At 45.2% G+C, this 72089-nt stretch overlaps 1 pseudogene across 1 annotated transcript; it reads left to right on the plus strand.

The window, feature by feature from the left end:
- The first annotated feature begins 22721 nt into the window (after positions 1-22721).
- LOC146839158 (uncharacterized) lies at positions 22722-49816 on the plus strand (annotated as a pseudogene). Its single transcript, XR_014960796.1, has 4 exons — positions 22722-22949; positions 39877-39941; positions 42565-42618; positions 44691-49816. The product of XR_014960796.1 is annotated as an uncharacterized LOC146839158 (transcript).
- The last annotated feature ends 22273 nt before the right edge of the window (positions 49817-72089 follow it).

Consider the following 72089-nt stretch of genomic DNA (forward strand, 5'->3'; position numbering starts at 1 on the left):
TACCTTTATCTCAGTTTATCCGGGTGCGTAGAATCAGTTCTGATGATGACCAAGGGAAAATTGATACTGATATCATGTATCAACAATACTTAGACAGAGGTTACCCAGCACCCGTTCTGGACTTGGCGAAACATAAGGCGTACAGTATGGACAGAATGCAATTATTGAAAAAAACTGAAAAACCTGAGTCTAAACGTGAAGTTTGTGTTCTAAAATTTTCCACATCAGCTATGGCGATTAAACGTAGCATCATCAGGAGATGGGAGATTATAGAGCAAGAAAACGATTTCACGAATGTCTTTCATGCCAAACCTATTTTTGCCTTTTCTAGATCTAAGAACATCAGAGAGATTTTGGCCAAAAGAACCCCCAATTCACACATGCTCAAACACTCAGGGATGCGTAAATGCTACAATTGTGGTCACTGTGGGAATGTCATGGTGGGTGACACCTTTACACATCCACACACGGGCAAACCCATTAAGTTAAAACATTCTTCAGATTGCAACATAGCTATGGTAGTATATGCTATCAAATGTCCCTGTGGTCAAGTTTATGTGGGGAGAACAACCCGAAAAGTAAAAATACGGGTAACTGAACACAAAAGTGCTATTCGCACTTTTAATCAGAAATCTTGTCTGGCACTACACTGGAATACACACAAGCATACCATACCTCAACTCCGATTCACTGTACTTGAGCAGATATCCAATTTTTTACATGCTGACCCCAACAGGCACTTGGCTCAAAGAGAAACATTCTGGATACGTTTCTTACAAACCATGAGCCCTGGGGGTTTGAATGACAAAATAGAACTGATACATTTTCTGTGATTGAGTATGGTTGCATTACAAATACATTTTACAGCTATCTCCACTGTTAAGGATTGAAGATTGCATTTTGTTTTATATTTGTTATTATATTTGTTTTATATTTGTTTTATATTTGTGTTTGTTTCACATTTGTTTGATATTTGACTTATGCTTGTTATTGTTATTTCACTGATGCATTTTGTTTGCCTACTTCGGTAAACTTCTTACATGGCACTCTTGCCATCTACTTCTCAGATACCTTTGAAACGGCTTTCCTTTTCATGTTCCCTGTACTTTTTATCGTCTACTTTCACTTTTTACTTTTCACTGGAACTGTGGTCATGATCAGGCACCCGTTCCGACATGGCGCCCGTAATAGTCCTCTTTCGTTGTTCACCAGTTTCCTTTTGGTCACATGATCCCCACGGCTTTTAAATATGCACCCGTACGCTTCTAGCTACAACGAATCTTTGCTGCCCGACGACAGGATTCTTTCTAGATCACACAGCACGTTGTATTAAAAGGTACGTGTATTGGTGACGACTCACTGGTTCTTTGTAGATAACCTTAACCGCTTTTCAGTCTGTTCGCTGTAGGCATTAAGCTAACGACACTATGTTTGCACCATTTTCTCAATCCTAGACGTCTTTGGACACGGTTCTTCACAGCGCTTTTTGTCGTTTGAAGTTGGACGCATACGTATTATGAATGAGGTGAAGTAAATTGCACTTTAAGTCGGGTACACCATTTCCTTTCCGTTTGATTCATGAGTCCAACCTTTTGGTAACACTAGAACGTTCTTTTTAATTTTTGAAACACAGGTGGTGTGAGCGAGGACCTGGACCCTTTCTTGTGCTTCGTTTGACATTTTATGTTTGACATTTGAACGTTGGGAGGTGAGTCTTCCGCAGGCTATTATGGTTAGATTACGGTGGTTCTTTTGGTTCACTCGAGCACCTAATACGTCAGTATTCACTTTTCACTTGGACGGGCACTTTTTAGATAGTTAGTCGATTCGTAATAGGTATCACGATTCAACACCCATTGGTGTCATTTTGGTATTCTTTACTTTTTCTTTTATCTTTACTTTTTTGGTCGTCAATCTTCAATAAACTTTATTTCAAAAAACTTCCTCTTCTTTTCTTCTTTTTCTCCTTTCATCTATCGCATCCTTTTCCCGCCTGTTGTTAAAAAATGGTTCTCACGTCAGTTGCATGCTGAAAATGGCTGGTTAGAACTGGATATCATGGTTTATAAAATATCATACAATGTCACAGTCGAACATATATATAAGTTTGTTTTGACACTTACATTGTTTTCAATTTCGATTTGACTTATATACCTATATGTATATATTGTTACAGTATTCCCCTGAAGAAGGTGTGTGTCACACCGAAATGCATTGGGACACCAGACGTTCTTCTTTTTGAACACTTTAAGAAAATAAAGAGGAATCTCAGAAACTTATGAAGATTCACAAACCATTCTTTTGCTACTGTGTTGTTTCCAAGTTATCATCACTACTGTTATTGCTTTAAGTTTAATTGCCAAATTGTTTCAAATCATACCCATGGTTTAGTTTACGTTGTTCTTCACTTATGACGCTACTTCACAACTTGCATTGAAAATGGCACAATAGGTGCTTTTGGTTTACTTTTGTTTAGCGTAGCGATGTACCAATACATTTGTTCACTTGTATAAATCTACCAGTCGCACCTCATAGGGCAGGTGGATAGTGCGCCTTTTTTCAAACTTTTGTTTGAACATTTTTTGTTATTCTCTAGGGCCTGTGTAGGGGTTGCACTGGCTATAAAAAGGCAGCACCTTCGATTAACTCATGATTACTGTCAGTACTTTTTGATTAATCTGTATTTAAAACATAGGAGTGCAGTTTGTCTAAATTTGTTATCATATTCATTTCACATTCCCACATGCGTCCATTTCACATTCCCACATGCGTCCATTTCACATTCCCACATGGCATCCATTTCACATTCCCACATGGCATCCATTTCACATTCCCACATGCATCCATTTCACATTCCTTCATGCGTCCATTTTGCATTCCCACATGGCATCTTTTTCTCATTCCCACATGCCATCTATTTCACATTCCCATATGCGTCCATTTGACATTCATACATGGCATCAATTTCACATTCCCATATGGCATCTATTTCACATTCCCATATGCATCCATTTTGCATTCCCGCATGCGTTCATTTCGCATTCCCACATGGACCCAGTTCACATTTCCAAATGCGTCCATTTCACATTCCCACATGTGTCCATTTCACATTCCCTCATGACATCCATTTCACATTCCCACATGGCATCTATTTAACATTCCCACTTGGAATCCATTTCACATTCCCACATGGCATCCATTTCACATTCCGACATGTATCCATTTCACATCCCAGATTCATTCATTTTATATCCCATATTCATCCATTTCACATTCCCACATGCATCCATTTCACATTCCCACATGCGTCAATTTCACATTCCCACATGGCATCCATTTCACATTCCCACATGGCATCCACTTCACATACCCTTATGCCATCCATTTCACATGCCCCAATGGCATCCATTTCACATTCCCACATAAGTCCATTTCACATTCTCACATGCGTCCATTTCACATTCCCACAGTGTCCATTCCACATGCCCACATGCGTCCATTTCACATTCCCACATGCATCCATTTTGCATTCCCGCATGCGTTCATTTCGCATTCCCACATGCATCCCATTCACATTTCCAAATGCGTCTTTTTCACATTCCCACATGTGTCCATTTCACATTCCCACATGACATCCATTTCACATTCCCACATGGCATCTATTTAACATTCCCACTTGGAATCCATTTTACATTCCCACATAGCATCCATTTCACATTCCCATATGCATCCATTTCACATCCCGGATTCATTCATTTCATATCCCATATTCATCCATTTCACATTCCCACATGCATCCATTTCAATTCCCACATGCATCCATTTCACATTCCCACATGGCATCCATTTTACATTCCCACATGGCATCCATTTCACATTCCCACATGGCATCCACTTCACATTCCCTTATGCCATCCATTTCACATGCCATCATGGCATCCATTTCACATTCCCACATACGTCCATTTCATATTCTCACAGGTGTATATTTCACATTTCCACATTTGTCCATTTCACATTCCCACATGGCATCCATTTCACATTCCCACATGATGTCCATTCCACATGCCCACATGCGTCCATTTCACATTCCCACATGCGCCCATTTCACAATCGCACATGCGTCCATTTCACATTCCCATATGCATCCATTTCACATTCCCACATGCCTCTATTTCACATTCCCACATGCATCCATTTCCCATTCCCACATGCATCCATTTAACATTCTCACATGCATCAATTTCCCATTACCACATGGCATCCATTTCACATCCCCACATGGAATCCATTTCACATTCCCACATGCATCCATTTCACATTTGCACAAGGGTCCATTTCACCTTCCAACATGTGTCCATTTCACATTACCACATGCATCCATTTCACATTCCCACATGGCGTCCATTTCACGTTCCCACATGGCGTCCATTTCACATTCCCACATGGTGTCCATTCCACATGCCCACATGCGTCCATTTCACATTCCCACATGCATCCATTTTGCATTCCCGCATGTGTTCATTTCACATTCCCACATGCATCCATTTCACATTTCCACATGCGTCCATTTCACATTCCCACATGTGTCCATTTCACATTCCCACAGGTGTCCATTTTACATTCCCAGATGATATCCATTTTACATTCCCACATGGCATCTATTTAACATTCCCACTTGGAATCCATTTCACATTCCCACATGGTATCCATTTCACATTACCACATGCATCCATTTCACATCCCAGTTTCATTAATTTCATATCCCATATTCATCCATTTCACTTTCACACATGGCATTCATTTCACATTCCCACATGCGTCCATTTCATATTCCCACATGCATCCATTTCACATTCCCACATGGCATCCATTTCACATTCCCACATGGCATCCACTTCACATTCCCTTATGCCATCCATTTCACATGCCCCCATGACATCCATTTCACATTAACACATACGTCCATTTCACATTTTCACATGTGTACATTTCACATTCCCACATGTGTCCATTTCACATTCCCACATGGCATCCATTTCACATTCCCACATGGCATCTATTTAACATTCCCACTTGGAATCCATTTTACATTCCCACAGAGCATCCATTTCACATTCCCATATGCATCCATTTCACATCCCGGATTCATTCATTTCATATCCCATATTCATCCATTTCACATTCCCACATGCATCAATTTCAATTCCCACATGCATCCATTTCACATTCCCACATGGCATCCATTTTACATTCCCACATGGCATCCATTTCACATTCCCACATGGCATCCACTTCACATTCCCTTATGCCATCCATTTCACATGCCCCCATGGCATCCATTTCACATTCCCACATACGTCCATTTCATATTCTCACATGTGTATATTTCACATTTCCACATTTGTCCATTTCACATTCCCACATGGTGCCCATTTTACATTCCCACATGGCATCCATTTCACATTCCCACATGATGTCCATTCCACATGCGTCCATTTCACATTCCCACATGCGCCCATTTCACAATCGCACATGCGTCTATTTCACATTCCCATATGCATCCATTTCACATTCCCACATGCCTCTATTTCACATTCCCACATGCATCCATTTCCCATTCCCACATGCATCCATTTAACATTCTCACATGCATCCATTTCCCATTCCCACATGGCATCCATTTCACATCCCCACATGGAATCCATTTCACATTCCCACATGCATCCATTTCACATTTGCACAAGGGTCCATTTCACCTTCCAACATGTGTCCATTTCACATTACCACATGCATCCATTTCACATTCCCACATGGCGTCCATTTCACGTTCCCACATGGCGTCCATTTCACATTCCCACATGGTGTCCATTCCACATGCCCACATGCGTCCATTTCACATTCCCACATGCATCCATTTTGCATTCCCGCATGGGTTCATTTCACATTCCCACATGCATCCATTTCACATTTCCACATGCGTCCATTTCACATTCCCACATGTGTCCATTTCACATTCCCTCAGATGTCCATTTTACATTCCCACATGATATCCATTTTACATTGCCACATGGCATCTATTTAACATTGCCACTTGGAATCCATTTCACATTCCCACATGGTATCCATTTCACATTCCCACATGCATCCATTTCACATCCCATTTTCATTCATTTCATATCCCATATTCATCCATTTCACATTCACACATGGCATTCATTTCACATTCCCACATGCGTCCATTTCACATTCCCACATGCGTCCATTTCACATTCCCACATGGCATCCATTTCACATTCCCACATGGCATCCACTTCACATTCCCTTATGCCATCCATTTCACATGCCCCCATGGCATCCATTTCACATTAACACATACGTCCATTTCACATTTTCACATGTGTACATTTCACATTCCCACATTTGTCCAATTCAAATTTCCACATGGCATCTTTTTCTCATTCCCACATGCCATCTATTTCACATTCCTATATGTGTACATTTGACATTCATACATGTCATCAATTTCACATTCCCATATGGCATCCATTTCACATTCCCACATGTGTTCATTTCACATTCCCTCATGACATCCAGCTCATATTCCCACATGCCTCCAATTCACATTTCTTCATGTGTTGATTTCTATTCCCACATGTGTCCATTTCACATTCCCACATGGCATCCATTTCACATTCCCACATGCGCCCATTTTACATACTAACATGGTATGCATTTCACATTTCCACATGGCCTCCATTTCGCATTCCCACAAGGCATCCATTTCACATTCCTACATGGCATCCATTTCCCATTCCCACATGGCATCCATTTCCCATTCCCACATGGCATCCATTTCCCAATCCCACGTGTCCATTTCACAATCCCACAAGGCATCCATTTCACAATTTCACGTGGCATCCATTTCAAATTCCCACATGTGTCCATTTGACATTCACACATGCGTCCATTTGATGTTCACACATGGCATCAATTTCACATTCCCCCAGGGCATCCATTTCACATTCCCACATGCATCCATTTCACATTCCGAATTGGCATCCATTTTGCATTCCGACATTTGTCCATTTCCCATTCCATTTCCCATTCCTACATGGCATCCATATCACATTCCCACATGGTTGTCCATTTTCCATTCCTCCATGGCATTCATTTCACATTCCCACATGCCTATATTTCACATTTCCACATGCCTCCATTTCACATTCCCACATGCCTCCATTTCACATTCCCTCCTGAGTCCATTTCACATTCCCACCTGGCATCCATTAACGAATGCACCTGCCACCTTCCAAAGGTTGGTGAACAGGGTCTTGTCTGGATTGGAACAGTTCAGTGCAGCTTACCTGGATGATATAGCTGTTTACAGTTCTACCTGGGGGATCCCTTAAGCCACCTAAGGGAAGTGCGTCAGGCCATGCAGCAGGCAGGTCTGACTATTAAGGCAAGGAAGTGCTAAATAGGGCAGAGTTCTGTGGTGTACCTGGGGCACCTGGTAGGTGAGGGCCATGTACAGCGTCTCCAGGCTAAACATCCAAACAATTTTGGATTGGACAGCTCCTGTTAACCAGACTCAGGTCAGGGCATTCCTTGGACTGACACGGTATTATAGATGGTTTGTTCAAAATTATGGGACCATTGTGGGGCCCCTAACCAGCACTCACTTCTAAGAAGAGGCCCAAGAAGGTGGATTGGACTCCAGAGTGTCAGAAATCTTTTGACACTCTGAAAGCTGCTATGTGTTCAAAGAATTTGTGGTTGAGACAAATGCTTTAGAGCAAGGGATTGGGGCAGTGTTGTCACAGCTAAATGAAGAGGGCCTCGATCAACCAGTTTCCTTTATTAGCAGTTGACTTCTTCCCAGAGAGCAGAGGTGGAGTGCGATTGAGAGAGAGGCTTTTGCTGTGGTCTGGTCCCTGAAAAAGTTGAGACCATATTTGGTTGGGACTCACTTTCGTGTTCAAACTGACCACAGGCCTCTCAGATGCCTCATGAAGATGAGAGGAGAGAATCCCAAGCTGTTACAAAGGTCCATTTCCCTACAGGGAATGGACTTTACAGTGGAACACGGACCTGGTCAATAGGGCATGGCAGCTTAGAGGCCAGCAGACCTTTCTGCACTTGCATGTGTACATGACTGAGAGCCTGAGGTCATTTTAAAAGTGGCTCTGTGTGGCAGGACTGCTTTTAAAAAGGAAAGTGTGCCCAAACTCGACTTTTGTGTTTGAGGCACTTAAAAATGGTTAACCTACAATGTTTGGGAATATTAGGGACCACCAGGCTCTCCCCAGTGTCCAAAGCGTGGGGTGGTCAGGTATTTATAATGCAGACCCAGGGTTAAGTGAAATTTCACATCACTCCCCACATTGTGGTAAAGTGCTGCCCAAATTCGACATTGATGCTAGGAGCACTGTGGAGGGAGGATCTGCAATATTTCTACAGATTCAGAGCCCTAAAGTCTCCCCTAGTTGTCCCATGGGGTGGGGGTCCTGTAGATATAAGACAAGTACTTATAAAAGATGTTTTTATAAGCTCTAGTGCTGGAAAAATGGCCTAAGTCATTTTTCACATTGCAAATCCCCTGTTACATAGGATAACATGGTAGGACATTATTAACTAATAACTCCTGATAGGAGAGGGATAGAAATTCCATTCAAAGACTTCCCAGAATGGTAGTGATAAATCCAACAATATCATATTGTTGAATTTCTCCTAAAATGTACAGACAAGAAGATATAAGACTTTCTTGTTTGTAAGTCCAGATTCAGCCTTACAGTGGTCTGTCCTGATTGGTCAGAGTTAAGTGGATTAGCCAGGCCGCCTTGAAGAGGTGATAAAGAGCCCCTGGGGTTAAGCAGCTCTGCTGGGAGGGTAGGGTGCTGTTACACAGGAATGCCAGAGCAGGGGTGGGAGGTCAGGTATTTATAAGGTAGACCCCTATAAAATAAGTTTTATATGCCCTGGTTTATTTTATTATTTTTTTTTTTATATTTATTGGGTTTTTATCTTTTTTGCACAGCAACAATCAAAATTATTCATACATAGAACATACACCCATCTGAGATATACGAATTAATCATTGGAATCACTACTACAGAAGTATGATAAGAAGGAAATAACTTTAAAAAGTTTTTACAATTTCTCCTTCCAATTTGTTATAGGTTCCCAAATACGTTTCCCAAGAATTCTCCCCTTTTGGCCCTTAGTCGCAAAAATCCCTTTCTCAAGATTATACACAGAGAGCAGCCTAGATAGCCACTGTTGAAATGTTGGAGATGCCTTATCTAACATACTGTTGCAACACACATTCGTAAAACTGACATGGCCATAAATAAAAAATAATGTAACAGGCATTGCTCATCATCCCTGCTTACCCCAAGGATAATCCAAGCTGGTGTGAGAGATATACTGATTCCTAAAGTTTTATCCAAAAAGTATTCAATAGCTCTCTGTAAAGACTGTAGCTGAGGGCAGGATGCGAAAATGTGAATTATATCTGCCTCTGAGCTATCGCACCGGGGACATGTGGTACCGGCGGATCCCCCCAACTGAGCTATCCTTGCAGGTGTATTGTACAGAGAGTCAATCGTATTATGTTGCTGGGCCTGTAGCCCTGCAGAACATAGAAGGGTCCGTCCCAGATCTAGAGAGTCTTGGAAGCAATCGTGATCTACCCCGAGCTTATCTGCCCACTTTTTCCCATATTTTTCCAAATCGACGCCCTTCGTAGCAGAGAGCTCAGAGTAGAACCTCGAATAGTACAATCTGCACCAGCCTCACTAACATCTTATTTTTGCTAAACCCGGCAGTGCCTCCGTGCTTATTTACTAAAAAGCTCCGGACCTGTAGATATTTAAAAAAATCTTTCTGTCAATACCGTAAACCCCCTGTATGTCAGACAACTGAAGAACTGCATTAGACCCCATCAGGTCGTCCAATTTCCGAATTACCCGTCATCCCCATTCGGCCATGACAGAATCTGCAAATATTTCCCCCGGAAAGGATACATTCCTGACCATCCGAGTGTATGCATTAAATCTTCCAAGTCCATATTTTTTCCAAAATGATGCCCAGATTTTATAGGCTGCCATCAGTGTCTTAAATCTGATTCTTTTAAAATAACTGGGATCGGTGTATTTAACCCCTTCAGTGCCCGCCCCTTTCCCCGCCCTGTGCCGGCCGTTGCATTAGCGGGCGGGGTCTATGACGAGCTGGACTCGTCATGGGCACAGCGCAACCGCGGCCCATGACGAGTCCAGCTCGTCATGGGCACTGAAAGGGTTAAGGAAACAGTTCTCTGCCTCCTCGCCAATAAGTATAGCGTATATATCAGTAGACCCTAGTTTAACCAGTGGGTCTGACGGGTCCCCTCCCAGCAGCCCACACATATACTGAAGGGCTGCTGCCCAATAATACATCTTAAAATCAGGAACCGCCCAGCCTCCCCTCGACCTAGGAAGAGTCAAAAAACAGAGGGCCCTCCTGGTCTTCACGTGCGCCCAAATAAATCTATTGATTAAGTGCTCCAACGTCGAGAACCACTTAGCCTCGAATATCAGTGGTATTGCCCTAAATAAATAGAGGAACTTGGGCAAAATAATCATTTTTACTACATTGGAGTGCCCTCCTAAAGAGAGGTGGAGATTGTGCATTCTGTCCAGGTCTTTTTTGGCTCTAGAAATTATGGGTTCAATATTTCTATCAACGATCTTGTCCAAATCTGCCGAGATACTAATCCCTAAATATACAGCGGAATCAATGACTCGTACTTCATTACAGCCTGCCCCCTTATTCTTAATTATCTTGGTCTTAGGGCCATTTAATGTGTAGCCTGATACCTGACCAAATACCACAGCTTCTGATTGCACCTCGACTATAGCACTAGCCGGAGAAGGGGTCACTATATCCACGCTGTCCGCGTATGCCAGAGTTTTAAAGACTTGACCTTGGGCCTTCATCGGAGGAATCTTATCGTTTGCTTCCAATTTGCGGATCAGTTGGTCGATATATACCGCAAATAAAAACGGCGAACATAGACACCCTTGGCGAGTGCCACGCTTAATCTGCAAGGGCGCCGTATAACCTCCATTGATTCTAAGTCGAGCTGTGGGGACTCTACAAAGAGCCTGGCTAGCCTTAATAAATCCCTCCCAAATACCACACCACCTCAGGGCTATCCAAAGGTAGTCCCAGGAGACCCGATCAAATGCCTTTTCAGCATCCAAAAGCATGACCGCCATAGGGTCTCCTGAGACTTCCATGGCATCAAAGAGGGTGATGACTTTACGGACATGCTGTGTAGTACCCCTCCCTGGGATGAAACCGTGTTGGGTAGGATTAACCAGTTCCCCTATAATCTTGCAGAACCTAAGAGCCATTGCCTTAGAAAAAATCTTTGCGTCCGAATTCATAAGAGTTATAGGTCTATAAGACCCTGGTTCTAGGGGTGATTTACCTTTTTTCAGTATTACCACTATGTCCGCGCTTGCCCAAGAACTTGGTACGGAATTTCCTGATTGAGCCTGTAGTGCTGTGTCTACCAAATCAAGACGGATTACCTCCTGAAACACTTTATAAAATTCAATGGAATCTGATCAGGTCCCGTGGCTTTGCCCGATGGAAGATTATTCAGTGCTTCGACAATCTCATCAGAAGTAAAAGGTGCATCAAGTGCCTCCCTATCCCCTTCAGAAAGTAGAGGAGCAGATGTATCCCTGAGATACACTTGGATGTCAATAAGGTCCTTTGGTTGATCCTCGCTATATAACCTGGCATAAAACTGTCTAAAAACCTCACGGATCCCCTCAGGGTCAATGGCTGTGCCTCCATTACCATCAGAGCTCTCCTTAACTTCTCCAGAAGCCACTTTCTGCCTTGTATGGCCCACCAGAGTATGCCCAACGTGCTCACTCAATTTGTGACATTGCTCCCTTTTGGTTAAATGAGTAGCAGCTGCCTTAATAGCAATGCTCTCCACTGCCTCCACCTTTGCGCATATAACTTTTAGAAGCGCCTGATCCATGGGGGCCCTGGAGAGGACCGCTAAATTCAATGCCACCTCTGCGTCAGTAACTGCTTTAGCTAGTTTTTTTGCTCTCGACTCCTCCTGTTATTGTTTGTATAAACTAAAACTTAGCGTCTCACCGCGAATGCCCGCCTTAAAAGCATCCCAAGCTACCCCTGATGAAGTACTGCCTCTATTAATTTCCCAATAGGTTGCTATCCAATCATTCATATGTTTAAGATAGCTTTCATCCTTGAGTAATCCTCTTTCAAAAGTCCATATTCACTCCCACCTAACTGCTCTTGTAAATCTCAGTGTTAACACCAACGGGTTGTGGTCAGAAATAATCTGAGGTAATTTCACAATCTGACTTCTAGACAACAAGGAATTTGATATAAAAAAGTAATCCAATCTGACACAAACCTTATGAGGAGCAGAATAGTAGGTACTACCAACATCAGAGGGGTACAAGCGTGCCCACACGTCCGTTAAGGAGTTGTGCCGGGCCAGATTAACTATTGCTCTACATGTTCTTCTTTTACGACCAACATAGCGGTGTCCCACTTCTGTACCTAGCCCCCCTACACCATGTATATTAAAATCACCGCATAGGATAACCGGCTCAGACCAGGAAGCTAGCTCTAGATCTAAAAACTCAAATATATCCGGATCATCCTCAGTAGATCCATATACCGATCCTATAGTAACCACTTCGCAATTTATTATGCATTCCAGGAGGACCTATCTACCCCATTGATCTTCCTTCTTTCTTTTAACTACAACATCATTTTGTTTAGACAGTATAGCAACCCCTCTACTCTTTGCCCCCTGTTTCGTGTGTGCAAGTAAAAAAAAAACAGCTGCTCAAGTATATAACCCCTTGTCCCCTCTATATGCGTCACTTGTAGGCAAACGAGATCCGGTCGCATAGATCTCAAAATGGCGGCAACTCGTTGCCTTTTCAGATGGTCATTCAGCCCACACACATTAATAGAAGCAATCCGTACACTCATTAAAAATCATCAAATACCTGTCCCATCCAATTAACACATGAATCAGTATGCAAATTTCTCTTCCCCCTTTCTGATCTCCTTCTTACCCCATTACTGCTACACATCATGTGTCCACCAAACCATCTCAGATGCCGTGCTGTGCTATACCATATTAAACCCCACTGCTCCCCCAACCCCCCAAGCCTAAAGCCCCTCCCCCCCAGTCTCCTCCCACCCCCCCTTAAGAGGCAAATAGGTCACTCATGACCTATGTGTGACAGATTAGACTGCAGCAAGTCGCACCCCCCCCTTCCTAATACTTCCACCCTTTGTGTCCCTTTATTCCACAAGAAATCTAAAGTAAAAAAGATCCCCTCTGGCTGTACATATTCCCAGCCAGGGTCTCTCCCTTATCTCCCTTTCTGCTCCTTCAGCTCTGCCAAATATTGTTGGGTCTTGACTTCGGAAAAAACATTCTGACTTGCCCACTAACTATAACTTTAAGCCGTGCTGGACACTGTAGGTAGTCCTCACACCCAAGACTCTGAAAGGGGGCAATCAACTGCCTTAGTCTCCATCTTCTTTCCACGGTGACATGGCAGAAGTCCGGCCTGGCAAAGAATGTAACACCGTCACAGGTACGCCTAGACTCTGGCTTTGTCTTGTCCATAATTTCTTGCCTAAGAAGAAAATTACCCACATAGACAAGGATTGCCCGAGGTCTTTCAGCTTGAGACGCCCCATGCGCTTTCCTTTGGGTCAGAGGAAACCGATGAGCCCTATGCACCGTGCTCTCCCAGTTCCAGGAAGCCATCTCAAGAAAGACCCCCTTCAACAAATTAATAACGAACAACCTGACGTCCTGGCCTTCGACCCCCTCAGCAACCCCCAAGAGCCTTATGTTGTTCCGCCTCTGGCGGTTCTCAAAATCCTCCATCTTCCATTGAACATCCTCAACCGCCTTTACTTGTGCCTCCTTAAATGTCTGCCACCTACTAACATCATCTTCCAATCTTCCTGTTCTTTCCGCAACGTGGGCCACCCTGTCTGCCATGTCTTCGTACAATTTGTTCATCTTTCTCAGAGAGCCCTGGATCTTCTTTGTCGCCTATTTTGCTCTCTGACTCTCTGTCCGGACTTCTCCCTGCATCTGCTTCAGGATAGTGTAGAGGAGAGCCATTGAGGGAGCCTGAGGCGGGCCGCCTAAATTATTCTGCCCAGCCTGCGTGTCTGTACCACAGCCATCCTGATAGAACTGCGATGTGGCTGTGTAGTCCCAGAGAAGTTTCCTGTTGGCCCCAGTGTTTGACGGGCTAACTGGCAGTTTAGATTTTGACTTAGACCTCCTCTTCTGTTGAAAGCCCCTATGATCCACAGGCGCCTTCTGTACAGATGAACTCACCACTGCGTCTGAGTCCGAGCCACTGATTAGCTTCCTTCACTCAAAAGAAATTAATCCGAGTCATCATTGAGGGAAAAGAAACAATCGCAATCAGGTGACCCAGCAGTTCCTTTATCCTGGGTTAGTCCATGTGCCTGCCTTGAAGTTGCCACAACAACAGCTGCTGGAGAGGTTACGACGGGGACGGTACGTGGGTACTCAAATTATCGCGTATTAGAGCCTTCTCCCCCCCAGCCGTTCCCCCAGCCACCCCAAGCCTGGCACCCCCGACTTCAATCACCACCTCGTTCATATTCAGGTTCGTGGCTCCATAAGCAGCATTTCCTACCTCAAGAGCCTGTATGTCCTCTATGTCCTGGACACTGTTTGTTAGCACCGTAATCCCAGCACTCGGCTCCCTCGACTCCCCTTGAGTATCAGCAGGAGATTCGTGCAACATTGTATCAGCGTGTTTCCCGTAACCATACTTTCGGCGTCCTCGAGCTCAGCGGCTCCAACTTCCCCGATCTCAGCCGTCCTCGTGGAGAAAGACTCGATCAAGGTAGGCGGCGGAGTGTGACTTCTTTTGTTTCTTTAGATTCCTTAGATTTGCCCGTGTCTCTTCCAGCAGCCACAGTGGCTTTCCGATCTGCTCCAGCTGGATATCTGTTGCCGCCGGCCCCAGTGCCGCCATTGCCTTGCGGATCATCAGGCTTTTTGCTCATTACCCTGCGCGGCTGTCCCGTGCCGCGCTGAGATGAAACCGGGGCCATAGCGTCCTTCGGCGTTTCTTTGTTTCCGCCTGTCACCTTCTGGTCTTTCTGCTCCTTCGGTTGCTTGGGCCCCCTCGGCGCCATGCTGCGCTTAGCTCTCCACCGCTGTAGCAGCCCAGATAACCGAGCTAGGCTATCTTGAGCAAAAGCCACCAGCGGAGCAACTGCCTGGGGAAACCACCGTAATGGATCAAATTCCTGTGTGTGAGCAGACGGTGGTGATTTGTCTGAAAAGGGACCACCAACATCATTTACACCATCCTCAGAGCATAGCAAGGGGGAAGAGAGAATTGCGACTTCTCACTGAAGCCGGTCAGCGGCCATCTTGCCCCCCAGTATACCTTTTTATATGCCCTGGTTTAAGTGAAATTTCACATTTCACTCCCAACATTGTGATAAAGTGCTGCCCAAATTCGACTTTGATGCTAGGAGCACTGTGGAGAGAGGATCTGCAATATTTCTACAGATTCAGAACCCCTAAAGTCTTCCCTAGTTGTCCCATGGGGTGGGGGTCCTGTATATATAAGCGAAGTACTTATAAAATGTGTTTTTATAAGCTCTAGTGCTGGAAAAATGGCCTAAGCCATATTTCCCATTGCAAATTCCATGCCACATAGGTTAACGTGGCAAGAGGTTATTAACTAATAACTCCTGATAGGAGAGGGATAGAACTTCCATTCAAAGACTTCCCAGAATGGTTGTGATAAATCCCACAATATGATACTGTTGAATGTCTCCTAAAATGTACAGGCAAAAAGTTATAAGACTTTCTTGTTTGTAAGTCCAGATTCAGCCTTCCAGTGGTCTGTCCTGATTGGTCAGACTTAAGTGGATTAGCCAGGCTGCTTTGAAGAGGTGATAAAGAGCCCCTAGGGTTAACCAGCTCTGCTGTGGGGGGGGTGGGGGGGGGGCAGTGTGCTGCTACACAGGAATGCCAGAGCAGGGGGTGGAGTCGTAAAGCATGGTCTTCAAAGGAAAGGGGAAGGCATTATTGTCATTTACAACTCTACTCTTTTGACCCTAAGCCAGAGCTAGGATTATGGAAGGAATGAGCAGATGCAGGGGGTGTCTATGGAAAGTAGCCATCCCAGGGGTGTGTTTAGTCAGCTCTTACCTCCCTGCTGGAAAATCAGCCATTATGGATTTGGTGCACTCTGGGACAAAATAATGCCACACTCTACAGGATTTGGTAATAACCTTGGGGAGTTGCCCTGAACTCCCCTTGGTCAGGAGTGGCATCCTGCTTCACCCAGAGAACTTGGAATATGTATCTGAGTGGGGCAGAGTCTCTCAGATCTGCTGCTTGAAACTTAAGAAAGCAAGACGTTGCCATGCTGAGACGTTTGGTGTGCAATTTTTAAGGCCTGACCTCTGAAGACTGCACCACCTGGAGCTACAGCCCTGTGGACTACCTTGCTGTGAAAGAACTAAAGAGTGGACTCCCTGCAAGCTACAGGTTAACAGAGCTCACCTGGAACATCACCACCAAGGATCTTCAACCTGGAGAACTACCAGTGGATTTGTAAGGGTTTTGTCCAAGTGGATTGTGGGAACTGAAGTCCTCAACTTTCAAGGAACATCTTGGAGCTTCCAGACCCTTGGAGTGAGTTTGAGACACTTTGGGACTCTTTGGGGAACTTCAGGAAGAAGTTCCAGAAGTTTGGAGAACTTTGGAGCAACTTTGAAAAAAAGCTCCATAAGGGGACTGACTCAACCTGGCCAGCCAAGCCGCCTGCCTTCAACAGCGAGCCGGCCAAGCCATCCAGGTTATTCCTGCTGAAAGCTCCATAGGTCCGACTTCCAGAGTTTAACCGGGAGTAGAAGAAATCTGAGGTTGGCGAACCCTCACCGAATCCGGCCTGGTGAAGAGCATCGAGGGACCCTGCGAGAAAAAGCTCCCTAAAGGTTTCTAAGTCCGAATGAAGAAAAGGTGACTGGGAGCAACCCGAAAGCCAAGCCGCCTGCCTTCAACCGCGTATCGGCCTGGATCCTGGGTTTGCTCCGCTGGAACGCTCCGGAGGTTGGACTTCCATAAGATTGACCGGGAGCTCACCGCAAGGCAATCCGGCGAACCCTCACCGAATCTGGGCAGGCTGAGAGCTTCGAGGGACCCCACAAGAAAGAGCTCCAGAAAAGTTTCTAAGTCCGAGGGTAAAAACTGTGACCGAGACCTACCGCGAGTGGTAGCCGGTCAGGGCTCAATCGCGGTCGGCCTGAAACTTTGACTTTGAGCCAGTCTATCGCGACTAGATATCCCAATGGGGTGCTATGTGTTGCTAAGTGCTAAATAGTGCTAAATCTTTGAAAATTCATATCTCCGGTTCCCTATATTGGATTTGCGTCGCTTTGGTGTCATTTTAAAGATAAGAATATTTTCTATTCTTATAAATTGGTGTTGGGTTTTTATTAAGTGTTGTGTCTTAATTATTTCCTGAATTTGTGTTTTTAAAAGCTTTACATACTTGTCGTTGAAGTTAAGCCTGACTGCTCGCAGCCACGTTACCAAGGGATGAGCATAGGAATAATTTTCTAAGACCTATTCTGAGCCCTAGACTGTGTTAGTGGTTTTATTGTCAGTGGCAGACGTACATTTGCCCCTACCAAAAATCCACTTTCCAACAGCATCCATTTCACATTCCCACATGGCATCCATTTCATATTCCCACATGCGTCCATTTCATATTCCCTCATGGCATCCATTTCACATTCCCACATGTGTCCATTTTACATTCCCACATGCATCCATTTCACATTCCCACATGCATCCATTTCACATTCCCACGTTTCCATTTCTTTCTATTCCCACATGTGTCCATTTCACATTCCCACATGCATCCATTTCACATTCTCATATGCTTCCATTTCACATTCCCAAACGCATCCATTTCACTCTCCCACATGCGTCCATTTCACCTTACCCCATTTATCCATTTCACATTCCCACCTGGTATCCATTTCACATTCCCACATGGCATCCATTTCACATTCCCGTATGCCATTCATTTCACATTCCCCCATGGCATCCATTTCACATTCCCACGTGTCCATTTCACATTCCCAGATACCATCCATTTCACATTCCCATATGTGTCCATTTCACATTCCCACAAGCTATCCATTTCACATTTCCACATGGCATCCATTTTACATGCCCACAAGGCATCCATTTCACATTCCTACATAGCATCCATTTCACATCCACACATGGCATCCATTTCCCATTACCACATGCCATCCATTTCCCATTCCCACATGAGCCCATTTCACAATCCCACATGCGTCCATTTCACAATCCCACGAGGCAACCATTTCACAATCCCACACGTGTCCATTTGAAATTCACACATGGCATCCATTTCATATTCCCACATTGCATCTATTTTACATTCCCACATGTGTCCAGTTCACATTCCCTGATGGCATCCATTTCACATTCCCACATGCGTCCATTTCATTTTCTCACATGCGTCTAGTTCACATTCCCACATGCGTCTGTTTCACATTCCCACATGCGTCCATTTCACATTCCCACATGGCATCAGTTTCACATTCCCACAGGCATCCATTTCACATTCCCACATGGCATCTATTTCACATTCACACATGCGTCCATTTAAAATTCCTATATGCATCCATTTCACATTCCCTCTTGCATACATTTTACATTCCCACATGGCATCTGTTTCACATTCCCACATGCTTCTGTTTCACATTCCCACATGCGTCCATTTCACATTCCCACATGGTATCAGTTTCACATTCCCACATGGCATCAGTTTCACATTCCGACATGCATCCATTTCGCATTCCCATATACGTCCACTTCACCTTCGCACATATGTCCATTTCACATTACCACATGCATCCATTTTACATTCTCACATGTGTCCATATCACATTCCCACATGCGTCCATTTCACACACCCACGTGTCCAGTTCACAATCCCCTTTTGTCCATTTCACATTCCCACATGGCATCCATTTCACATTTGCGCATGGCATCCATTTCACATTCATACATGCCTCAATTTAACATTCCCTATGCGTCCATTTCACATTCCCACTTGCACCCATTTCACATTCCCACATGGCATCCATTTCACATTCCCACATGTGTCCATTTCACTTTCACACATGCGTCTGTTTCATATTATCAAATGTGTCCATTTCACATTCCCACATGCGTCCGTTTCACATTCCCACATACGTCCATTTCACATTCCCCCATTTGTCAATTTCACATTCCCACGTGGCATCCATTTCACATTGCCACATGTATCCATTTCACATTCCCACCTGCCATCCATTTCACATTCACACATGCGTACATTTCACATTCCCACATGGGCAAATTCCACATTCCCACATGGCATATTTTTCTCATTCCCAGATCCCATCCAGTCACATTCCCACATGCATCCATTTCACATTCCCTCAAGGCATTCATTTCAAATTCCCACATGCATCCATTTCACATTCATTCAAGTGTCCATTTCTATTCCCACATGCACCCATTTCACATTCCCACATTGTATCCATTTCACATTCCCACATACTTCCATTTCACATTCCCACATGGTATCCATTTCACATTTTCACATGGCATCCATTTCACATTCCCATGAGGCATCCATTTCACATTCCTACATGGCATCTTTTAACCATTCCTACATGGCATCCATTTCCCATTTCCACATGCGTCCACTTCACAATCCCATGAGGCATCCATTTCACATTCCCACATGGCATCCATTTCACATTCGCACTTGGCTTTTATTTCACATTCCCACATGCGTCCATTTCACATTCCCTCATGGCATCCATTTCACATTCCCACATGCGTCCATTTCACATTCCCACAAATGTCCATTACACATTGTCACATGCGTCTATTTCACATTCCCAAATGCGTCCATTTCACATGCCCACATTCTTCCATTCCACACTCCCACATGCATCCATTTTACATTCCCCCATTTGTCCATTTCACATTCCTACGTGGCATCCATTTCAAATTCCCCCATCGCATCCATTTCACATTTCCACGTGTCCATTTCACATTCCCACATGCGTACATTTCGCAGTCCCACATTTGTCTATTTCTATTCCCACATGAAGGCAGTTTACATTCCTAAGTGCCATCCATTTCATATTCCCAAATGTGTCCATTTGACATTAACACATGGCATCCATTTCACATTCCCACATGGCTTCAATGGCACATTTCCACATATGTCCATTTCACATTCCCACATGCATCCATTTCTATTCCCACATGCATCCATTTCACATTCCCACATGGCATCCATTTCACATTCCCACATGCCTCCATTTCACATTCCCACATGGTATCCATTTCATATTTCCACATGGCATCCATTTCACATTCCCACGAGGCATCTATTTCACATTCCTACATGGCATCCATTTCACATTCGCACATGGCATCCATTCTCCCATTTCCACATGGCATCCATTTCACATTCCCACATGCTTCTATTTCACATTCCCTCATTGCATCCATTTCACATTCCCCCATTTGTCCATTTCACATTCCCACATGGCATCTACTTCACATTCACACATGAATCCATTTCACATTCCCATATCTGTTAATTTCACATTCCCACTTGCATCCATTTCACATTCCCACATGGGATCCGTTTTAAATTCCCACATGTGTCTGTTTCACATTCCCACATGCATCCATTTCACATTCCCACATGCATCCATTTCACATTCCCACATGCATCCATTTCACATTCCCATATGTGTCTATTTCTATTCTGGTCTACACATGCAAACACTGTCTGAAATACGAGCCCTGGTCCACATGTGTGCACACTGTCTGAATAATGAGCTCTGGTCCGCACGTGCACACACTGTCATAAGTACGAGCTCTGGTCCGCACGTGCATACACTGAAATAAGTACGACCTCTGGTTCACAGGTGCACACACTGTCATAAGTACGAGCTCTGGTCCGCACGTGCACACACTGTCATAAGTATGAGCTCTGGTTCACACGTGCACACACTGTCATAAGTACGAGCTCAGGTCCGCACGTGCACACACTGTCATAAGTACGAGCTCTGGTCCGCACGTGCATACACTGAAATAAGTACGACCTCTGGTTCACAGGTGCACACACTGTCATAAGTACGAGCTCTGGTCCGCACGTGCACACACTGTCATAAGTACGAGCTCTGGTCCGCACGTGCACACACTGTCATAAGTACGACCTCTGGTCCACACGTGCACACACTGTCATAAGTACGACCTCTGGTCTGCACGAGCACACACTGTCATAAATACGAGCTCTGGTCCACATGTGCACACAGTCTGAAATACGAGCTCTGGTCCGCACGTGCATACACTGTCATAAGTACGACATCTGGTTCACACGTGCACACACTGTCATAAGTACGACCTCTGGTCCCCACGTGCACACACTTTCTGAAATACGACCTCTGGTTCACACGTGCACACACTGTCATAAGTACAAGCTCAGGTCCGCACGTGCACACACTGTCATAAGTACGAGCTCTGGTCCGCACGTGCATACACTGAAATAAGTACGACCTCTGGTTCACAGGTGCACACACTGTCATAAGTACGAGCTCTGGTCCGCACGTGCACACACTGTCATAAGTACGAGCTCTGGTCCGCACGTGCACACACTGTCATAAGTACGACCTCTGGTCCGCACATGCACACACTGTCATAAGTACGACCTCTGGTCTGCACGAGCACACACTGTCATAAATGCGACCTCTGGTCTGCACGAGCACACTGTGAAATACAAGATCCTCTGTGTCCATCTATGATGTTTGTGTCTGAAGTGCACACTCGAATCTGCATATGCACACACCGCTTGACACAGGAATGCACAGGGTTAGACGCTACAGTTTAGGGACAGTGGAGAGAAGGCGCCAAATATACTACCAAAGGGATAAGTATTTTAAAAGCTTGCCGTTCCGGGCCGCAACAAACCAGCGCTTTCTGCTCCACCAGCCTGCACTAAAGCGCCTAGCGCGTGCTCGGCGCGCCAGGAGCTGGGAGCTATAATGACTCTTCTTTCTCAGCGCTACACACGTGTCCTTCATTGAAGACAAGTGGCCACGGCGGTGAAGCCTGGGTACAGGGGGGGGGTTCTCACCCTGCCTGAAGGTAGCGCCTAGTTGTGTTTCCCACTGCTTTGCTGTGTGTAGCGCTGCTTCGCTTTTACACACTGAAAACGAAACTAGAAGTAATTACAATAAAAATAAAAAGCAGACACGAGTCACAGCAGACACATTCAGATCCGGGGCGGAGCTTCTCACTAGTCTATCCGTCAGACCGACCCCGACGCGCTGTGTGACCCTCTGCAGTCGTTTCTCGCGTTCTCCAGATGCCCTCCCCGGCTGCTCCAAGAAGGAGCCGCAGGGAACTGTCCATGGGTCACCTGTCTAGAGACGGATAATCGAGGGGGGGGGGGGGGGGGTGCAGCATCACCGGAACCAGGTCCCTGGGCTGAAAGATGCGAAATGGCTCAGGACATTTCCGTCATTTCCCTTATTCTGAGGGATGAACACGTGCCTCGTGTGTAGCGCCTAGTGTCAGGTTCAGGGGAGCAGTGTCTCTCTTCGGGGCCTGTGCATAGCGCCCCGAGGCTCAGGGCGGAGTCAGAGGCGCTGTATGGGGTGCAATGAACTCTGAGCTCCTCTGTCCTTCGTGAGAATCCTTCACCGAGAGCTCCTGTGAGAAGCACCCAAGAGGCCTGTCCAGGGGTGCAGAGGAGGTGAGGCCTGTCCGGGGTGCCGAGGAGGTGAGGCCAGTCCAGGGGGTGTAGAGGAGGTGAGGCCTGTCCAGGGGGTGCAGAGGAGGTGAGGCCTGTTCAGGGGGTGCAGAGGAGGTGCGGCCTGTCCAGGGGTTCAGAGGAGGTGAGGCCCGTCCAGGGGTTTACAGAGGAGGTGAGGCTTGTCCAGGGGGGCAGAGGAGGAGAGCCCTGTCCAGGGGGCACAGAGAAGATGAGGCATGTCCAGGGGTGCAGAGGTGGTGAGACCTGTCCTTACTAGGGGGGTGCTGTGGAGGTGAGGCGTGTCCAGGGGAGTGCAGAGGAGGTGAGGCCTGTCCTGTACTTGGGAGTGCGGGGTGCAGAGGAGGTGATGCCTGTCCATAGGGGTACAGAGGAAGTGAGGAAAGTCCATGTGGGGTGCAGAGGAGGTGATGCCTGTCCTGTGGTGAGGAGGCGAGGCCTGTCCACAGGGGTACAGAGGAGGTGAGGCCTGTCCTGTGCTGAGGAGGCGAGGCCTGTCCACAGGGGTACAGAGGAGGTGAGGCCTGTCCACAGGGGTGCAGAGGTGGTGATGCCTGTTCAGGGGTGCAGAGGAGGTGAGGCCTGTCCTTAGCTTTGATGTGCTGAGAAGGTGAGTCCTTTCCTGTGCTTGGGGGGTGGGGTACAGAGGAGGAGAGGCCTGCCCATGGGGGTGCAGAGCAGGTGAGGCCTGTCCGGGGCTGCAGAAGAGGTGAGGCCTGTCCTGTACTTGGGAGTGGGGAGTGCAGAGGAGGTGAGGCCTGTCCTTAGCTTTGATGTGCAGTGAAGGTGAGTCCTGTCCTGTGCTTGGGGGTGTGGGGTACAGAGGAGGTGAGGCCTGCCCATGGGGGGTGCAGAGGAGGTGAGGCCTGCCCATGGGGGGTGCAGTGGAGGGAAGGCCTGTCCTGTGCTTGGGGTTGCAGAGGAGTTTAAGCCTGCCCAGATAGGGATGAAGGGAAGGTGAGGCATGTCCGGATAGAGGTGCAGAGGATAGATAGATTACTTTATTGTTTGACTAGTTAAAATCATTACAAGATTGACGTACAGATGCTAGAGCATATATCAATTGACGGTTAAGATATTTACACACAATGAAAAGAACAAGAAGGGGGTTTACTCATTTCTGAATTCATGCTACAGAGTTTCCTCACACTTTATAAAATCCCAAATACGGCCCTGGGGCCAATAAAGGTGTCATGTTTATTAGCAGTTAGTAGAACCTTATGATATCTAACAATAATAATTGCAGAAAACCTAGTCAGCCCCTATTCAGATCTCGTGGGCTCTCTAAGTTCATTCTACTTCAAGTGGGCTGCGTCACAGGGTGAGTTCAGAACCAAAGACCTCTTCAGTTACGTCACAGTCGAAAGACTCTAATAGTTTGTTAAATTTTAACTTCGTATTAAAAGAAGGGAGCTAGGCTCAAGTCTTCACTAACAACCTACTAACAATCCCACTTATATTGTACAGATCATCTTCAAGGGGATGGTAAAATGTGCAAGTTTGCATTTTTATGGTGTTAGAGCGGCCCAGGGCTGGTTGATAGTTATTGACTCACCGGCTCTCACATTGAGTAAGCCTTTCTGCCGCTCTTGTAACAAACCTGGTGAACCAGACGATAAGCATCTGGTCCTCTGGGTTCATGGATGTAAGGAGGGCTTGATTCCAGCCAGTGCCTGACAACTTAGAGGCGCAGTCTTTCCCCGTCCCCATGCAATGCCTGGCGTCTCTGCTGAGAGTGTCAGTGAGAGGCCTGGATGTAAGGCTGGCTTGATTTAATTCCAAATCATCATTGGTGGTGTAAAAGAACAACTGACCAAGCAGCGTCTGCAAGCCGGCCCTGGTGTGGCGGAACAGGGCAAGGCCATCTGCCTACAGAAGGTTGCTGACCCTGGTTCCCCCGAGGTTGGAGGGAGGGAGTTCACATCTTCACATGACTGTGATAGATCTGAGATAAAGATGTTGAAAAGGAGAGGCGTCAACACACAACCTTGTTTTACTCCGCGTGTTGTTTGTATTTTTTTGGAGGTGTGGGAGCCATCGCCCAGTTTACTCGGATCCACGTGTTAGTATGTAACTGGATCATGGCCTTTAGGGGAGAGGTGGAATGCCCAATCTCTACAGTTTAGACCATATTTGACCCCAGGCGCACGGTCAAAAGCTGCTTTGAAATCAACGAAGCAGTAGTAAATTCGCATTTTTGAAGCCGCAGCTTTGTCCAACAGGACTGATACCAGAAGCAAGTTTGTTCCTGATTTTGCCTCAAATCTCGTCTGGTTGAAGGGTATGAGATCTTTTTTTGCCCGTGACAGATCTTGAAGCGACAGACTGGCATAGTATTTGGATTTGACGTCTAAAAGTGCAATCATCCTGTAATTTCTCGGATCAGATCTCATGCCACCTTTATAATTTGGATGTATGATGGCTCGACTCGAGGACTCAAGTTTTAGCTGTTACACCAACAATAACTGAAAAGGGGTGCCAGGTGTTCGGCCCAGACGTCGGTACCCCGCTTGTACATTGCCCTTATTAATTAATTTTAAGGGTTTTGCCAATAGGCCTGCTTCCTTATCAGACACTTTGAAGTGGGCTGTTAGAAAGGTGGCCCATTCATCCTTGCGGATATTAGCGCTACTTTGGCCTCCTTCGCTCTTTATTCTTCCGTTCAAAAGGAACCAAAAGGTCTTTGAGTTATGATTTTTAGTCGCATGGACTAATCTTACCCAGAACTGCTCAGAGCGTTGTTGTGTCTCTAGGAGTATTGCTTGCCCGAGTACTTTTCTGGGCTTGGTTATAGATGTTAAATAGTTGGTCCTTGTAGGAAGGTGGATATCTGACTATGGTTACCCCCAAATTTTTGCCTAGTGTCTAGCTGGTTTTTCGACTTAGTAGGCCTGAGATCCTGCCATTCAGGGTCTCAGCCTGTCTGCTCTCACTTTAAAATGGACTCCATGTACCCTAGGTACATAACCAATTGGAATTGGATCACCCTGTGAGCCCCTGTACCAGTGTACACTAGGTACCCAGGGCATTGGTGTATCAGGCCTGCCAGGGGCTGAAGCATGTATTATGCCACCCCAGGCTTGGCCTAACAAATTTGACACAACTGGCTGATCACTCAGCTGGGGTAAGTTGGTGTAACCACCTCTTACTTAGGTGTAGTATACCTATACCTAACCTTAAATGGGACACCTGGTAACCTATAAGTCACTCCTATGGCAGGCCTTAACAATCCTGAAGGCAGAGTGCTTGGTTCCATGTGAGATGGTGCTCTGGCATGAGCTGAGCCTGTCTGCAGTGGTCGGAACAACTTCCTTCTACTGTTTCCAGATATCGTCATACCATATACTCTTAAGTGCATTATGAACCTCGCGGTTAAATGCTATCTTTGGTTTGGCTTTATCAAAACATGTCGAGTAAGGTGTCATACGAATTGGAATACTAACCCCTCGCCAATTCTGGCGACGGGGTTAGCATTCCACCCTTCTAGAGGGACACGACATGTACAGTACCTGAAACCCGGGTAAAATCAGACATAGCCTCAGCTCCACAAAATGGATGCTGCCACCACAGACACAAGTCTGCCCTCCTGCTGCTGGGAGTCCTTCCAGCTTGGGAGGTGTGGACAAAGGGTTTCCTGCCAGGGGAGGTGCGTGCACCACCCCAGACAGGATTTTGTGTATTGGTCAGGTAGGGCTGAATAGAATCAGACATGCCTGAGGCTCACAAGGAGCCTCGGTGCATATGCCAGTTCAAACCGGTCCTGGGGCAAACCAGTCCCAGGCCTGGGGCGGGCTGGACAAAGGATTGGGGGTGTAACCACCCCCCTTCCTGGTCCCACCCTTAGGGAGGGACCTAGCAGGTAGTCCGGCCCCTAGAATCCGCTTAAAGGTAGGAGCTGTGTCCTAAGATTTCAGACATCCTGGAATCAACTTGAAACTAAGAAGAAGACGGGAACTTCGACGCTCTGCCGCACAGAGGACTGAAGCCAATCTCCCCTGTGGTCAGGGAGTGACCACCTTGCTAACGCAAGCACCATCCAGCGAATCAACGTCTGCTTTGCCGCCGCCTCCCGCCGGAGCCCGAGCCCAGAGACTGACAAGACCTGGGCCTCCAGACCTCTCACCGCCCGATCCACAGTCCCTGAAAAGAAGAGACCCGTGGAGGCACCGAGACACGTGGAGCCAGCCATCTTGGAACGACTACGACAAGCTGACAAGTGCAACAACCGAGGCTCCCTCCAAGTTGTGCTTTGGGATCTGAGAAGCCCCACACCCGAACAGCATCTGCACCAAAGGTGAGCCCTCCAGCATCTCCACGATCTGCGTGGGGCCCTTCTGCATTTTGCCACTAGACGCGCCTAACCGGTTGCTGGCCCGCTGGCTAGTGGCCATCTTGGCGACGAACTTCACAAAATACACCGCTGGTCTGGTTGCGCCAGACTGGCCCTTGCTCCCCTCCAAAGGAGCAGTCCCTCTGACCTTGCTGGTCAGAACCATCAGCTTATTTCACTTCCTACAACAATTGCTTTTGCCAAGGCTTGTTTGCTTCGATCAAGTCGCCGACACCGCCGACAGCGAGAGCCTGCGTGGGACAGCTCGTGAACCGACTCCTGGACGTCGTCGACCTTCAGGGACCACGTGGCTGCAGAGACAAGCTACACCTTTCTTCCTGTTTGCACCCGACATCGCCTGGTACCCACCTGGTGCCACGCTGGTCACTGGCTAGTGACTGTGAACACTGTCCCCTCTGCTTACAGGTCTTCAACATCTCCGATCCACTCTTGGATCCACCGCATCTCTTCCAGACCGACCGCCTGCAGCATCTTTGTCCACAGGCTCCACGGAACAGATAGAAGAAACCCGACGCACTTCGACGCCTATGCACCCGCTTCCTGTGGGTGAGGTAAAGCTGGCACTCCGGTGCCCAAGTGTAGAGAATCATCTCTAGTGTCTGTGTTTCCAATCTTAAGTTCCTAGTCCATCCGGAAGATCCTCTTTGCAGTAACTTTGTACTTTTTACGCACCCATTGAAACCTATGGGAGCTCGCGTGTGACTATTTGCTCTGCACACGCAACCCGTGGACCTCCTGGTCACTAACTGAAGTTAGCTCCTTGTAGGCCCAGCGATTCTAGAGGCCCTAGGCCTTTTCCCTTTTCTGTTCGTGGTACTTATACCACTATTTTAGTATATGGTTCGGTTGCCACCAGGGCCTATCCATATAAAGTGCAACTTCTGTGTATTCTATTGTAATCTTGTTTGACGATTTGTGCTCCTGTGCTCATAAAGAGACTAGGGGTTACTTTGAGAAATAAATACATATATATTTTGAATATATATCTGTGTGGTGTCCTTTCATTGGTATAAAAGGGGGTTGCATTTGGTAAAACAGCTTGCTTAACACGCTTCACGAGTTTAGCCTCAAAGACTGCTTAGCCTACGCTACCACTAGGGCAGCTAGTCCGAAAAGGTTGACTTACAACCACACCATAAGGGTTGCTTGGCATGGTACAAGGTGGTCACTTTAACTAGTGAACATCATATACCAAGCCAACTTCTCACAGTCCTTCCCCTGGCACCTCCGTATATGTATCAATTCTGAGTTACGTAGATTTATTTAATTACCTAATTTCAGCAGATGTAGTGGTTGAGTTGCATGTTTTTGTTTTTTGTGAGGAGTACACATTTTTTTAAAGTAGTTAGCTAGATAAGATCTCCCGTGATGTGGGGTACCGTCGAGGCTCCTTGTCGCTAACTGAGCTCGGCATGGTGTCATTATTGTTGCTCTGGAAGGATCTGGCCATTTTAACTTTTTAAGGTTCCCTGTAAAAATTCCTTTTGTCAGACGTGTCGTGGCATGCCGAGCTACACTAAGTGACAAGGTGATTACTTGGGGTCGATGGTCACTCTCACCTCGTGCGCGATGGTGTCATTTATTTTTATAGCCCAGAATATTGAACTGTGGTACCACGTATTCACCAAGTTTACTGTATTTGTTGCTGGTAGGCTTCGTTTGTTCCACATTGGGAGGACTTATTGCGTCGTGCTCGTCTGGAGAGTCTCGAAAGAGGTTTGTGTTGTAATCACCACTCATCAGACTTTCATAGGTTACACATAATCCGGAGAAGGTGATCAAACTTGAGCCTCTTCTCCCTGGCGCTTGGTGAAATATATACGTTGATCAAGAGCATTTGTTTAGTAGATTTGGAGCTTCTGATTCTAATACCGGTAATCCAATCTTCTTCCAATTGTAGCTGGTCAATGTTCACGTTTAACTTGCCAGTGCCAGGTGCTGAGGAGGTGAATCCTGTCCAGGGGGGTGCCCTGGAGGTGAGGCCTGTCCAGGGGGGCGAGGAGGAGGTGAGGCCTGTCCAGGGAATGCAGAGGAGGTGAGGACTGTCCAGAGGGGATGCCCGGGAGGCGAGGCCAGTACAGAGTCGGTGCAGAAGAAGGGACTTCTGTCCACGGTGTGCAGAGGAGGTGAGGCCTGTCCTGTGTTTGGCGTGAGTTGGAGATGAGGGCTGTCCTGTGCTTGGAGGGTGCAGAGGAGGTGAGGCCTGTCCATGGGGTGCAGAGGGGCTTAGGCCTGTCCTGTGCTTGGGGGTGCAGAGGAGATTGGTCCTGTCCTGGGGGCTGCAGAAGAGATGAGGCCTGTCCAGCTGGTACAGAGCAGAGGTGAGGCCTGTCCTCTGCTGGGTTGAAACCTGGCCTGAAGGGGTAGACGGTGAGGCCTGTCCTGACTCTGCATGATTTACTATATGGTAATACTTCCTTGAAATTGTGAGAAGGTGACCTGATATATGCTGTCCTCTAGTTCTAGTGGGCACCTTATATCAGTCCAAACAACCCCTTATGGTGATAGGTTAAAGACAACCTTCATTGAGAGCAGCCTTCAGGCTAAGTCTTGAACGAATGTAAAGCAGCTTGTTTTACCAGTCTATAATCTCTTGAATGATCAAATGAAAAGACAACCACACCAGGTATATATTTAAAATATATGTATTTAGGGTAACACACACCCCTCTAGTCTCTTTATGAGACTGGAGTTCGAAGTACTTACGTTACAAGTGAGCAATCATCAGTAATAGCACAAATACACGTTTGGGCCCTAGGGTCATGCCAAACCGTATACCAAAAAAGTGGTATAAGAACCACGACTGAACTAGACACAAGGCCTAGAGCCTGTAGAATCGCTGGCACCCCAAGAAACCACCCAAGGTAGTGACACAGGGGACCCACGGGGACTGTATGCAGTGTGTGAACACAACCGCGGTTTCCCGTTATCTTCTATGGGCAATGTCGCGGTTGAAAATTTAAAGATTAGGGACACTTCTAATTGAGTCAGGACCAAACCCTTTTGGACTTAAGAAGTTCTAGGGCTAGCACTAGGCCTGGGCGAAAATGTCGTTCCGTTCGCGGAAATTGCGATAATTTGACATTTTCGCGTTCCGCGGAAATCGCGAAAATGTCAAAATTTCTGCATTCCGCAGCTTGGCGATAATTTGTTTCCTGCTCGCGCTGTAAAATAATACATTCTCGTGCGCGCGCGATCGCCTTACCTGAATCCCTGCGTTCGCCGACAAGTTTTCTTGATCCGGTCGCGTTCTCCATGAGATGTTGTATTGTTTTTAGCCATTTGCGCTGTCTCGCGACAGTTCGCGCCCGCAGTGACGTCATGCGTCGCGCGATCATGTTTTTCTTCTCGCGATCATGCACCGCGAGACAACTGAAAACAAGATGGCCGCGCCCGCAAGCAACCACATGGGTAAGTTGGCGAGCCGCAACCATGCAGAAAATCTCGCGAACATGCGGGAAAAAAACATCCGCATCTTCGCGATATTTCCGTGTGTTTGTGATAATTTTTAACATTTTCGCGATAATTTGTGAAAGTGGATTTCGCAAATTCCGCCCACCCCTAGCTAGCACCCACGGGAGCACCGGAGTACTCGAGTTACCTCACCCAGGGAAGCCGGGTGCATAGGTGTCTTTTGGTGTCGGGTCGTGTCGTCGATTTCAATGGAAGTCTGCAAAGAACTGCTGCTGCCGTGAAGAGGAGAAGTGTCCGAGGAGATCCAAACCTGGATCTAGGATGGAAGGAACCTGAAAGCAGAGGGGACAGAGTCTGGGTCACTTGCCAGTGACCGAGGGCAGGATGGACTAATGCCCACAGATGTCGGGTGCTTCAGGTGAGTTGATGGATGTCTTGACTCTTCAGCCACGAGATCCAGAAGGTGAATGGACCCAACAAGTCTTGACAACGACAAGTCACTGGAATTCAGAGAAAGGACTGCCGTGCAGACCAGCAAGGTCTGAGGGACTCACCCAGCGAGGGTAGGTCAGGTCACGTCTGGAGCAACCAGGAAAACCCAAGCAGAAAAGGAATTGCCTTTGTGGGGACCTGCTAGCTAACGGGCTAGTGATCGCGAAGGAGCCTCGAGCGGTCGCACTTGAAACTGGCCCACGGGTCACTCGTGGAGTGGAGGCCAGCAATCTTCGGTGCAGGAGGTGCTCAAGGCTGGGGCTACTCGGAGCCCTAAGCACAACTTCAAGGTTATAATGCACTTAAGAGTATATGGTATGGCTGTATCACAGAACAGCTATAAGGAAGGATTTCCGAAAGCTGCAGAGGGGCTCAGCTCATGCTTGGGCACCCTCTCACACAAAACCAAGCACTCTTCCTTCAGGATTGTCAAGGCCTGCCATAGGAGTGACTTATAGGTTTAAATGTGTCTGTGTATATATATATATATATCTGGATATAGGTAGCCTATACCACGATAAGGGGTGCAAGCACACCCTTACCCAGGCTGCAGTAGCAGACCTGTGGTGCCATTTTGGAGTGCTTCCCAGGGGTGGCATAATACATGCTTCAGCCCCTGGAAGGCCTCTGAGGTACCTATGCCCTAGGTACATAGTATACCATATACCAGGGGCTTATAAGGCACTCCAGAATCAAATTAGATATGTAAACCATTTTAAAGAGGAAGCAGCTAGGCTGTGGTTCTGATTAGCAGGGCCACAGCCAGACTAAGGGCGAAAATCAGTGAAACACCAGCAAAAAGTGGGGGTACCCATGTGAAGCAGATCCTACTCTCCTACACGCTGCATTAGCTCAAAGTTGGATTGCTGTTGCTCAGAGAAAATGTAAGAGTCTGGTTGACTGATTTATGGAGGGTGGGCAGAATTATGTACAAGGGCTTTAACATGACATTTCTCAACCAGATTGATTTCATTTGTATGTTTCATGGGCTCTAAATGGAAAGATGGGGTTATGAAGAAGCGGGCTTAGCTGTTTGGATATGCTCTCTGAGACTGTGAGTGCGCTGTATATTGATTCAGACCTTGTTCAGCCTGTGGGTGCGCTGTATGTTGACTCAGACCTTGTTCAGCCTGTGGGTTTACTGTATGTTGACTCAGACCTTGTTCAGCCTGTGGGTGCATTGTATGCTCACTCAGACCTTGTTCAGCCTGTTGGTGTGCTGTATGTTGACTCAGACCTTGTTCAGCCTGTAGGTGTGCTGTATGTTGACTCAGACCTTGTGCAACCTGTGGGTGTGCTGTATGTTGACTCGGAGCTTGTTCAGCCTGTGGGTACACTGTATGTTCACTCAGAATTTCCTATCCCTGTGGGTGCGCTGTATGTGCCCTCAGACCTTGTTCAGCCTGTGGGTGAGCTGTATGTGCACTTAAACCTTGTTAAGCCTGGTGGTGCGTTGTCTCTTCACTCAAGCGTTGTTCAGCCTGTGGGTGCGCTGTATGGTCACTCAGACCTGGTTCAGCCTGTAGGTGTGCTGTATGTTGACTCAGAGCTTGTTCAGCCTGTGGGTGAGCTGTATGTGCACTTAGACCTTGTTAAGCCTGGTGGTGCGTTGTCTCTTCACTGAAACTTTGCTCAGTCTATGGGTGCTCTGTATGGTCACTCAGACCTTGTTCAGCCTATAGGTGGGCTGTGTGTTCACTCGTACCTTGTTCAGCAAGTGATCATGGTTCATTGTGTGTCCATTGTAGTGGGTGAGCAGACATAATATCGAGTTGGAAATATCGAGTAGCAGTAATATTGAGTCCAAAATCTCGGACTACAAAAATATCGACAGTCTGAATATCGTTGTCAAGAATATCGAGCTGAAGGTAAGTAATATAGTTTTTTAAAATATCGAAGTAATTAATATCATTAGCAAAAATATCGTTGTTAAAAATATCGTTGTTTGATTTAGTGTTATGTATTTTAGTGTGTATTTTACATGTAGTTGTTCTATTTTTTGTGTAAGTATTGCATTTGTTTTTTAATGTATGTGTTACATTTTTAGAAGTGATTAATTTTCTTTTAAGTAAATTTTGCGTTTTAGTTCCGTAGCGGGTTGTGGGTTTATAGGAGAATAGGGTGGGAAGTAATTTAGTTATAATAAATGTAAAAATAATTTTTAGAAGTTATTAATTTATTTTAATCAAATTTTGCGTTTTTGTTCTGTAGCGGGTTGTGGGTTTATAGGGGAATAGGTTGGGAAGTAATTTAATTATAATTAGGGCTCCCGGTTTTCCGTTTTTACGGATTTTTACATATAAATACAGACGGAAATCGATATTTCCTTTGTCTGTATTTATATGTAAAAACGGCAAAATACTAGCACATTTTGCCACGCTGCCCTGCCGTCTAGAGTTCTCGCCACGCCCCTCTTCCTGATGCTGGAAATTCCTTCTAATCCTTCCAATCAGGGTCTTTTAATAACCTACTGCCGTGCCCCTGAACCAATCCTGGTGAGATTGAAGCGTCACTGAGTGGGCGTGTCAAGACCAGGACTCTGCCTCTCAAGTTAGCTCTGCGCCAGCCCTCCGCCAGCCCTCCGCCATTTCAACTGGAAACGTACGTGTATTTCCCCTATGTATGTGCTCTCAGGGAACAGATAAATGGCGGCTTCACAGTGTCGCTAGAAACAAAAGAGAGATAAAAGCCTGGACACTACTCCGAGAAAACCACTCCTGACACAGTCTGTCCTGTGGCAGCCTTGGGATCCTCTCCCCTCCGGTATGAAATGGCAGCACCAGAGTCCGAAATCGTATCCTCTGTCCTCCTTCCTCATGTAAGATGCTAGGGATTTCACTTCTTTACAAGTGAATCACGCAAATAATTACACGAGATCGAAAGAATTTCACTTCTTTCTTCGACATTCCCTGTGATCACCCTGTGCTCGCTCTGCTGCTGACTCTGCAAATCGTAAAACTCTTTTACGACTTTAAAACTTTTCCCAGCCCCAAAGCTGTATTTGCCGAAGCTGGACTTTTCTGTGCGATACCTTACCTTGTTTTCCGGGGAAGAGCTATTTCTAATCTGGTGTCCTCCACAGTATTAGTGGTATTTGATTTATTGAGGAAGAGGGGAAACAATTCTGTGGACAATATAGCATTTGAACTTTATCTTGTGGCACAGATAAATCAAAATTCACAATATCTTTAACGCTTGGAAGACGAAGGGAAGCCCCCTGCCTTTGACTAATTTGCAAGCACTTTCCTTCTAGCTCCTTGACTCTCTCTTTAACAGTTTATCACTCTTTGCTAAGAAAATTGTCTCCATCGCCATATTATATTTGCCATGATTTCTGATTTTTTTCCTGTACCACAATCTTTGGTTACATTATTTTCCCCTCTGCACTGCCTTGTGTTTTTGGCTGCGAGAATACATCTGCTCTTGAACCTGGCACCACCTCTTGTAAGCTCTCCATATATTTCTCTTTCAAATATGCTTCATGACTAATACTGCTCTGCTAAGGACTGGTCCCAGATAATTTAAATAAATGTGGAAAAATACTAGCTGTAGCGTTGTCTTTTGCTTGTGGAAAAAATAAATGTGGATAAATACAGAAAAAATGCCCAAAAAATAAATATGGATAAATACAGACGGAAATGGCAAAAATATAAATACCATAAAACCGGGAGCCCTAATTATAATTAATAAAGAATTTTGATTAATTCATATTTATGTATTTAATATTGTTAAATGTGATAATTAATTCATTATTAATTAGTCATAAATTGGTTGTTAATTATTAATAATTAGGTAAATATCTTAATTGTGTTAATTGTTTTAGGAGCGGGTTGTGAGTTTATATGGGAATAGGGTGGGAAGTACTTTAATTATAATTAATTAATATTTTTAATTAATTAATATCTACGTATTTAATATTTTATATTGTTAATTGTGGTAATTAATGTATTAATTAGTTATTGATTGGTTGTTAATTGTTAATAATTATTGGTAAATATCTTAATTGTGTTATTTTTTTAGGAGCAGGTTGTGGGTTTATAGGGGAATAGGGTGAGAAGTAATTTTAATTATAATTAATTAATATTTTTTGTTACTTAATAATTAAATATTTAAGATTTTGTATTGTTGTGGTACATAATTTATTATTAAATAGTTAATAATTGATTGTTAATTAATAATAAATTGGTAAATATCTTAATTGTGTTATTTTTTTAGGAGCGGATTGTGGGTTTATAGAGGAATAGGGTAGGAAGTAATTCAATTATAATTAATTAATATTTTTTATTACTTAATAATTAAGTATTTAAAATTTTGTATTTTTAATTATGGTACATAATTCATTATTAAATAGTTATTAATTAATTGTTAATTATTAATTGGTAAATATGTTAATTGTATTATTTTTTGAGGAGTTTGCTGTGGTTTTATAGGGGAGTAGGGTGGGAAGTAATTTAATAAATATTAATTAATTTAAATTTTTGATTATTTGATATTAATGTATTTAAAATGTTATACTGTTAATTATGATAAATAATTTATTGTTAGTTATTTATTAATTGGTTATTAAAAATTATTAATTTTTCATTATGTAATTTGTGTACTTTTTTTAAGAGTGGGTTGTGGGTTGATAGGGAAGTAGGCTGGGAAGTAATTTAATTTTAATATATATTTTTAAATGTATTATAATATTTCTTTTAAGTTGTTTTATAGTGTCAATAGACGAAATTAATTTATTATTGATTATTTTTAAATTGCTGGTTAATTTTAATTAATTAATTATAAATTAATTATGTTAATAGTGTTATGTTTTACTATATCGGTGGTGTCATTTATAGGGCAATATGGTGGGAGGTATTTTTTTTTAAATGAATTGTTTGTTAATTCATTTTAAATATTTTGCTTGAGTTGGAATAGTAAATTATTCTCCTATGCAAACCAACACTTTCCCTACTGTTGCACTTGCTGTAGTGGGAATAGTAATTTTTACCCTTACGCTATCCAACACTTTCCCTACTGTTGCACTTGCTGGAGTGGGAATAGTAATTTTTACCCTTACGCTATCCAACATTTTCCCTACTGTTGCACTTGCTGGAGTGGGAATAGTAATTTTATCCCTCCGCTATTCAACACTTGCACAACTGTTGCACTCGCTGGAGTGTGAATAGTAAAATATTCTCCTTCGCTATGCAAAACGTTCCCTACTGTTGCACTACCTGGAGTGGGAATAGTAAATTATTCCCCTCCGCTATCCAACACTTTCCCTACAGTTCTACCTGCTGGAGTGGGAATAGTAAATTATTCCCCTCCATTACCCAATCCAACATTTTCCCTACTATTGTACTTGCTGGAGTGGGACTAGTAAATTATTCCCCTCTGCTATCCAACATTTTCCCTACTGTAGCATTTGCTGGAGTGGGAATAGTAATTTTATCCACTCCGCTATCCAACACTTGCCCTACTGTTGCACTCTTTGGAGTGGGAATAGTAAATTATTCCACTTCGCTATCCAGCATTTTCCTTACTGTTGTACTTGCTGGAGTGGGAATAGTAAATTATTTCCCTCCGCTAACCAACACTTTCCCTACTGTTGCACTCTCTGGAGTGGGAATAGTAATATTTACCCCAATCCTATCCAACACTTTCCTTAATGTTGCACTTCCTGAAGTGGGAATAATAAATTATTCCCCTACCCAATCCAACACTTTCCCTACTGTTGTACTTGCTGGAGTGGGAATAGTAATATTTACCCCAATCTTATCCATCACTTTCCTTAATGTTGCACTCCCTGAAGTGGGAATAATAAATTATTCCCCTACGCTATCCAACAGTTTTCCTACTGTTTTACTTGCTGGAGTGGGAATAGTAATTGTATCCCCTCCGCTATCCAACATTTTCCCTACTGTTGCTGTTAATGTAGTGTCAAATGTAATTGTAAAAGATTAGAAATATTTTAAATTATTATATATATATTTTATTTTTATTTTACTGGTATATGTATATATATGTATTTATTATTTTTAATATGTTTCTAACATTTTAATATGTATTATAATATTATGGGGCCGATTCCAATCCGTTAAAAATTATTTCCGTACGACTCGAATCTGTACTTTATTCCGTACGAATCGTACAAGTCACTTCCGACCCGTGAAGTACGATTCGTACGGGAAAAAGTACGTACGGATCGGCCCGCTCCGTACGAATCGTAGCGGGAAAAGTTGTACGAGACGTACCCAGACACTTTTCCGTACGAAAACGGCCCGTACACGGGGAATGACGCTACCCGCTACGAAGCGACGTTTATACTACTCGTAGCCCGTGAAAAGTTGTTCCCGGGGTAGAGTTGTACAGGCCCCCCCACCCCCGTATGTATGGTGCGTCCCCCACCCCCGTATGTACGCACCGTACCCCCACCCCCGTATGTACGCACTGTACCCCCACCCCCGTATGTACGGTGCATACATACGGGGGTGGGGGTACGGTGCATACATATGGGGGTGGGGGTACGGTGCGTACATATGGGGGTGGGGTTACGGTACGTACTTAAGGGGGTGGGGTTACGGTGCGTACATACGGGGGTGGGGGTACACACCGTACATACAGGGGTGGAGGTACGGTGCGTACATACGGGGGTGGGGGTATGCACATGCATACGGGGGTGGGGGTACGGTGCGTACATACGGGGGTGGGGTTACGATGCGTACATACGGGGGTGGGGGTAATGTGCGTACATACGGGGGTGGGGGTACGGTGCGTACATACGGGGGTGGGGGTACGGTGCATACATACGGGGGTGGGGGGGCCTGTACGACTCGTACCCCTGGGGAATCGGCTTTTACGGCTGTTTTTGGCTCCCGTAAAAAAAGAGCCGTACGGAGTGCCGTAGGAACGGATCGTACTTGCTGGGCCGTAAAACGCTGCTTACATCCATACGGACGGCGCGCACAGGCTGTTCCGGAGATGATTCGTACGTTTTTTTTACCCGTACGGTCTTTTGTACGATTCGTACGGAAATCGGCTTTCTGTACGAATCGTACTTCCTGAGTTGTACGGACAGTTTACCGGGTACGAGTCGTACGGAGAAAACGCTCCGTACGACGATTCGTAGGGCCTTTTTACCAGATCGGAATCGGCCCCTATGTATTAATATTATTAAGTAAATTGAAAATATTTATTTTATATATATGTATGTTTTATTTTTATTAACATTATATTTATCATTTATAATTTTAAACATTTTCTAATAATTCTAACTATGTTCTTTTAATTATATGTATTATTTACTTTATTTTACATTATTTTTAACATATTTTAAAAAAACAATTCTTTAACAACAATGGGGTCGATTCCGATCCTGTATTTTTTATTTCCGTACGACTCGTACCCGTAATTATTTCCGTACGAATCGTACAAGTCCCGTCCGACCCGTGAAGTACGATTCGTACGGGAAAAATACATACGGATCGGCTCGATCCGTACGAATTGGATCGGGAAAAGTTGTAGGAGACGGACCCGGACACTTTTCCGTACGAATCCTAAAAATACAATCCGACCGTACAAGTACGATCCGCACCGGCTTTCCGATTTCCGTTTCGGAAGGAAAACGTCCCGTACACGGGGAATGACTTTACCCGCTACGAAGCGAACTTTGTACAACTCGTATCCTGGGAAAAGTTGTTCCCGGGGTACGAGTAGTACAGGGGTACGAGTCGTACAGGCCCCCCATGCATATGTATGCACCATAGAACAACATGGTGTATGTACACACCGTACATACGCAATGTTGGGGTACACACTGTACATACACAACGCATGGGGGTGTATGCCTGTACAACTCATACCCCTGAACGACTCGTACCCCTGTACTACTCATACCCCTGTACGACTCGCACCCCTGGGAACGTTTCGGAGTATGGCTGTACCGCGGAGAACGTCGCGTACCGGGGCTCCGTTTGTAGGACTCTGCTTTTATGGCTGTTTTTGGCTCCCGTAAGAAAAGAGCCGTACAGAGTGCCGTAGGGACGAATCGTACTTTTGCCCGGAAACCGCTGCTTAAATACGTCCGGACGTCGCCTACAGGATGTTCCGGATCAGAATCGTTGTTTTTTTTTACCTGTACGGTCTTTTGTACGATCCGTACGGAAAGAGGCTTTCTGTACGAATCGTACTTCCTAGGTTGTAAGGAAAGTTTACCGGGTACAAGTCGTACGGAGAAAACGCTCCGTACAATGATTCGTACAGCCTTTTTCCAGGATTGGAATCGGCCCCAATAAGTTTTTCCCGATATTTTTGTACTTATCATTATATAGATAGGACTTCGATATTCTGGACAACGATATTTTTGTCACAATATTTTTGTACCTCAATATTTTCTTTGTCGATATTCTGTCAGTGATCCATTGTAGTGCAAGGTTTGGATTTGGAGGATGTTGAGTCTTGTGGGTTTGGTCGTAGATACCAGACGAATAAAAAGGTTTTAAAAAATGTTCTATTATTCATAGGACAAAGGTGCTTTGCAATGGTTTTGTAGAGAACAAGGGTTTGTTTTCCTTTGTAAGTTAAGAACAGTTGTTTTGGAAGATGAAATAAAGTGTGATTCATGTTTATTGCAAATAAGTTCTTGGTTGACACGTCTCTTTACTTCCTTTCAAGGTATTCTGGGACGGACCAGGTGGTGCGGCTGCCTCCCAAGGAGGAATAAACAAGATAACCATCAGGTAACGTTTCCTTGTGCCTTCTGTTTCATTTTCTTTTATTTCTTCTCAAGTCTCTCTCTGTGTCTCTCTCTTCAGCTTCAATAATTTGACTCCCTCTCCAGACCATTTTCTAGCTATATAGCTTATGATCTTAAAAAAATAAAATAAAACAAAACAAATACATGGCTTTTACGGAGTCCTCTTCTTTATTTGTTTTTATGCCAGCTGTTTTAAGCGTGTTTCCTTACAAATGTTGGTATACTCCAGGGTCAGACTAATTATCTCCAGTTTCATAAATTGTGTGATGTTTTTGTTGAAATTATCCTACTTGGTACAACCCTCCTTTCCCCCTTTGTCCTGCCACATTTGTAATGCTCTATCATCTGTTGGCCTGAAGGTATGGAAACTCAATCAATCAGTCAGGGGCTTGTAAAGCATGCTACTCACCTATGACGGTCTCAAGGCGCAGGGGGGTGCAGCACCAGGTCAGCTGAAAAGCAAGGTCTTGAGGCTCTTCCTGAAGGTGTGAAGGGTAGGGGAGCATGTGATGTTGACTGGGAGCTCGTTCCAGGCCTTGGCTGTGATGTAGGAGAAGGCTTTTCCACCTGCTCTGGTTCTGAGGATGCACGGGGTCTCTGCTAGGGCGAGGTCAGCGGAGAGGAGGTTTCTTTTGGGTATGTGGAAAGAAATTATTTCGGTGAGGTTATTGGGTCTGATGTTGTGGAGGGATTTGTAGGCGTGGGGTTGTAGCTTTAAGTGAACTCTCTTCTCGACCGAGAGCCAGTGGAGGTCTTGCAGGTTTTGGGGGGTGCTGAGGATGAGCCTGGCTGCGGTGTTCTGGATGGTCTGGAGTTTGTGTAGCAGGGATTTGTTGATTCCAGCGTAGAGTACGTTTCCGTAGTCCAGTCTGCTTGTTATGATCGTGTGGGTGACGGTCTTTCTGGCTTCAGGGAGATCCACTTGAAGGTCTAGAAGGATGCAGAGGGAGTTGAAACAGGTAGCGGCGATGGCGTTGATCTGGTGAGTCATGGTGAGGGAGGAGTCTAGAATGATGCTGAGGTTTCGGGCGTGGTCCGTCAGGGTGGGTGGGTGTTCGAGGGTGGAGGGCCACCAGGTGTTGTCCCAAGTGGAGGAGGAGTGTCCAAGGATGAGGACCTCAGTCTTCTCCGAGTTGAGCTTTAGGCAGCTGTTGCTTATCCAGGCTTAGCATGGTACTGGGGCTGGTCAGGATCTGGAAGTGGAGGTGTTTTGTGTTGGAGAGGGAGTCACTCTTGCTGGAGGTGGAAAGTCGGAGGGAGTTCTTGTGTGCGAGAGCGAGTCCTCCTCCAGGGCGGAGGGAGAGGTCCTTCCTCTGGATCTTGTAGCCGTCAGGAATGGCGGTGGTGATGTCTGGACAGAGGTGGCATTTTTCCAGGTTTCCGTGAAGAAGGCAACTTCTGGCGAGACGGTGTCGAGGAAGTCCCAGATCTCTACTGCTTGTTTGTGCAGGACATGCACTTTAAGGAGGATGCACTTCAGGGCTTCGGTGGAGCGGGCATCTGGCGTGGGTGCGGAGGATGTGGGTGTGATGTGGATGGTGAAGGAATGTCGGCAGTGTCAGCAGGAGAATTGGATGTGGGTGGTGTTCGGTGACGACAGCTGGCAGCTGTTGTTCCTTCCGGGATTGAGTGCGAGGAGGGCAGCCGGCTCGTAGCGGTGGAAGGTGCGAGATTCAGGGTCTGTGGCACTGGTCACGGTCGGGTCACAGACAGGCGCAGATGGGCTTGCCCTTGGCACGCCAGTGGCACACCCGCTGCGTGCAACAGCCATTAAATAGGGGAAGGAGAGGGAAGTGCAGTTGGGAGGCGGGAGGGGGAAAAGAGGCAGGGGGGCCGCGGGGGCAGCAGCGGGGAAGAAGGGCGTGAACAGGAAAGGAGGCGGGGGAGATCAGGGGCCAGAAAGCGTAGAGGCAGCAGAAGGCTATGAGCAAGAAATAAGGACACTAGAAATGAAGCAGAATAAGAAATAAGGCAAAAAAAAGGAGAGTAGAAGCTAATAAAGAACTGTTGAACTCTGTTAGTGTATTCTCTTCATAACAGTTTTCTTCTTTCTGCCTTTTACTTTAGGGCTCTTACAAATACTAAGGTTTATCTGGCAAAGCGTGCCACCACATATGGTCATTGTAGCAGTGTCCGGCCACACCATGTTCCCGCAAACCTCCCCCATCAAGTTTTGAGATCCCACTAACCCTGGCACCCACCTGATGTAGCCACATTCCTCAAGGAATATGAATGTGTTGGGATCCTAGTGCAGGTCTAGTCCCTTCTCGTGTTGGGAGGCACTGGGCCATGAGCACGCTTCCGTCCCGTGTTTGCCAGCAGTCCCTTGACTGTCTACATAGTTGTTTCCTCTATACCACGTGATTCTATCCTCCCCTCAGTCTGTTCATTCTGCGTCCTTCCTCTCTGGATCTGACTTCCACCTCTTTGCTTCCCCCCAGCCTGCCCTGTCCTGTTTGTCACCTCCAGGGCCACACTGGGTCTCTTTAAAGAAGGGTGGAAGATAGCCTCTTTTTCCTTATTCCTCTGGTTTTCTATAGTATTTGTCTTTTCTTATCCCATTTTAGTTTCCTTTCCCGTTATGCTGCTTTTTTTTCCTTTTTCAGGTGTTGCAGTGTCTGGGTCCAGTCAAAGGAGTGTGACAAGTTCCGGGTCACCAGGTAAGTCCTTATCTTCCACACAATTTGAAATGGTAAATTCCACTGAGCTAAGTGGACACAGCCTCAGTCTACGGTAGTGATCCAGGGGAAGAGGTGTAAAATGTGAGGGCTCAGACATAGGTTACCCACCACATCGTAAACTCAATCCTCAGCAACACAATTCACAATAACACAGAGTTTGGCCCACAGAAACTCTACAACTTAATCACAATCATAGGGTCCTCGGTATGAGCTAATAGGGACTCGGATAACTAGAGATGGAAAGCCACTCCTTCATGAGGACCTGTAATAAAGAAGTGCCTAGCTAATAATATTCACACAATATTAATAAAATCATCAATCACAGCTCAGACCAAATACATCGTCAAATAACACCTATTGAGGAAGGAAGAGAGAAAAAGAGAGAAAACACATTGCAAAATAGAACATGCAATTTGGAATTATAGAAACCACGAGTCGGTTGTAGATTTATCAGAACCAGGACACGAGATGGACCCAGTAGAACGCTAGAGCACAGCGCGCAATAGTCGGAGTCATAAATTCTTCAGCTGAAAGATTTGACCTGCTCAACTTCACCAGCCGGTAAAGTGCGGAGGTAATCAGGAGATTTCAGTTCAGGAAAAAATCAGAGTTCAGACCGACAGCATGTCAGGCCCAGGATTTGCAAGGGAAAATAGCAGCGTGCCGTCCTTTTCCCAAGGGACAATTATACCGCCAAACGTTTTCAGTTCTTGCCCACAAAATATTTTTTTACCAGTTTGCATGATTTCCATTGGTCAAAATCCATGGTGCAACCGTGGTGTGATCGTTCTCTAACCCAATACGTCTGGAACCCATACGTAATACCTTTGTCCAGTGTTCACTGTTCTTTAGGAATGTGCAAAATCACTTCCCTTCGTAAATAGTAAATACATTTGCAACTCAACCTGTCCACACCACACGCTCTCTTCTGAGCTTGCAACAAAGTCAGTACAGTTTTATTCTAACAGAAAAGATGTCAATTTTTCAAACTGTAGGACAGAAACTTCAGCGATAATACTCGTAGCTACAGTGCAATCAGGACAACATTTTTAGTCTATTCGAAGGAAATGATGAAAGACATAATACATTTTTGAGGCCTACATGGAAAACCACTAAATCACTATTTTCGAAAGAAAAAACATGCTAATATTGAAAACCTTAAAGAAATAGATGTGCATAAGAAATACCATTTCATTATACTTATAAGCATAGCCTAATTACGTTTCATTAACAAACGAGCAAGCACTTTCTCTCGGATTTACATCTCAAAGAAAACATAAGCAGGAGTCATTTTGCTTGAGCATTTTCATAATCACATCTAGTTTTAAAACTACAGACGGCATTATTACCTTTCACATTATTTCCATAGCACATTAGTAGGTTTCTCTCTCTGTCAGGAATGACTTGATCTCAAACCAGTTTTTGACCCTTTGGCATGCTTTTACGCTGCAGTTTCAAACTCTCACGTGTTTCACAAGGCACACTGTAAGCCATGTTTCTTAAGTATGTATTATGTATTAGTATCACTCCCAATGAGTAGGAATTGATCGAGCAAAACACTCTTAATAAAACAGTCACGCTCCACTAGTGGCTTTTGAAGCAGTGATTGCAACAAGGCAGATTCCTTTGTTCAATGAAATGTCCCTTCATGGATCCCTGAAATAAGGAATAGAAGAGTCCTTTAAATGGGATGGGAGGACACAACATCTGATAATTCATTAAAGGGGGTACAAATACCTTACTGTGATGCCAGTCGTCATCACAGAAAGAGTAAATTGTTGGTGTTGGATGCTTCTGAGAATCTGTGTCATGATGCATGTGTAACTTGTGTTTCTTTCTTCAGTATTCACAACTTTTGTTCTCACGACCTTGAGTTTCAGTGGTCCCAAGTTCCCTGTCTATGCAGTATCCATGAACTGTTTCACCCCCTTGGAGTGCAACTCAAACTTATTTCTTACCTCATTTCTGAAAATGCTTTCTCTCTGCAAAGAATGAGGTCATAAATATTATTTCTTTGTGTTCATTTATAATTTCTAAATCTATTTTTACAGGTCACTGAAGCAACAAAAAGAAAAAGAAATGTTATAATGTTGGAAATAATTTCAAAAAGGGTTATTTTGAGGAAAGTAGAAACATTCTAGATTTCTAAAGAAGAAACTAATTCTATGCGCCAGGAATGGTGAGGAATTTGGTGCGGAAGAAACTGCTGAATGTGGAAGTGATTTATCGACTTTCTTACAATCATTATTTGTTGTCAAACCCTTGAAGTACAATGACCAGGAACATTTACCAAGTGTCAGTTATTGTTATTGAATAACCTCTGAAATAATAACTGTACCCGCAAGTAAATTGAAAATCTACTGCAACTACTAATTAAAAGAATATTTTCACTTAAAGGAAACATTTCAAGATTGGTCGAGCAAAGAACATTGGCAACAACTGATCCTCACACAGAGCACTTGGGAATAATCCGTGTTGCAAATTCTGTCTGACGGTTTATGAGAAATGCCATGGAGACCTAAGCCTCTCCCAGCAAATCAGTATCCGTAGACGTGACGTGATGTGACAGAACTGCCAGGAAGGCTAATAACCTCAGTTTACAAAAGCGAGCTTTTGTCTCCGTCTCCTGCGATTCAGAGAGAAAACATTGTATTTAAAAAATAACTGAAAATGTTCTTCTCAGATGTCATTACAGCAAAGACACTGGATTAACATCTACAATATAGAAAGATTTTTCCCCCCAACTCTGTCTCTTGGGTTGGTCTATGTTGTTTCCAAGTGTGCCAGACCTCCAAAGTTAATGGTGTACCTTTTTGGGCCTCACCGGAATAGGAAGCTTAAAAAGGGCCAGTGTTACACTATTGATAATTCGCAAACTACCGAGCATGCTTTAATCCCTGTTCATTACTTGTATAAAAAATGTACCTCACTTGTAAGTACTAATCCCCAAAGACCCTATCAGTGCTTTTAAAACTCCTAAATTAAATGCTATAAACTGCAGTCAGAATGAGCTTAATTCTACTTGAGAAAATCCTTGTGGGCATAACTTGGAGAAAATGAATCCATGAGGGTCATCTTAATGAAAACAAGGGGCCCCTCAGTGAAAGTTTATAAGACAAGTTAGATAGGCTTGCTTCAAAGGTAAGAACATTGATCTCCAAATAAAAGCTATAATTAGTTCAAATGCAAATGTGAAGAAGAGCTTCGGCAGCGTAGTTTAGAAGTTAATGTTGAGTTTTAACATAAACAAGTACAGACTCCGGAATCAGATTCAGTCTTAAGATGGCCTGTATCCAGGAACAAACCCAACTTGGAGATACGACCAACTTGAATAAGAGCAATGAATGTGAGAACAGCTTTAGTTATCAATCCCACCTCACTAAACATGCGAAAACTAGTGCTGACCGAAAACCCTATCAGTGTCCTGAATGCCAGAAAGTCTTCAGTCGTAAAAGCGATCTCTTTCAACATGTGAGAATCCACACTGGGCAGAAACCTTATCAGTGCACTAAGTGCCTGAAGTGCTTTGGTCAGAAAGACCATCTCATTCAACACGAGAGAACTCGTACTGGGCTCACACCGTATCAGTGTTCTGAATGCTCGAAAAGCTTCAGTCAGAAATCTACTCTCTCAAGACATGCAGTAACCCACACTGGGCAAAAACCTTATCAGTGCTCTGAATGCTGGAAAATAACTCTCACTCACCATGAGAGCACTCACACTGGGCAAACACCTTATCAATGCAATGAATGTCAGAAAAGCTTCAGCGAGAGAACCAAATTAATTCAACATGAGATAACTCATACTGGACAAAAACCTTTTCAGTGCTCTGAATGCTGGAAAAGCTTCAGTCAGAAATCTGGTCTCGCTCGTCATGAGAGAACTCACACTGGACTAAATCCGTATCAGTGCTCTGAATGCTGGAAAAGCTTCAGTCAGAAATTTAATCTCACTCGTCATGAAAGAACTCACACTGGGCTAAAACCTTTTCAGTGCTCTGAATGCTGGAAAAGGTTCCGTCAGAAATATGATCTCACTCAACATGAAAAAACTCACACTGGACTAAAACCGTATCAGTGCTCTGAATGCTGGAAAAGCTTCAGTCAGAAATTTAATCTCACTCGTCATGAAAGAACTCACACTGGGCTAAAACCTTTTCAGTGCTCTGAATGCTGGAAAAGGTTCAGTCAGAAATATGATCTCACTCAACATGAGAAAACTCACACTGGACTAAAACTTTATCAGTGCTCTGAATGCTTGAAAAGCTTCAGTCAGAAATCTGGTCTCGCTCGTCATGAGAGAACTCACACTGGACTAAATCCGTATCAGTGCTCTGAATGCTGGAAAAGCTTCAGTCAGAAATTTAATCTCACTCGTCATGAAAGAACTCACACTGGGCTAAAACCTTTTCAGTGCTCTGAATGCTGGAAAAGGTTCAGTCAGAAATATGATCTCGCTCGTCATGAGGGAACTCACACTGGACTAAAACTGTATCAGTGCTCAGAGTGCCAACAAAGCTTTAGTTGTAAGGCCAGTCTCATTCAACATGAGCGCATACACACTGGGCAAAAACCTTATCAGTGCTCTGAATGCTGGAAAAGCTTCAGTCAGAAATCTGGTCTCGCTCGTCATGAGGGAACTCACACTGGACTAAAACTGTATCAGTGCTCAGAGTGCCAACAAAGCTTTAGTTGTAAGGCCAGTCTCATTCAACATGAGCGCATACACACTGGGCAAAAACCTTATCAGTGCTCTGAATGCTGGAAAAGCTTCAGTCAGAAATCTGGTCTCGCTCGTCATGAGAGAACTCACACTGGACTAAAACCGTATCAGTGCTCAGAGTGCCAACAAAGCTTCAGTTGTAAGGCCAGTCTCATTCAACACGAGCGCATACACACTGGGCAAAAACCTTATCAGTGCTCTGAATGCTGGAAAAGCTTCAGTTGGGAATATAGTCTCACTCAACATGAAAGAACTCACACTGGACTAAAACCGTATCAATGTGCTAAATGCCAGAAAAGGTTCAAATTGAAACAAAGTCTCACTAGCCATGAAAGAACTCACACTGGAGAAAGACCTTATCAGTGCTCTGGATGCTGGAAAAGCTTCAGTCTCAAGTGTGATCTCGCTCGTCATGAGAAAACTCACACTGGACTAAAACCCCAAAAAGCTTCAGTGGGAAATCCATTTTAGTTCAACATGAGCGAATCCATACTGGGCAGAACCCATTTCAGTGCTCTGAATGCTGGAAAAGTTTCAGATTGAAACAAAGTCTCACTAACCACGAGAGAACTCACACTGGGCAAAGACCTTATCAGTGCTCTGAATGCTCGAAAAGCTTCAGTCAGAAATCTGGTCTCGCTCGTCATGAGAGAACTCACACTGGGCAAAACCTTGTAATTGGTCTAAATGCGAGGGGAGCATCTGCAGGAGTCTCAGTTTGATTCAACATGAGAAAATCCACAGCAAGAAAAAAAGAATTATCAGTGCTCTCAGTGTGACAAAAACTTCAGTTATAAAAGCAACCTCTCTACATGAGACATACAATGTGGGAGAGTAAAAGGTGCTCTGAGTATCAGCTATCAGCATCGCAAAAACCTTCACATGAAGCAGCCACAAAGGCATCAATCAATTTATCGTCCAACAAACTGTTTACTGAGAAAAGCGCAGGGATATAAATTTGTGAATTAACCTCATTCCTCAGTGACTATTTGTGGCCTCATTCCATTCAGTGTATTTTGCTCCCTGAGTGTTAATAAGCCATGGCTCCAACCCACAACGTCAAGTTGATACTGAACTTTGAGGTCACGCCGCCAGGAGCAGGAATCCAAGTAACCTCAAACTGTTTCCAGCCTTAACGAGCCTCACCAGGAAGCTGCAGCAGGAGTACCTTTGCCGTAGGTCTCTATGGGACCAATATCTGTTCATGCCTGTGCAATTTGCGACTGATTATTGAAAAAAACTAAAAGTGATGGACGGACTGGTCATTAATCTCAGCAACATCCCACCACATCATTCTCCAGGCTCTGTGCCACTAAAGACAAGGCCAACCATATGCAAACCATTCTTGGCCCCACTCTAAATAGTCCTAATGACTTCTGTTCCGAGGGGACACGGCCTCGTATTACAAAGATCCACTTAAGCGGCCTCTTTCCATCTTCTTTTTGCTTCAAATGAACCTGCTTCCCATCTGCTGAGGACAGTTTCACCAGCTTTACAATCTCGTCAGATACACCCAAGAGAGTCTCACAGATAATCTGCGTTGTACATGTTTAGTACTACTAAAGAACTACAAAATGCTATTCACAAACTATGTATGGTTATTCTGCGTCTCTTATCTTTTTCTGTGTGGAGTTGTCTGCCCCAACTTCACAGTTTCCGCACACATTAGTATAGTTTTTAGTAGTAAATTTGGGAGGGACAGAGGGAGTGACTGTAGAATGTGAAATACTTATGAATAAAGGGGAGGGGCTAAGGCAGGAGTAAAGAGGAGTATAGGGAGGGGTTTAGGGAAGGACATAAACCCATTTCTATTTACAAACCACACCTCCAAAGTCACTACAGCCATAATGTACCTAAAACAGTTGTAAATGTACTCCTGCTCAGAGCCGGAGTAAGTCCAACATCACACATGGCCATCCACTGGAACTGCAGTACACTCCCATAAATAATAATGGTGGTAGGGACGTAAAATAAAACCCCATAGGAAATAATAATAAATTAAATATTTAAAACTAGTTAAAAAAATTGTAAATAAATGTAATTTAATGGCAAACAATATCTAGAAGAAAACATTTCATTATTTTTGAATGCTTTAGTAACTTTCTTAAATGTAAACACTAATATAACATTCATTATTACTAAAGTCTAATAACGTATTCAAATTAATTCTCTACAGCATATTTAATAATTATTAATACATAATCAAAATTTTACTGTAGGTGGGAAACCTCTAATTTAATCCTAAGAAAAAATATAATCTTTAATATGTTCAACCAGGGTGGAGCTCTCCCTGTATAAAAATATATGGACTATTTTGAATGTTTTATAAACTTAAAAAAAGAAATCTTTTTAAGTTAAATATTATTGTAAATTAATTGTACATACTTTAAATGTAGAACAAAATGCTTCAACACTATTAACTTGTATTTTAATTAAATATTTAATTGATTTTAAATGTGTTCAAAATGTTTTTTATAGATTTGTTTAAAAAATCCCACTAAAAGTAAAATCACTGTATTTTCTTATTATGTACTCTAAATTACTAAATTGCCTTACATACCTCTGTTCAGATGGGACACAGCCTTACAAAAAGTTGTGTATAGAATCAATTGAATTTATTTTTTTAAAACACAAAATAATTTTTTTTAATTTATCTTAATTCCTTATGAGGTTCTATTTTTACATCTCGGCTAGACAGTGCTTGCGCTGTCTCAAAGAGACATGTTTATCTCCTTTATGGGCTTCAGCCAACCCACAGACTTACCATTTGATGGCTCCACCATCAATCTGATATTATTTATCCTCATTTGTCCATGGCATGCATTTGTCTTGTCTCTACCTGCGTTTAGCCCTCCCCGAGAGCATGGACCAATTACTACCATCCATCCCCAGCTGCCATTTTAGCATTTGTTATCAGTGCTACTTTTTCCTTTAATTTAGAGCACTTGAGACGAGCGCTCGTGGTTTATGGAGCACCGCTGTAAACACGGTTGAAAATCTTGTTCTTATCTCATAACATTTGCTGTCCATTCAAACACCAAGATCAAATGTCAGACGCTGTCTCATCTGCTGACTGCTCTCATATACAATGGCTCCGCCATGTGTTCTGCCTCTGTCCCTCTCGTCCCTTACACCATTTTCTATGCCCCCCACCACCACACCATACAGTGCATTTGTGCCTCACAATGCGCATGAAAACTGAAGGCTAAGATCAAATGTCAGACGCTGTCTCATCTGCTGACTGCTTTACCCTAAATGAAGTGCAGCATGAGGCCGCTTAAAAAAAAGTAAAACAAAGGAACAAATCTTGCGCAGGTCTCCCCAGCACAGCGAGAGAGCCCCTACTACCGTATTTACTGCTTTCTCAGAAAATCGCCCCATAATGCCTTTTCGGGCCTTGCTGTTTAGCCACTTTTTGGCCCATATCGCTGCTTGTGGTGGTCCCAGGATGACGGGTCCACCACCAACAAGTCAACACAATGCAGCCTTTCTTTTAAAGGTAGTGTCAGAGTCCTCACCCTAAATTGGCGGGACTCCAAAATGATCACCTCGCCTGGATTTCCGTGTCTTTTTGAGCTCTCCTACGGCTGTAGCTTTTACTCTACAGCCGGTAGTGTTTCAACCTCTAGGGGCCAGGTGCATGGTAATTTAATGGCATTTAATCAGACCTGGAAATCCACAAATGTGATGTTGAAGTTCTTGTGCCCTCTAGGGGCTGACTATGTGGTTGCAATGCAATACTTTTACAATGTGATGCCCTCTAGTGGCTGTTTGTACCATTGCAGCTTTGATATCAAACCCATGAAAAAATACACAAAGACAAGGTGAATTACTGATAAATTCTTAATGGGGTTACCATAATGATTGCAAATGTTTTATTGATTATCACAGTAATGTTAATGATTTTTGCAAAAGGTATGTGTTTATTACAAAACAAATGATTGAACTAACTTGAGATGTTTGGGTGACCCTCTAAGGGGTTCCCATTGATTACGCATTGGCATCTATGGTATGTTCCTTCTGATAATGTACATATTTGTAAATTATTGTGTAGTATTTAGTAGTGTGTGTAATAAATGTACTTCACCTTTTTCTAAAGAAAAGGTACTGACAGGACAATCAGTTATGGGGTGTTATCATTGCGTAAACAACAATTGATGGACTGAATGCAGAACAATGTCATACACTTCACCCCAGTACAGAGATCTGGGCCTAAATCCATCGTTTTTTTGCTCACCATGCCGTTCCAGATTGAAGCCAGCCATATGCAAATCAGTCTTGACCCTGTGCCTCATGGGAACAGTCCAGCCCGAACTGCCAAGCCAGGTCCTCCCTGAACTGGAAACAAGCATCCTAGGACCGGTTTCGGGGTTTCACCCCTCTTCAGCCAGGATAGCTTGATTCCAATGCCATGGAGAGCAAGGGACCAACGTCTGGGCATGCCCTTCCCACTCAGGGTGACAAATGCAAAAACAACAATTGATGGACTGAATGCAGAAAAATGTCATACATTCACCCCAGTACAGAGATCTGGGCCTAAATCCATTGTTTTTTTGCTCACCATGCCCTTCCAGTTTGAACCCAGCCATATGCAAATCAGTCTTGACCCTGTGCCTCATGGGAACAGTCCAGCCCGAACTGCCAAGCCAGGTCCTCCCTGGACTGGAAACAAGCATCCTAGGACCGGTTTCGGGGTTTCACCCCTCTTCAGCCAGGATAGCTTGATTCCAGTGGCATGGAGAGCACGGGACTCACGTCTGAGCATACCCGTCCCACTCGGGGTGACAAATGCAAAAACAACAATTGATGGACTGAATGCAGAACAATGTCATACATACACCCCAGTACAGAGATCTGGGACTAAATCCATCATTGCGTGCCAGTGATTGGTGATTACTAGCCCACACCCCCTCCCTTGAGTAGGCCTTGGACTGCTCTGCCAGCTAACCTGTGAGAGTCAAGCGCTACGATGGGGTGTTTGGTTCCCAGTGAAGACAATTGTAGACAAATCTTTAGATAAGCCTGACTGCTCTGTGCCAAGCTACCAGAGGTTGAGCAAAGGTTATATTTTAGTGTGTATGTAGCTTGCCCTGCAGAGAGCGGTGGTTCCTGCCTGGCTTGGCTGCATACCTCCGCCAACCAGGAATCCCATTTCTAACATTCTATCAACCATCATAAATCAGCTATTTAGGGTCAACGAGCCTCCTACAGGACATTTCATATAACATGAATATCAACATTTCAGAGCTGCTTGAACGATGGAAGCCACACCAGCAGATCTTTGAGCACAGCAACATCATTGCAAGTGAACATTACATGGTCATTAAGTCAGTGACCTCACATAACCTTTGACCAAGTGACATCTCAGAAAGGGACATCATATTGTCTTTCTTATACATTTCAGTCCCTTATTACATGTGGTCTGTAATTGGTGAGATATTTCTAGCACCAAATAAAATACAACTCTACTGAGTCAGAATTTGTTGTGTGATAAATACCACCTAGTGTAAAGATTTTTTCATACCATATTTGTAACACACATCTTCAAAACAAGAGCCAGTGAAAAATCCTTAGCTAAAAGACATTCACATTCACAACGTCTATAGCTCCCAAATTGCCGAGACCTACTGGATTTGCCAATGCTTGTTAAGTCTCTGCCGCCATTATTTTCTAAGGGAGAGTGTTGCATTACCAGTGGTTGGCCATGCGTGGTGCTGCACTCTCTATTGCTCCACTTTGGCTGTAGTAAGTTACATTTGTACATTTTACTCCACCTCTGTTTAAGCGTGTGTAAATGTGAAAGTCCACACTTTTGAGTAACTTTATACACGTAATGGTGAATAGCTAAAACTAGCAAAGTTACTGTAATAGCATCCTTGCACGTATAGATTACTCACAGATGTAAGGTACCTTTGTGAATAGCCCTTGAGGGGTCAAACTCGACCTGATTTTTGTGGTAACGCTAAAGTGGACGCGGGCACTTGGGCTGTTATTAGAGTGAATGGAATGATCCTGCACAAACACCACAGCACTCGTCCGATGTGTTTGTTTGGCTAGGAGTATCTTGATGTCATTTCCTGGACTTGCTACAACACTCCGCTTCCTGAGGGCCTCTTGTAGCAGCTATTTATTATTGCAGTAGTAGGATCAGGTAATCTCTCCATGTTGTTAACCATGTTACCATGATTTATTGTTATATTTTCCCTTCTCCTCTTCCTTTTACCTGATTAAGCTGCGTTTACCACCATATTGGCGCTGAAATATCCTTTCTAGTTAACTGGTTCTGAGGGGCACTGATCCTTTTTTATACGATGAGCAGTTGTTTTCCCTCGCTGTACGGCTACAGTGTAAGCACAGAGCGCCCAAAAGATGAGATTCCTGCTCCTTGATCTGCCTTTATTGTTATTCTACCTTTCGACATGGATACCTGAGATATGGGTCGAATCACTGGTGCCCCTTGCACCTACTGTGTTTAGGGGTGGGCGTAATTTGTGTAGTCCTGCTACGCAAAGCTCAGCGAAATGGTAAAAATCTCTGCGAGCATCCAGAAGTTCCGCAAACACGCGGAATTGCTTGTTCGCGTTGCTTTTTTCCTGTTCGTGAACGCAGTTTGCGTGCTCGGGGGGAAATATCTTGCGAACGCGAACAAGCAAAAAGTTCCGTAAAACCGCGGAACGCAGAATTTTGGGCAATTCCGCGTTCTCCGCGGAACACAAAATTACCCAAATTCCGCAAATTCCGAGAGCAGAACGGAATTTAGCGCCCAGGCCGGTTCATGTTTAAACCATCAGCATGAGCTCCAATACACGGTTTGTCGCCCACACCAGGTTCTTTGAGTTGTCTCGTATCATCGACCTTGGACCATCTCCATAACCTGGAAGCTCTGAAGACTTCGCATCTGTTTTAACTGCCTGAAGTTTCACACATTTTGATGCCCGTTGATTCTGGTTTGACTTGATGACCCAACTCTACTTTGAGGATATTTTGCACTTCAAGCCAGTTCTGTGCAGCTCGGCACCTTCTGTGATTGGTTCAGCCCAAGCCCTTGCATCAAATTCTAGTGTTAATCATTACCGGAGACTAGACTTACCTTTCTCCCTTGAGCACGGCTAGCGAGGACAACTACTATTTCGCATGTGGCTTCAACATTGCATCAGTGGATCGGCATTTTAAGTTTTTATCATTTATTTTCTTTGGGACAGTTGATTTTGCTAATTAATAATCCCTAAATCACAATTCTTTTGATTTTGCTTCTGAATAATTATTAAATATTCTTGTTTATCTAAACCTGGTTAGAATCTTGAAGTCCTTGTCTCTTTTTTCTTTGAAATTTGTGACTTCCACTGTTTTGCTTTACCATCTTAAAAGGTCCCAAAGGCGAGATCTATTGGCTATGCCAATGCTTGTTGACTTTCCTGTCTGAGAAACCGAGCCACGGTCTCCACGCCTATGTCTTGTGCTTTTCAACTTCCTGTTCTCATTGTTATCGCACAATGTGACCCGTGAGCACCGCTTCTACATCAGAGCCCTTACAAGCTGCTACAAGCCTCATTCTCTTGCACATAACCCCCCCTCCGAATGTTACTAAGGGATGTATGACTGTGGGACACTTCAGGAATAAAACACGGATAAACGACACAGAACAAACACATAAAAATAGGGTAGACCATCTGTGCCACCTTACCTGTGAAATTGCTCCCCTCTCCTGGTTACAGACATTGCTTTTATCCTCTCTCTACTCTGCCCATTTGTGTGCTCATTTCATGGTGTGACAAGTGAAAGTGCTCCAAAGCTGCCATCTGAGACCAGCATAAAAAATGCAATAGGTCTTGCCTTTCATCAAGTTAAATCCATTTGCTTTGCTATACAATACCATTAACAAAGCAAATGGCTTTAACTTAATCAAAGGCGAGACCTTTTGCATTTTCAATGCTTGTTTGGTAGGCATGGGGAGATTAAGTGGTTTGCCCAGAACCACAGAATGTTGCGCCGACGCCGAGACTTCACTGGTTCACGTCCTCTCTTCTCAAGGGTTGCTGTAACCACCTCTGTTGTTTGCTTCTCTCTCCTCTTCTGCCACATTCAACTACCCCGCATCGAGCATCCCCCCTGGCAATGCTTCCACCATTCCATGTCCAGGCCTCGGGTCAGATCCCGTGAAAAGAATAGTCCACCCACATTGGTATGAGAGATTGTGTCTGCTCAGCACAAACATTAATGGTGCTCCCACACCAACTAGTGGCTACAGATATACTCTCAGGAGTCATAAGTTGCAATGCAAGAATCACTTGCAGCGAATCAAACCTGCACACTTGCATCGTACCCCATCAATCTAAGTTTATTTCTTGCACACACTCGTGGTAATCTACTTCTCCAACCATCACCGCATAATTGAACAAATAGTTTTTCAGTGAATCTCCTTCTGTGCACCATGGCTGGGGTAACACATTCGGAAGCCACGCAATCTACATTCCTGGAACTGCCTGGGCCACCCAGAGAACACTGGAGTCAGTAGATCAAAATCTTCGTGCTGCATTTGGTGTCCACTGAATGATTCACAATATAGCAAACACCTTCTGCAGTACAACTGCTTGGGTGCTCGGGGCAGACTGTTTTTTGATAATATTGCACCAACTCGAAAACCCGAGAGGGGGTGGCGAATTGGACCTTCACATAGAGGTGAAGATAAGAATTGAGGAATATTTTGATATTAGTATTAACATCATAATGAACTGTCACAACTTTTATTATAGATATTAAGCCCCGGGCAAAGCAGGTAAGGGATGCTGGCAACACTGCACATGCGGGCATCAACCTGGGCATTTAGCAATACGCACACGACGTGTGTTAAGGCTAAAAAAATTACTGTGCCACAAAAACCCAAGCTTTGATAAAGTTATCAACACCATCAAATGCAGCAAAGGTTCTGAAAAAGAATTGAAAATGCTCAAGAAACCAGCAGAATGTGACCACGAAGTGAATCTCGTGCGAACTGCGCAATCTAGAGGTGACCGTACTAAAGGAGAAATAAAGAAAACCGTGTCACACCTGACGAGTCCAGCCACGCTGAAACTTACCATTGTGGCTCAGGCAGCCAATTTACATACTATAATAAGCATTGGCTCACAGAGAACATCAAAGTGAAAGTGATCGCGATCAAGCCCGGCGCGCACCCGCGCACATGCACTCAAGCACTAGGCGGGCCATGGTAGCATTTTTTAAGCCCTCACAAAAAGTCTCGCCAGTCCAGCGCATGTGCTGGGTCAGGCGACGCCTAAAAACCATGAGGGGAGTTGTTGCCAGCTGTGCCCCCAGAATTTGAGACTACCACCCTCTCTTAAACAGTTGAAGTATTTAAAGATGCACCCTGCAGGTATTCAGGTCTCAGCAACTAAGACTGCCCGCTCCTGTCATATAACACTTGCACTGTTACCTGAGTCACTTTACCCTGTGCTGTGTACAAGCATTTTACATAGACAAGTTGTGTTGTGCTTTGTAAACAGACTGTCACCCCTCTTTCTATGTAAATGAGCTTCTGTGAGCAGATACCCCAGGCTCCCATCTCTTCTAGCACGGATGATAATGTGAGAACTGTAACGAGATCACAAACCAGGGATGTATTGAGAAATAATCGGCTCCCAGGTCACACAGCTGTGGATATGTAGGTCTTTATTAGTTTTGATATACGTTAATTTGCAGCAATTCTCCAGGTTACTATTTTCTCAGTTCATCACTTTATATCGCTCTATGCTCCATCAGTTAAACATGTGAGGTTTGACGTAGGATATGTTGTTAGTGTTCCTCGCCTTTGTCACACTCCCTTTGTCCTCGATTTGACGGCATGTGTTGTGTCCTCATGTTGGTCAAGGATGCGCCTTCTCAAGGCAGAAGGCGCTGTAATAGGGATAATATTTCAGAAATATATGAAATCATCAGAGCTGCAAATTGTGACAGAAAAGACCTGGAACTGCACCTCTTTAAAGATGATCACATTATGACGCATCAGCAGTCCTCTCACTCTTAGAAACCATCTACCCTCCAATCACATGTTGACTGTCTGTGTCGTGGACCATGTGCAGAGCTCTGACGCCTTCCAGTGATAGTCATGGTATATGAATAGGACCTATATATAAGGTGAAACGTGTTCACACTTCAGTAGCACTCATCCCTCTTACAGTGTGGTGTGGGGTGCTATGTTCTGTATACTGGTTTCCATTTGTGATTGAATGTTGTGACCTGATAAGTCAGACACATGAAAGCAGTCTTTTAAAAGGTCTTGCTGTTACTCGGTGTGGAGCTTGTAACCAGCTGGAGCTGTGGCCGGAAGAGCCTATGGTATTTATGGATCAGTATATAGAGCGTTGAAAGAGGACAGAGATCACACGAGACTCCACATGACCTGGTTCGGATGTCAGCAGGATTACGGTTGGCAACGGGTGTAGGAGAGTAGGATCCGCTTCTTATAGTTACCCCCACTTTTTGCTGAGGTTTCACTGTTTTTTGACTTTAGTCTGGCTGGGGACCTGCTAACCAGGACCCATGCCCAGCTGTTTCCTCTCAAAAGTGAATGCCAGAACTTTAGGTACACTCCAGATTGTATTCTTGGGTACCCTTATAAGTCCCTAGTATATGGTATACTATGTACCTAGGGCATAGGTACCCCAGAGGCCTACCAGGGGCTGCAGCATGTATTATGTACCCCTGGGAAGCCATCCAAAATGACACCACAGGACTGCTACAGCAGCCTGTGTAAGGTGGTGCATACACCCCTTACTGAGATATAGGTTCACTATATCTCTCCATATGACTGCACATATAAACCTATCAGTCACCCCTATGGCAGGCCTTACCAATCCTGAAGGCAGGGTGCTGGGTTTTATGTGAGAGGGTGCCCACGCATGAGCAGAGCCCCTCTGCAGTCTTCGGAACCTTTATTCCGGGGTTGTTTGTGATGCAGCCAAACCATATACTCTTAAGTGCATTATAACCAAACAGTAAATGCTAACTTTGGGATGGCTGCACGGAATCATGTTGTGTTTGGTGTCAAACACCTTGGAATCATACCGAGTATGATCCCACCCTTCTAGAGGGAGAGAAATGACAGCACTGGTATACCTGGTACCAGCTAAACAGACCCTGGCATCACAAAATGGATGCTGCCAGCCACAGACACGAATCTGCCCTACTGCTGCTGTATGAAACTCTGGCAGGGGAGGTCTGGACAATAGGTTTCCTGTCACAGGGAGGTGTCACCACCTCCCAGAAAGGCTTTAGTGTATTGGGGCTGGGTGAGTGCACTCCAAGAGTGTTTTGAAGACTGCACTCGGGGCACATTTGGTGTCCCTGTGCATAGTCCAGCTCAAAACAGATGCAGGGGCTACCAGCCCCTGCTCTGGCGCGAAACTGGACAAAGGAAATGGGTGTAGCCACCCCTGTTTCCTGACCCTCCCATAGGTGGGTCCCTAGAGTTTGTCCAACCCCTTCCTTGGGTATAAGAAAGGAACCCCTGGCAACAGGACTTTAGATTACACCTGGATGAAACTCTGATACAGAATCCTTGAACTTCGATGATCTACATTGAACTAGATGACTGAGGGAATCTCCCTCGGAGTAAAGGAGTTACTCCCCTGCAAGGTAGGCACCAGAGACGCATCTGACCCGTTTTCATCTCCAAAGCTCCTGAGGACTCCGAAGAACTTTGCAACACAGGAGGTGGGTTTCCGTGGTATTAGAGGTTGACCAGTGCACACAGCAAGTCTGAGGCCCGTATCCCTCATGGCGACCGTGCAACCCAAAACCGTGGAAACCACGTCACTTTGTAGAAGCATCAGTTTTCCAGCGAGTCCTGCAGTTGGGCTTTGGGTAACTTGTAGCCCTGACCCCGCTCAGCAATTCCACCGAAGATTGTTCCCCTACACTCCACGAGTGTTCCATGAGCTGGCCCTTTGTGTTGTCTCTCAAGGTCCCTTCGGGATCCCTAGTCCGTCAACTGGTGGGTCCATGTGAAGGCATCTCTAACTCTAATTGGACTTACCTGGTTGCTCCAGACATGCCCTGACTCTCCATCGCTTGGGGAGTCCCCAGGACCTTGCAGGTCCACACCGAAGCATCTTTTCTCTTCCTGCGTGGGTTCTGTTGCCAAGGCTTGTTGGGTCCAATCCAGGCACCAACACCGCAGCACTCAACATCCTTCATGGGACAGCTCGAATCCAGCTCCTGGTTGTCATCAACGCCTCCTAGTCCTTATGGCTGCAGAGTCAAGCTTCACCTCTTCTCATCTGAAACACCCGACATTGGTGTGCATTTGTCTATCGTGCCCCTGGTCACTGGCAAGTGACCCAGACTCTGTCCCCTCTGCTATCAGGTTCTTCTGATCTTCGATCCAGTCTTGGATCACACCGGACACGTTTCTCCTTCCCGGCAGCAGCGCTTTGCAGCAGATAGCCATTAAACTCAACGACGATTCCCGACACCATTTGACACCTATGCACCCGGCTTCCCTGCGTGAGGTAACTCGAGTACTCCGGTGCTCCCGTTGGTGCTGGCACTATAACCCCCTAAGTCTAAAGGGGTTTGCTCACAGTCCTCTCCTAAGTGTCCTTAACGTCTAAAATTCCAACCGCGACTTTCCCATAGAATAGTAGGGGGCTTGTGCCTGTGTTCTCACACTGCACGTGTCTCCTGTGGGTCTCCTGTGTCACTACCGTGGGTGGTTCTATGGGGTCCCAGTGATTCTACGTGCTCTAGGCACTGTGTCTAGTCAAGTTGTGGTTCTTATACCACTTTCTTAATATATGGTTTGGTCTGCCTATAGGGCCCATTGTATATTGTGCTATTTACTGTCGTTTTAGAACTGTAATATTGTGTATCTTGGACTCTAATCTCATAAAGAGATTTGGGGTGAGTGTTTAGAAATAAATACATATAGTTTATATATACCTTGTGTGGTTCTCCTTTCATTTAGTAATTCAAGAGGTTATAATCTGGTAAACCAAGCTGCTTTACACTCCTTCAAGACTTAGCCTGAAGGCTGCTCTCCATAGCTACCACTAGGATAGCTTTCAATAAAGGTTGTCTTTAAACCTATCATCAATAAGGGTTGTTTGGACTGGTGCAAGGTGCCCACTATAAGTAGTGGACAGCATACACCAGGCCAACTTCTCACATTGGTGTGCAGCGGTTGGATTCAAGATTGCTATTGCTTTACCAGATAATCTTTTTGAGTGACTAACTGAAAACCACTTTAGGTACATAGGTACATATAAGTCTAGAATAAAGTAAGTTCTGCTGAACTTGGAGTTGGGTTAGCAAAGGGACCAGCACACTTGTCCCCAACTCAAGAGAGTCTAGTAGCTCCCACTAGGTTAGGTAGGTACAACACCTCACTACATTAGTATGTCTTCAAGACCTGAAGCCAGTGGCTCCTTGTCATCCAAGCATGACCATCTCACATTCTTCGAATTGAGAAACATGTGTACAGCTAGGAAGTTGAAGACAGGAAGGATTGCAAACACTCAACGCCTCATGGAAGCTCTGCTGTTAGATGATCTCAGAAAGACCCCAGGGTCTGATAAGTAAGGCAGGTTGGGTGGGGCAGCAGAAGAGAAAAGGCCAAGAGGTGACAACACCTTTGACCAGGACTCTGACGCTGACCAGGAGGATCAAGATGATTCTAACCTGGAAAATCTAATCCATCCTGAAGGTGAGAGATGAGCTTATAGATACTTTGGCCTCAACCAAGTTTCTGAGCACATTTGACTTGACAGCTGGCTACTGGCAGATCAGACTAGCTGACGATGAAAAGCCAAAGACAGCATTTACTACCCCTAGTGGGCACTATCAATTTGTAATGATGCCTTTTGGTTTGAAAAATGCACCTGCCACTTTCCAAAGGTTGGTGAATAAAGTCCTTACAGGTCTGGAAGCCTATAGTGCAGCATATCTAGATGATATTGTTGTCTTTAGCTCCACCTGGGAGGATCACCTGGTCCACCTGAGGAATGTTTTGGAGGCCCTGCAAAAAGCAGGCCTAACTATCAAGGCCACTAAGTGCCGGATAGGGCAGAGTCAGGTTGTGTACCAGGGCCACCTTGTGGGTGGAGGCCAGGTTCAACCCATGCAGAGCAAAATCCAGACCATCATGGACTGGGTTGCTACAACCACCCAGACTCAGGTCAGAGCTTTCTTGGGCCTGACTGGTTACTATAGAAGATTTGTCAAAGGTTACGGATCCATAGTGACCCCCTTGAATGACCTAACTTCTAAGAAAATGCCCAAAAAAGGTTTAGTGGACAGCTAGCTGTCAAAAGGGATTTGATGACCTAAAGCAGGCCACGTGCACTGCTCCCATTCTGCAAAGTTCTAACTACTCCAAATAATTCATTGTTCAAACAGATGCATCTGAGTTGGGGGTTGGAGCTGTGTTATCATAATTGAATGATGAAGGTCAGGATCAGCCATCAGCTTTTATTAGCAGAAGGCTGACCCCCAGAGAGAAACGTTGGTCAACCATTGAGTGGGAGGCCTTTGCTGTGGTTTGGGCTCTGAAGAAGTTGAGGCCATACTTGTTTGCCACTCACTTCATTGTTCAGACGGACCATAAGCCCCTCTTATGGCTAAAACAGATGTAGGGTGAAAACCCCAAGCTTTTGAGGTGGTACATTTCCCTACAAGGGATGTACTATACAGTAGAACATAGACCTGGGAGTAACCATGCCAATGCAGATGGACTCTACAGATATTTCCACTTAGAACATGAAGACTCAAATGGTCAAGGTTACTTTAATGGCCTTACGTTTGGGGGGGCGGTTGTGTAGGAGAGTAGGATCTGCTTCTTATAGTTCGCCCCACTTTTTGCTGATGTTTCACTGTTTTTTTACTTTAGTCTGGCTGGGGCCCTGCTAACCAGGACCCCAGCAAAGCTGCTTCCTCTCTAAATTGATTATCAGTACTTTAGGTACACTCCAGATTGGATTCTGGGGTACCCTTATAAGTCCCTAGTATATGGTATACTATGTACCCAGGGCATAGGTACCCCATATGCCTACCAGGGGCTGCAGCATGTACTATGCCATCCCTGGAAAGCCATCCAAAATGACACCACAGGACTGCTACAGCAGCCTGTGTAAGGTGGTGCATACACCCGTTACTGAGATATAGGATCAATATACCCCTATGACAGGCCAATCCTTAAGGCAGGGTGCTGGGTTTTATGTGAGAGGGGGCCCATGCATGAGCAGAGCCCCTCTGCAGCCTTCAGAACCTTTATTCCGGGGTTGTTTGTGATGCAGCCAAACCATATACTCTTAAGTGCATTATAACCAAACGGTAAATGCTAACTTTGGGATATCTGCACAGAAACATGTTGTGTTTGGTGTCAAACACCTTGGAATCATACCCCCACACCAGTAACTGGTGTGGGGGTATGATCCCACCCTTCTAGAGGGAGAGACATGACAGCACCGGTATACCCGGTACCAGCTAAACAGAACCTGGCATCATAAAATGGATGCTGCTAGCCACAGACAGGAGTCTGCCCTCCTGCTGGACTAAACTCCAGCAGAGGAGGCCTGGACAATAGGTTTCATTTCACAGGGAGGTGTCACCACCTCCCAGACAGGTTTTAGTGTATTGGGGCTGGGTGGGTGCACTCCAAGAGTGCTTTGAAGTCTGCACTGGGGGCACATTTGGTGTCCCTGTGCATAGTCCAGCTCAAACCGATTTAGTTTGTCAACTGGTGGGTCCCTGTGAAAGCAACTCTAATTCTAATTGGGCTTTCCTGGTTGCTCCAGATGTGCCCTGACTCTCCATCGCTTGGGGAGTCCCCAGGACCTTCCTGGTCCTCACCAAAGCATCTTTTCTCTTCCTGCATGGGTTGATGTTGCCAAGGCTTGTTGGGTCCAATCCGGGCACCGACACTGCAGCACTCAACATCCTTCGTGGGACAGCTGTAATACAGCTCCTGGTCGTTGTCGACGCCTCCTGGTCCTCGTGGCTGCAGAGTCAAGCTTTAACTCTTCGCACATGAAGCACCCGACATCGGTGGGCATTTGTGTATCGTGCCCCTGGTCACTGGTAAGTGACCCAGACTCTGTTCCTTCTGCTTTCAGGTTCATCTGATCTTCGATTAAGGCTTGGATCACACCGGACACTTTTCTCCTTCCCGGCAGCAGCACTTTGCAGCAGATCGCCATTGAAATCAACAACGATTCCCAACACCATTACAAACCTATGCACCCGGCTTCCCTGGGTGAGGTAACTCGAGTACTCCGGTGCTCCCATGGGTGCTGGTCCTAGAACCCCCTAAGTCTTAAGGGGTTTGCTCAAAGTCCTCTCCTAAGTGTCCTTAACTTCTAAAATTCCAACTGCGACTTTCCCATAGAATAGTACGGGGGTCGCGCCTGTGTTCTCACACTGCACGCGTCCCCCGTGGGTCTCCCGTGTCACTACCTTGGGTGGTTCTGTGGGGTCCCAGTGATTCGACATGCTCTCGGCACTGTGTCTAGTTAAGTCGTGGTTCTTATACTATTTTCTTAATATATGGTTTGGTCTCCCCTAGGGTCCATTGTATATTGTGCTATTTACTGTCGCTTTAGAACTGTATCATGTGTATCTTGGACTCTAATCTCAAAAAGAGATTAGTAGTGAGTGTTTAGAAATAAATACATATATCTTATATATACCTTGTGTGGTTCTCCTTTCATTGAGTAATTCAAGAGGTTATAATCTGGTAAACCAAGCTGCTTTGCACTCCTTCAAGACTTAGCCTGAAGGCTGCTCTCCATAGCTACCACTAGGATAGCTTTCAATAAAGGTTGTCTTTAAACCTATCATCAATAAGGGTTGTTTGGACTGGTGCAAGGTGCCCACTATAACTAGTGGACAGCATATACCAGGCCAACTTCCCACAACGGGGAGCCGAGTACATTCTGTAAAACATAATGGGGCAGATTTATGTTTGACTTGCGCCTCATTTACGCCGCCGTTGCGTCACTTTTGTGACGCAGCAGCGACGCAAATCCTGCGCCATGGTGCGGGGTATTTACAAACGTGATGCATCTCCCAGATGCGTCACGTTGTAAAGCCCTGCGCCACATGTAAGCGTTCCAGGGCAGGTGGGGGCGTTCCGGCGCAGCAACGCCTCCTAAAAGTGGCTGAGTGAAATCTACAAGATTACACTCAGTCACTTTTAGGCCCATGCTGCGTCAAAACCCTGCGCCTGCCTGAAGCAGGCGTAAGGATTGACGCAGCATTGTAGAGATAGGGCCCCCCAGATCATTGCTGGAGCTGCGTCGCGCTTGCGACGCAACTCCAGCAATGCGCCACTTTTCGGCACAGATGCGTCACGCATCTGTGCCGTTTTTGCCCCATGGTGCGCCGCATTATAAATGCGGCGCATCCATGGTGGCGCAGCTGTGGCGCATAATAACTGGCGCATCCCTGCTGATATGCAGGGATGCGCCAGTCATCATAAATCTGCCCCAATGTATCATGGCGGTTGGACTGAATATCCATCACGCTGCAGATTGGCAGACCCTGGCTTTCTTTCATCACCTAGCTCCTCTCCCTGTTTAAAAGCTCCTGTGCATCACCTGTAACCAGGCACCACTATGCTCACATCTCCCACATATGTAAAGGAGCACTAGGCTCCTATCCTCCTCCCTGTGTAAATACGCTAGTGTGCCGTCTCTAACCAGGAGCCACCAGTCCTGTATGTAAATGAGCCTGTGTGCCATCTGTAGCCCGGCTCGTTTGTGCATATGTACACAAGCACCAGGCTAATGTGACTCCTCGCCGTGTAAACAAGATTGTGTGCCGTCTGCAACCAGAATCACTATACTTTTAGTAACCAAGCTGAGGTGTGGTGCCCTTTATAATCGAGAACAGCTAATCCTATTTCTCATCTCTATGTAAAGAACATGGCGGCACTCTGTGACCAAGAACAACCGGACTCCTATCCTTATTGTGTAAATCGCCCTATTACCACCCAGTCTAATTCTGTGATACATAAATGCTGTGGTGTTAGTGTACAGCAAGTGTTGATGGTCTCTGATAGCACCCAGTGATGAACATCTAAAGCAGACAGGCTACACAAGGGGTAAAGTACCATCTGTCATACATTATACGGATATTGCAAGTCACTAAGGAGTTCTGTGACCATATAGAAGAACGAGGCTGACGACAAAGCTCCTTGTTAGGCTCATGGAACGCAGAGATGGTTTAAAATATCCTTTTAATTAAGTCTGGGCAGTGAGCTCCGCTCAGTTCACGAAGCTTGCGGAGTTTTCCGCACTCTGCGGAGCAAGCGGAATTTCACGGAGCAGAGATTTTTCCATGCTCGTGCTCGTCAACGTCAAGTTGGAGAGCGTGAGCAAGGAAAATCCACCTCAAAGCAAGATTTTTCCTTGCACACACTCGCCAAGGTCTAGTTGGCGAGCGTGAGTGAGGAAAATCAACCTCCTGTTGAGATTTCTGAACGCGGGTGGTCAGATTTGTCAATGCGAGTGGTCACGGCAGGTCGCGACCACTCACATTGAGAAGCCTTCCATTCGCCTTGAGAAAGCTGCTGCTCGAGTACAAAATGTACGTGAGCAGCAGAAAGAGATCTGCGCCCTCTTTCACTGCGCATGGTGCTGTTCGCAATGATTTTACAGTACTGGTCAAACACCCGGCACTCAAAATCACCACTAACGACTTGACCCTAACGCACTCTGCCGCTCACAGTTCTCTGAGTAGGGCAGTGGAGTTTTTTTGTCTCTTCGCTTAGTTCCCATTAACTCCGCCCAGGCATACTTTTAAAGCACAGCAGAGGGGATTTTCTAACTCATAACTCCTCGGCTAGACAGATCAATGCGCCTTTTATTGTGGGTGGGAAAGCATAGTCGAGTGATGCTTGCAAAGTTCAAACTTTCAAGGATGAAAGTTCCACAATCTTGCCCAGCCCTATATGACCCGCAAGGGTTGGATTTCAAACCCCCTGGTGCAAAGACTCATTTCAGTGCACCAATATGATTAGGAAACCACTTTGAACTGCGACCCATACACCACCCACTGAGCAGTACTGTGCAAGAAGTGTTTTCTGGCTGTTATCAGTCCCACTAGGTGAGTTCAGCGACAAAGTGGAACTCCAAACCCTCTTTCATAAGTGAATAACATGCTCAAAATTGCAATAAGCTGAGACGAGCTGCACAATGCTCTTTTTATTGTATTTGCAAATTTTCCGGAAATCACGATTAGAAGTTTTGTCACATTTATCCATCAAAATGTATCCTCCGGGACAATGCCCGTTATACATTGTGTGAACTCAATAAAATGTATTGTTAAAATAAATTGTAATAAGAAATATCGGATATGCTTAAAAATGTTTACTTCTAAAACCCAAGCTTAGTGTATTTAATATGAACAGTAACTACACAGAATACGAAAATAAATGCAGTAGTGCATGACATGGTCAGTGAAAACAATATGAACATTTCTAATATGATTTGCAAGTTCTATCATTCCGCCACCCTAACTCTGTTTCCAAGCTCTATGCTAAAACTTAGCTCAAGCAGTAAATAGAAAGCCTGTAAATCGAGCGTACCTTCTCTTGGTGTTTAGCTATTCTCTATCACAGTTTTGCCCTGGTATGCTAACAGTTCCTTGCGATGGTTCGCACAGCATGCCTCCTCTCGGCGTTTAGCTATTCTCTATCACAGCTTTGCCCTGGTATGATAACAGTTTCCTAAGATGGTTCGCACAGTGTACCTTCTCTCTGTGTTTAGCTATTCTCTATCACAGCTTTGCTCTGGTATGCTAACAGTTTCTTAAGATGGATCGCACAGCGTTCCTTCCCTCGGTGTTTGGCTATTCTCTATCACAGCTTTGCCCTGGTATGATAACAGTTTCTTAAGATGGATAGCACAGTGTACCTTCTCTCGGGTTTTAGCTATTCTCCATAACAGCTTTCCCCCAGTATGATAACAATTTCTTAAGATGGATCGCACAGCGTACCTTCTCTCGGGTTTTAGCTATTCTCTATCACAGCTTTGCCCCAGTATGCTAACAGTTTCTTAAGATGGATCGCACTGTGTACCTTCTTTCGGTGTTTAGCTATTCTCTAGCACAGCTCTCCCCTGTTATGATAACAGTTTCTTAAGATGGATCGCACAGCGTACCTTCTCTCTCTGTGTTTAGCTATTCTCTATCACAGCTTTTCCCCTGTATGATAACAATTTCTTAAGATGGATTGCACAGCGTACCTTCTCTCGGTGTATAGCTATTCTCTATCACAGCTTTTCCCCAGTATATTAACAGTTTCTTAAGATGGATCGCACAGCGTACCTTCTCTCGGTGTTTAGCTATTCTCTAACACATCTTTACCCCAGTATGATATAAGAGTTTCATAAGATGATCGCACAGCGTACCTTCTCTAGGTGTTTAGCCATTCTCTATCACAGCTTTGCCCTGGTATGATAACAGTTTCTTAAGATGGATCGCACAGTGTACCTTCCCTCGGTGTTTAGCTATTCTCTATCACAGCTTTGCCCTGGTATGCTAACAGTTCCTTTAGATGGATCGCGCAGCGTACCTTCTTTCGGTGTTTAGCTGTTCTGTATCACAGCTTTGCCCTGGTATGATAACAGTTTCTTTAGATGGATCGCGCAGCATACCTTCTCTCGGTGTTTAGCTGTTCTGTATCACAGCTTTGCCCTGGTATGATAACAGTTTCTTAAGATGGATCGCACAGTGTACCTTCCCTCGGTGTTTAGCTATTCTCTATCACAGCTTTGCCCTGGTATGCTAACAGTTTCTTTAGATGGATCGCGCAGCGTACCTTCTTTCGGTGTTTAGCTGTTCTGTATCACAGCTTTGCCCTGGTATGATAACAGTTTCTTAAAATGGATTGCACAGCGTACCTTCTCTAGGTGTTTAGCCATTCTCTATCACAGCTTTGCCCTGGTATGATAACAGTTTCTTAAGATGGATCGCACAGTGTACCTTCCCTCGGTGTTTAGCTATTCTCTATCACAGCTTTGCCCTGGTATGCTAACAGTTTCTTTAGATGGATCGCGCAGCGTACCTTCTTTCGGTGTTTAGCTGTTCTGTATCACAGCTTTGCCCTGGTATGATAACAGTTTCTTTAGATGGATCGCGCAGCATACCTTCTCTCGGTGTTTAGCTGTTCTGTATCACAGCTTTGCCCTGGTATGATAACAGTTTCTTAAGATGGATCGCACAGTGTACCTTCCCTCGGTGTTTAGCTATTCTCTATCACAGCTTTGCCCTGGTATGCTAACAGTTTCTTTAGATGGATCGCGCAGCGTACCTTCTTTCGGTGTTTAGCTGTTCTGTATCACAGCTTTGCCCTGGTATGATAACAGTTTCTTGCGATGGATCGCACAGCATGCCCCCTCTCGGCGTTTAGCTATTCTCTATCACAGCTTTGCCCTGGTATGATAACAGTTTCTTAAAATGGATTGCACAGCGTACCTCCTCTTGGTGTTTAGCTATTCTCTATCACAGCTTTTCCCCAGTATATTAACAGTTTCTTAAGATGGATCGCGCAGCGTACCTTCTTTCGGTGTTTAGCTGTTCTGTATCACAGCTTTGCCCTGGTATGATAACAGTTTCTTAAGATGGATCGCACAGCGTACCTTCTCTTGATGTTTAGCTGTTCTCTATCACAGCTTTGCCCTGGTACGATAACAGTTTCTTGCGATGGATCGCACAGCGTACCTTCCCTCGGTGTTTAGCTATTCTCTATCACAGCTTTGCCCGGGTATGATAACAGTTTCTTAAGATGGATCGCAGAGCATGCCTCCTCTCGGTGTTTAGCTGTTCTGTATTGTTGGAGCCGGCCTCGTGGCGTGGTCCTGTTTCCCCTCGCCAAGCCGCACGAGGTCACCTGCACCTCGGGGCTCCTCCATTTTGGATTGTACGTAACTCTGCGCGCCCGCCTACGTGACCCCGCTCAACCCGGCCTCGGCCCCAGCCAGCCCCGACATCCAGGCACCACCAACTGGCCAGGGGGTACCACGTGAACACTTCCCCACTCCCGGCGGACGACAGTATCGATGGGACCCCCAACCGTCCTCCCACACCCAGGTGCGATCGCCCCACAGCTCTCCTGGGCCTGGTGCCTCTCCCGCTGGGCGTCTGGCCTCTCCCAGCCCGGCCTCTCCGCCCCCCCGGGCGCCAGGGTCCGGACATCAAAGGGCTCCAGACCTATATCTGGGGCGACCCTGCAACTGGACTGCAGTTGTATCCCGGAGTCGAGAGCCCTGCTGATTGAATCGCGGCCGACCCAACGGAGAAGAACTCTTGCTTGAAACCCTACCACGAGCCCTGCTGACTGCGTCGCGGCTCCCCCTTATTGAGGTCACGAAGCCTCACGGAATATCGGAGCCCTGCTGACGCTGACGCGGCCCAACCTCGCTGAAACCTCCCTCGGAGCCCTGCTGACGTCGTCGCGGCTCGAGCTGAACCAAGACACCGTAAGAGCCCTGCTGACCTGGTTGCGGCTCGAACTCCACGGACTGAATACCAGAGCCCTGCTGACGCCGTCGCGGCTCGACCCCTCCGAGATCCGGAGGCCCTCCAGCGTGGGGATAAGAACTGGGCCCCAGGTACCCTCGTACCAAGCTGCAGCTAAAGACTGTCCCACTACCCCGTCCCTACCAAAGATTTTGAGACTCTTGTGGATCCCTCGATCCCCCTCTTGTAAATATTGATAATCGTAACTTCATAAGTACTGATAAAGAACTGCTCGTCTTGCTGAATCCCCTTGAGTCCTGTGTGGTGGTGTTACTGTGCTAGTACGTTATAGGAGAAGTACCTCTCCACGGAGGCTTCTCAGCAGCGCTCGGCTACTTCGTGCAGTGTGGGGGCCCCTCTGGGTGGTCTCTCCGACCCCCCCGAGGCCCGCCTTCCAACATGTATCACAGCTTTGCCCTGGTATGATAACAGTTTCTTAAGATGGATCGCACAGCGTACCTTCTCTTGGTGTATAGCTATTCTCTATCACAGTTTTGCCCTGGTATGCTAACAGTTTCTTAAGATGGATCGCACAGCATGCCTCCTCTCGGCGTTTAGCTATTCTCTATCACAGCTTTGCCCTGGTATGATAACAGTTTCTTAAAATGGATTGCACAGCGTACCTCCTCTTGGTGTTTAGCTATTCTCTATCACAGCTTTGCCCTGGTATGCTAACAGTTTCCTAAGATGATTTCGCACAGTGTACCTTCTCTCGGTGTTTAGCTATTCTCTATCACAGCTTTGCCCTAATATGCTAACAGTTTCTTGTGATGGATCGCACAGCGTACCTCCTCCGGTGTTTAGCTATTCTCTATCACAGCTTTGCCCCGATATGATAACAGTTTCTTAAGATGGATAGCACAGTGTACCTTCTCTCGGGTTTTAGCTATTCTCTATCACAGCTTTCCCCCAGTATGATAACAATATCTTAAGATGGATCGCACAGCGTACCTTCTCTCGGGTTTTAGCTATTCTCTATCACAGCTTTGCCCCAGTATGCTAACAGTTTCTTAAGATGGATCGCACTGTGTACCTTCTTTCGGTGTTTAGCTATTCTCTAGCACAGCTCTCCCCTGGTATGATAATAGTTTCTTAAGATGGATCGCTCAGCGTATCTTCTCTCTCTGTGTTTAGCTATTCTCTATCACAGCTTTGCCCCTGTATGATAACAGTTTCTTAAGATGGATTGCACAGCGTACCTTCTCTCGGTGTATAGCTATTCTCTATCACAGCTTTTCCCCAGTATATTAACAGTTTCTTAAGATGGATTGCACAGCGTACCTTCTCTCGGTGTATAGCTATTCTCTGTCACAGCTTTGCCCTGGTATGATAACAGTTTCTTGTGATGGATCGCACAGCGTACCTCCTCTCGGTGTTTAGCTATTCTCTATCACAGCTTTGCCCTGGTATGGTAACAGTTTCTTGTGATGGATCGCACAGCGTACCTCCTCTCGGTGTTTAGCTATTCTCTATCACAGCTTTGCCCTGGTATGGTAACAGTTTCTTGCGATGTATCGCACAGCGTACCTTCTCTCTGTGTTTAGCTATTCTCTATCAAAGCTTTGCCTTGGTATGATACCAGCTTCTTAAGATCGATCGCACAGAGTACCTTCTCTCGGTGTTTAGCTATTCTCTATCACAGCTTTGCCCCAATATGATAACAGTTTCTTAAGATGGATCACGCAGCGTACCTTCTCTCTGTGTTTAGCTATTCTCTATCAAAGCTTTGCCCCAGTATGATAACAGTTTCTTAAGATGGATCACACAGCGTACCTTTTCTCGGTGTTTAGCTGTTCTCTATCACAGCTTTGCCCAGGTGTGATAAACAGGGCAAGGCTGAAGGCCACTCCCAGAGCCCGTCTCCCTCAAACTGGGGTGACGACTGACACAACAGTTCCATTGAGAAGCCTGTCTACTATTGGGGGTACATGGTGTGTCTAGTCTGAGCCTCATTACGTACAGGAGTAAATGGCACAACAAGTGTATTGCCAACTTGAGGGTGGGTGCCAGTTGCATCTAGTCTGATCCTCCCCCATACAGAGCTGAAGGGAACAATGATTGGCATTGTCACCTTAAAGGGGCAAATGATGCGTCTTGTCTTATGCTCACACTGAACCGAAATTACGGGTACAAGAAGGGAAATGCAACCTTGGGGGCCGGGGCTCACAAGCTGTGTCTAGTCTGATCCCCACCCCATGCAGGAGTAAAGAGCG

This window comes from Triturus cristatus, chromosome 4_2 (assembly GCF_964204655.1).
Source record: "Triturus cristatus chromosome 4_2, aTriCri1.1, whole genome shotgun sequence".
NCBI classification, from domain to species: domain Eukaryota; kingdom Metazoa; phylum Chordata; class Amphibia; order Caudata; family Salamandridae; genus Triturus; species Triturus cristatus.